We start from the raw sequence: 72,089 nt of genomic DNA, 5'->3' as shown, positions 1-72,089 counted from the left end.
TTCACTATTGTTGCTGTCACCACATCTGCCCCAGCAAGTGCGTGATCAAATTGTTGGTGTATATTTAATGTAAGAAACATCACACCTCAATGAAACCACGCAGCCCAGGGGAAGAGGGTTAGGGTTTGTTGAATGGATGGGTACGGGGGTTTTGGGGAAGGTTTGAGAAAGAAAAACAGTACGCATGGAGACAACAAAAGCAAAACAATGAAGACGATGATTTATGATGTTGATCCACTAGCCAATGAATGTAAGGAATAAACGTAAGAAAAGGACACGCTGAATATCATTCTTGGTTTCCCGCCATCCAATTGCTTGATGATGAGGATTAGTGGTAAGGGTGAGTTGATGCTCATAGTATAATAGCAGCGGGTGAAAAACGTCCAGCCTGAAAAAGAAAAGGCAAATACAAAAGAATGTGAATGACCTAAACAAATTGTAATACAGTAAAGATAAAAAAAATACTACAAGAGGACTAGCCGTATGAGAGGACTTTCAGACTGAGGCGGCTTGGATACAATATGTATAAGTCTACTAGTTGCACATCATTATTAATGTAGAAGTACAAAAAAAGACAGGAGCCAGCACAGAACAGGCCCACGACGACGACACAGGGTCGCCCGTAATACAAACTGCGTTTCCCTAAAAATTTCACAGAGCCACAGGAAGGGGAATAAAAAAGCAACCTAGCATTTACAAAATTAATCAACAAAATCAATGCGTCATTCTCAGTCATCAATCATACCACTATTGTACTCTACCACTGCACAGTGCACACACATGTAGTAGCCTGGGTCTACTGTGCTGTGCCTCTTATTTGTATTTATTACCTTGTATTCCACTCCAAGAAACATCGTACATCAATCAGCTCAGATCCAACTGCCTGACAGCAAAGATATGGTGGTCACCATCATTATCAGGTGTGGCACGTCAAGTCCAACAGAAACATCAACTCAGTCTGTAGTGAGTGACTACGATAAATTAAGTCCTGACTGCATCTGTGTAGTAGTAGGAACACAAGTGCGTAAATAATTTATATTATTAAATAACATGGAAAAATTGGCTATCACGTGAGTCTGAAGTTACTAGTATACTTCAACTCCATGCACATTTGCTCAGAGTCAGCAAAACAATTCATCCAATGCAATGCATGGCATCATTCATTTAATATACCTGTCTTGCTCTTCTCTTTCACTGTCAGATGATTGATCACAGATGCTGCCGAGCCTTTTAAAAGTAATGCGAGTCACAACAAGTTGACTTCAGTTGTGGATGCCTGCTCAAGTTTCTTTTGACACTGAAGAGTTGTCTATGAATGCCTGCTCAAGTTTCTTTTGACACTGAAGAGTCGTCTATGAATGCCTGCAGACAGAGGTGGTAGCCTTAAGACTCAGTAAGGCAGTGATGAGTTGCAGATTCCAAATGAAATAGAGGATGGCTGTAGTCATGTACATTACACTTGTTATGGAGGGACTGTTAGAGGCTACATTATTGTTATTGTACTATACTCCATCTACAACATCCAATGTATGGCTGGCAAGATGGAATTGTAACTATTGACTTGAGTGGGAGTCAAGAAGATGGAGCAAGACTCTGAGGAGTGCAGTCAACATGGAACATAAATGCACAGGCGTTCAACTCCAGGAGGTAAATAAAAAGATACAGTGCAAATAAATGCACAGGCGTGCAATCCAGTAGGTACATAAAAAGAATCAGTGGAGGGGATGGATTTGGTTGTGGTTTTTATTAGCAGTTTTGCACCAGAAAGCCATTGTTAATAAGAAAATAAATAACACAAATAAAGGAAGGGAGAAAGTAACAATTTAAAAGCCTATTTGTCAGGGAAGAGGAGCTCGTCCTCAAACTCAGGGGGTTCAGACAGAAGTATGTCATGTAACACAGTAGTGATGATGTCTTCGGACTCGCTTTCTTCATCCAGCTCTGATTCACGTACAGTATAGTCTGGTGCTATGAAGTGTTGATTCATTTTTATCATTGTCAGCCTCTCCGCGCTTTTGGGGGAGAGACTGGTCTTTTTCGATGTCACAATGGCACCAGCAGCACTGAAAACCCGCTCAGAAGGGACACTGGCTACAGGACAAGCCAGATACTTTATCGCCAGCCTGCTCAGCACTGGCCACTGTCTCCTTCTTTCATACCAATAGACCAATGGGCTTTGCTCCATGAACACCTCTGTTGTGTCATCCAGATAGGCCTGAACCATCCGCTCAGTGTTCATTGGTGCTCGGCTTTGCTGGTCCTCTTTCCCCTTTGCAACAGCAACGGACTTACCCATCCCATTTTGTAGAAAAAAAGCAGTTATGCTTTTGGTTGTGTCTGCTGAATCAGATCGTGTAGGTGCTGCTTTTGGTACTGTTGGTGCCTGCTGGGAAGCAGACGCACTGCTCTCACGCTCTGATGAACTTGCCTCAGGAGGATGGCCTGGAGTACTTTGACTGTCCTGGGCTGGCACTGGCAGGCCTTTAAGTAACAGCCGTTCGGTTTCTAAATCATTAGCTTCCACAGCTATGGAAGTTTTGTAATTGGCAACATCCCTATCTGAAAAAGGAATTACTGCGCTACTGCTGACAAACAATTTGTACCATGGATCCAACATTGTTGCAGTTATGTAATGTTGATCTGACACAATCATTTGAAGCCTTGCATTTACAGATAAGCGGTTGGCTAAGGCCTTGGCCAAGGTACATGCATCAACTTTTTCTTCGTCACCTTCGTATCTTTCACAGACCTCCTTCAGCTGTTGCTCGAGCATGTACAACAATGGGATGGCTTGGCCCATAGTACAGTCCTCCCTGCTAACTGCACGTGTGAAGACCTCAAAAGGTTGTAGCATCTCTGTCAAGCATTTAATGATGTCCCACTGCCACATCTCAACGGTCAGGGTTTTAAGATTAACAGTAGGATCCCCTAATCTTCTTGACATGACATAAGCATTCAGTGGTATGTACTGCTCAAAGAGACGCTCAAGCATGAAATAAGTAGAGTTCCAACGTGTTGGGACCTCCTGGATCAGTGCTTTGACTGGCAATCTATGCTCACGCTGAATGACGCGTAGCAGCTTCCGTGCTTTAAAAGAATGGTTAAAATTCGTGCATATTCTTCTGCAGATGGTCAGTATGTTGCTGACTTTGGCTGACTTTGGCTTCAGTTTTCAGAAAGTCTTGCACTACTAAGTTAATGCAGTGTGCCAAACAGGGTACCCTGAAATAATGTCCTTCTCTCATTGCCTTCACTACATTACTGCCATTGTCGGTGGCAACAAAACCAATCTTAAGGCCTCTTGGTTGCAGCCATTCAAAGACCTTGCTGTTAAACTCAGACACAATGTTTTCAGCAGTATGATTTTTCTCCATACCAAACATGGCTACAGTTGCATGTCTGCGAGTATCATTAAAAATCCCAGCAACGTCAAGGCCTGAAGTTAACTTGTCTTTAACACCTGCAAAAGAGATCCAGTGTGCGGTGATGCACATGTAATCTGCTGTGGCTTCGCGACTGCTCCACATGTCTGTTGTCAGGTGGATACAATGGACAACACTCTAGGCTTTCCCAATCAATTCCAGCACGTTGTGGTGTAGTGCTGGAATAGCAACTCTTGCAAAATAGTAGCGACTGGGAACGTCCCATTTTGGGGAGAGTGTTGCCACTAATTCCCGAAATCCCACTGCCTCAACAAATGAAAATGGGAGAAGGTCGAGTGCCAACATTTTCGCAAGTTTCGCATTGTACAAACGTGCTATTGGGTGGTTCCGCTCGTACTTTCCCTCCTGCCTAAACATGCTAGTAATGGTACGCTGCTTGGTATTTATTTCTGTTATGCTAGACGGACCACCTTTCAACGTAGACTTTGCACTCCTTGGTGTCTCCGGCTGACTCTGGTGCCACTGAGAAGTTGCTGATGCGGAGGATGTGGACTGCACCACTCCAGTGCTGGTGACAGGGCTCATTTGTATACCACTCCCAGATAGAAGGTCATTGTCTCCCTCTTCTTCCTCCTGGTCAACCATGAGTGGACCTTGTAGTACTGTATCCCCACCAACACCAGTGCTGACATTTTTTAAGCTTGCAAGGTGGTTCTCCCACTGGATTACGTGTGTTTTTTTCAAATGGGTCGTTTGGCCTCCAGTACCATAGTTTGTACCAATCTTACCACGACTAACATTGGTATGACAAATGGTGCATATAGCAATGTTCTCCTGATGGGGGTGAACCGTAAAAAAATCCCACACTGGTGAGGTAAACTTTTGTCTCCTGCCATAGGAAGAGGACCCACTTCCAATGCCGGATGAACTGGAGGATTTTTGTTGAATTTCCCTATGTGACAGCTCAGTACTAGTACTGCCACTACCTCCTTCTGTTGAGGTGGCGCTTGTGCTGGATGTCGGACGCTGCCGGGCCTTCGCTGATGAAAAAATGGGAGCTGGTGTTACTTTGGGTGCTGAGTGTGTAGGAGTTATACGTGCTACCTGCTCATCACTAATCGCAGCCCTTCTGGATAGGGTGAAAATGTTGGTCTCTACATCCTCTGCACCAGGAATAACTCTCGTGATGATAACAGTGTCAGACCCATCTTTATCACCAGCAGTATCCTGCTCACCTACATCGACCTCCATTTCAAGCCTTGGCGGATCCTTCCTTTTTCCTAGCCTAGTCTTGGGATGTCTCTCCTTTGAATGCTCAGATACTTTTGGATGCCACTCCTCATCAAGGTCATCTGAAGGGATGCTTGGCGAAGAAGTCGATGCACTGCCACCACTAAACCTCCTTTTCCTTGGTAAATTGAAAGACAATAGATCACCTCCAGAAGTGGCTTCCTCTTCTTCTTCCTCGGAATGAGGCTCTACTTCCTGAACTGCCCCGACTTCAGGAGGAACAACTACTACTATTGCGTGCGGAGATGGTGGTTGTTGTTCTTGAGGAAGTACTATAGCGGGCTGTGGTTCTTCAACAACTACTATTGTGGGATTTGGTTGTTGTTGTTGAACAACTATTGCGGGCGGTGCTTGTGGTTGTTCAACAACTATTGCGGGAAGTGGTTGTGGTTGTTGAACATCTACTGCTGGCGGTGGTTGTTGAGCACTTTCATCTTGCAAGGATTGTGTACTACTTTGAGACAGCGATAAGTTTAGTTCAGGCTCGGTATCACTGCTTTGTAACACTAGGCTTGCTACCTCTTCGACCCTCATGTGCTTGGCCCTGGGTTGGTGGCTTGCCCCCGTTAATGCGGATGTGCTGGCCCCAGTTTGCACCCCGGACACCGCTGCTGCAGGCGTACCTTTTGGGGGCCCAAAAAAGGTTTTGGGGTCCATACCACACTTAAGTGACACTTCCTTCTTCTGTACCTTCTTCTCAGCAACTTTCTTGGTGGTGGAGGACCTGGTACCTGCTTTCTTAGGGCCCATCTTCTTCTGATGTCAGCACACAGCAGCACTCAGTAGCACAAATTGCAGAGATGTGTGGTCAGATGAGTCACACACCACACATGGCGTACAACTGAAGGACGTCCATCTGGCAGTAGAATGGGCGATGCATGAAAACAACCTGCACCTCCTCAGTCTTTCTTTGTGCACCTACAAGCAAAGAAGACAGAACAAAATCAGTCAAACAAGCAGTAAGCCAACATGAACAATTGAAAGACACACACACAGGCCAATGTATAGAACACAAAACAGAAGACTAATACTACCAGCACCACAGCTCCCAGCCACATGAAGTCCAGAAAGAACCAATAAAGTCAAGCGGGCCTATATACCAATATGGACAGAAAAAGGAGGATGCCTGCTACACATGACAGGTTAATGCAAGGAATAAAAAAAATACCCCATGGCTAAGAGGTTGGAAACCTACACCGCAAAGAAACATACAAGGCATAACATTATTACACACACAAAAAGTTACCTACACCCCTGCCCACACAACACATTTGGGAATGCAATGCCATACACACATGCACTAATGATGTTAATTGAATAGACCAAATAGAAACAGCTACATAGAGCAGCCCCGCTAACTACTACCTCTGGGACTCTGGCCTACTGTCAGATCAGACCAAAAGCAGGGAGGCCAATGATAAATGCACAAAGGAAGTACCTACAAAATGGCCGCCACCACATGGCCTGTCCACCAACAACAACACAGCAGAATCATCACAAAGGAAGTACACACAAAAATGGCCCCCACCACATGGCCTGGCCACCAACAACAACATGGCAGAATTATCACAAAGGAAGTACACACAAAATGGCCACCACCACATGGCCTGGCCACCCACAACAACATGAAAAGAAAGAGAAGATAGACAATAAATGCCTATGGCAAAGGGACAATGCTTAGCTTCACAAAATGGACACACCACCACCCAAATTGGTCACCCCACCCATAAACAAGAAATCATTACATAGAGGACAGAAAGAAACTGGAAGAGGTCCATGCTCCAATAAGACAAAACTACAACCAAATGACACATAAATGAGGACTTTTTGTAGCACAAGAAACACATTAAACATTTTCGAGGAACTTTTATGCAACTCGGGACATATTGTTCGCGAGAATGAAAAATCGGCGTGTTCGGCAGCGTGAATTGAATGAAACGTCGTTATCGCGTTCCCGAGCCAGTACATTGAGCGCGCGAACAAGACAAAAAATGTAAGGTCGCGTGTCCACACTGTGCGACGTTACCAAAAGTACGCGAGCTGTATTCTTAAGGTTACCTACTGGCAGGGAGTGCCCTATTAGTTACACACAAGCAACCAAAAGCTGAAAGTACCAACATAAAAAAAATGTGAAGCAATCCAAAGCCATATACGATGTAATTAAAGATACAGCACAAAAAGAGTTGATTAACTTTAATGCACCTATGGCTGTGAGTAGTAGTACCTTTGCCCTACTGCCAGAATAGTCAAAAACTTTGGATGCCTATGGCAAAAGCACAAAGGAAGGACACACAAAATGGCCGCCACCATAGGGCCTGGCCACCCACAACAACATGGAAAATTCACAAAGGATGTATACCCAAAATGGCCTCCACCACATGGCCTGGCCACCAACAACGTGGCAAAATCAGTCACAAAGGAAGCATACACAAAATGGCCGCCACCACATGGCCTGTCCACCAACAACAACATGGCAGAATCATCACAAAGGAAGTACACACAAAATGGCCACCACCACATGGCCTGGCCACCCACAACAACATGAAAAGAAAGAGAAGACAGACAATAAATGCCTATGGCAAAGGGACAATGCTTAGCTTCACAAAATGGACACACCACTGCCCAAATTGGTCACTCCACCCATAAACAAGAAATCATTACATAGAGGACAGAAAGAAACTGGAAGAGGTCCATGCTCCAATAAGACAAAACTACAACCAAATGACACATAAATGAGGACTTTTTGTAGCACAAGAAACACATTAAACATTTTCGAGGAACTTTTTTGCAACTCGGGACATATTGTTCGCGAGAATGCAAAATGGGCGTGTTCGGCAGCGCGAATTGAATGAAACGTCGTTATCGCGTTCCCGAGCCAGTACATTGAGCGCGCGAACAAGACAAAAAATGTAAGGTCACGTTCTCACACTGTGCAAAGTTACCAAAACTACCCAAGCTGTATTCCTAGGGTTACCTAATGGCAGAAATTGACAGATTAGTTAAACACACCCAAAACCTGGATATACCCCACACATAAAAATAAGATTTTCTAAATCAAACCAAGCCATCCATGATTTTCTAATTAAGGGTACACCACAAAAACAGTTGATTAACTTTCATGACCCTATGACTAGTACCTCTGGCCTACTGGCAGAGTAGGCCACAAGGTTGGAGGCCTATGGCAAGAGCAAAGTGGCTGGGAATCATAAAATGGCCGCCAACACATGGCCAGGCCAACCACAGAAAGTTAATACAATGAACTCAAGCATGCCTACACACTAACTACATGGAGTACTAGGGTCAGCTATTGGCTTAAAAAAAATAAAAAAACATTTAAATTACACAAACAGAAATTCCACAACAGTCATTGGTATTGCATAATGACCATAATCCAATGCCAGCCATGATGTTTGTTTACAAACTTGAATAAAAATGTAAACACAGACCACAGAATTATGATTTTACCCATGGGTACCTCTCTATGTAGCCTGGATGAAATTTAAAAAGAAATACAAGTTGGGACCTAATAAAAGTACAGGCCCCCATCAATAATTTAAATCCAGGAATGAATACTGTAGTTAAAAAAATCTCAAATCAAACAAACACAAGTCTACAACATCATACTCACTCATACATTACTGAAACTTACTTGAAAAAGAGAATTCCAAATCCAAAAGTCCTCAATAAAATCCAAGAAAAAGCAGTAATGCAGCCAACACACACAGAAAGTGATCCTTCCAGCTCAAAATCCAAATGAAAGTGAGCACCTCATCGACAAAGCACTGGGAGGAGCCTGGTGGACAGGAACAGGAAGTTATAAACTCAAGAGCCCTTCCTCCTTAATCTTCAAAAATAGAGTAGAAACAAAAAGAGGACTCCTTCCCCCCCAAAAAATACAGCCAAAGGTACAACTTTAAGGGGTTTCTCACTTTTTGGCCAACCAAAATGGTAATTTATTATTATGGTTTAACTTTTAACATGCTCGGGAGTTATTCTGTGCAAGATTGCAGGTTCTGCGTGTTCGGCAACTCGATCTTACGAACAAGCATCCTCGCGCGTCCTTATGACGCTATCGCGCATCCAAATGACGTTATTGCGTTCGCACAGTCGCACGGAATGGTGCGGGAGGGTTTACAAACATGGTGGCACACGCGACAGGGAAAAAGCGAACGCAGAACCAAGGTAAGCCATTGCCGCGCACGCGATAATGTTATTCAGCGCGCGAGAACTACGCTACACACCGGATCGAAGGAGTAATCGACAGCTACGCGTACTCCGCGGAACGCGGAGTTGACGAAACTTCGCAAACTCCGCGAACGGAGCGTAGTTCTTCGCCCAGGGTTAATATATAGTAAAACAGGTAGTTTGATAGTGACAGAAGGAGATAGCCAATAAGTCAGATATATAGTCACATCTGTCATGTATCTAATAGTAATGAAGATACTTTCATAATCAGTCAGAAAGAAGTCAGGTACTTATGCAATCAGGCAAACACTAGTGAGGCAGTCATCAAATCAGTTATTAAGTATCCATTGAGTAATTTAATTAGCTGCACACTACACATGTACTCTTGCAATTAAGCAGGCAGAATGTATGTAATCATTCTACTATAGAGTCACTACTTATACATTTATCTAATCATCCAGACAGTAAACATTTACTTATGCAATAACTATGTAGCTATAACTCTGCAGCCATATACAGCTGCAGTCATCTAAGCATACACTTACATCAAATGCAGTCATTGAAATAAAGAGACACATGCTTGAACTCATGCAAGCACTCATGTACTACTCATGCATTCCTCAAATTACATAGAGAATACTACTGTAGTTAACTTGGTGTTCATCCATTAGCTATGTACTCATTTAATTACTGAGGGAATATTCTTGCACTAATAACATCACACCAGCAGTACACTTACTTGCATCTAAACTCTAAAGGTTTAACAATGGAGACATGCGATCACTCACACACTAGTCATGCACCTGTGTAATCAGCTAGACATTTCTGATGTACTCATTGAATTATCCAGGCACTACCCATGTAGTTAACTAAACACCCAGGCATTACCTGTTACTGAACCAAAAACACATGGGCAGCAGGCAAGTGGTCATGTAATCACTGAAACATTACTCATGCAATGATCCTATCTGCTAGGTGCTATGCATGTACTTAAACAATCCTGTAGGCACTATCCATGCACTCTATAAATCATGTGTATACTAGCTATACACTCCTGCAATCAGCCAGACACTAAAGTTGCACTCATTTAATCACCCAACGATTATGTATGCATGTATTAAATTATTGAGCCATTAGTTATGCATTTATCTAATCATTCAGACACTACTCATGCACTCATGCAAACACCCAGATAGTAGTGAAATACTCATGTAAACGAGCAGGCAGTAAATATGCAGATATGGAACGATCCATGGAGTTCTGATATACTAAGGGAAAAATCTATGCAGTACCCGTATCCACAAAGAATCACTTAGGTACTATGTATGTATCAATTCAATCATCGAGGGAGTATTTATGTATTCAACCACAAATACAGATGTATACAAGTTTTACTGAAGAATATGTAGTCCTTTAGAACAATCTGGTGAATTGTATATGCAAGGTGTGACATACTCTTTGGATGTAGTTGGAAGAATGAGGGAGGTTTTTGCACAGTGCACAGCTATATGCACTGTTTACCAAAATTTAACTCTGATACATTTGAGTAGAACACTACTGAGATAGTAAATGGACCACTAACATAGTGATAGAGGGGCATTTAATAGCTCTTATGCTGTGCTCTGTTTTTGTATTAATGCTGTTGAGATACTGCATGAACTTGTACACTTGGGGCTAAATTTAGAAGAAAGTAATACAGTGTGGTGCTGCAAGCCATTTGCCTGAGCCATTCTGCATTACTTTCAATGCACAGGGATGTGGTATATGTATGACAATATGATGGATGCCACAGCTATCCTCTGTGCTACCACAGAGTTGGCTGCCATGCACCAACAGAGGCTCCCTTGCTCTATGGTGCAAGCGTGCCTATGTAGTGGGGGTGATTGTTTTTGTGCTGTGAGGGACACCTTCCTGTACAAAAACAATCACAAGATGTATTTCCCTCTTTGTATGTTAGCTACATACCTACATGCATACAAATAGGAACAAATGAGGAGAAAGAAAAGTACTTCTCCTTGTTGTATCTCTCTATACCTCCCCTGGGGAGGTGTAGGATTCTGACGCATTGCCAGATTTACAAATTGTTTTAAATTTGGCTTTGTGGCAGAAACCATGGATGTTGAATGGGAACACCCACAGCAACACCCATGGCATGCTTCTTTAACGCAAAGTGCTACCTGAAAAGAGCCTGTATCTATAAGGCCATGAAAAGCTATGTAGAGTGGCTTTACATGACTTTGTAAATATGGAGCAACACATTCCGGCACTGTGTCAAAAAAGACGCTCTGTTTATGCAACTTTGTAAATTTGCCTCTGTGCCATGATGTCCCTCAAATTGGGGTGACCTATCACCCCAAATCCAGGGGCACAGCCAATTCTGTCCTTGCAAATACTTCCTTTTTGTAATTTTCCATGATACTCCTATGTACTGCGTAAGTTATCCACTCTTCTTTTCTTAACACTGCTCACACCTGCATGCGAGGAAAGCAATTTTCATAGGTTTCTCATGTTCAACATGGGTCATCCAAACCTCTTATTGAGAACACATACAAGCGCTGAGTTCTTTGAAAGCAATTTATTAAAACCCAATGCATTTCGGGCCTCTAAGGGCCCTTCATCAGGGGCAACTGAAAATAACAATAAAATCGTACATTATATACTGGTCACTAATGCAATTACATCCTCCCTTTAAAAAATAACTTAACAATTAAATTGCTCTACTCTCCTCGATAATTAACTTAAAATAAAAATTAGCTTTCACAAAAACATTCAGCAATATGTTAAAAAGAAACCACAGTTGTTTCTGGCTGCCCTCAATATTTTCACATTTCCATAAGACTCTATTTCTCCCAGTTAGTAACTTACATGTGTTAACAGCAGTCTTAACCCTTCTCCCTTCCTCGACCTTCATATATAAATCACCCTTCACACCCTCGTTCTTTTCTACACCCCAGACTTCAAACCACACCAATTCATAGCAACCCTCGTTTATGCGTCTGACTACTCTTTCCTACACTCCTGCTCTCTACTCATCTGTTTCCATCTTCACACCACCCACAAACTACCCCCCATTCTTTCTCAATCACCAGGATATTTCTGCAACTTCAATCCGTCAGACGCCCCTCTGTTCACCCGTTGCTACCCATAAATCTCCCCCTCACATACCTGGTTTCTGACAACCATCCTCCACTTTCTTTCACCAAAAAGTTTTTTCCTTTCCCTTGCTGCAATCCGAATTTAAACACAACCCACACATCCGGTAACAACCCTCATTAACCACATGGTTTTCACCTGAACCTTACTTAATCTCCAGAGCCTACCTGAGAGACTGCGCCTCCCATAATGCACCCCAAACTGCATCATATCACATTGCTGCATTCCGAGTGAGACCAATTTAACAATATGTCCATGCATTTTTAAATTTGATACCACATGCAAAATTCATGGTTTGTCCAATGTCACTTATCCAAACTTCTGTATGCTTCTGATGCTTCGAAAATAAACTTGCTTCTTGAATTAGGTGTTCCGCCTCGCATGAGCAAAACAACGTGTTTTCCAATATGTCCACTTTTAATGTCTTAAGCCATGTGGGTGCGAACCCAGAGGGCATTGAACCAATATAACTATCATACATAAGCAGGTTGCACTCCTCAATTTTCACTATGTTTCACTTAATTTTGACCTAGAAGTTCATCTTTGCGTGCTTAACACTGGTGACGTGCCTAGCCCAAACTGCACGCTGTTTGGGTTTGTTATATTGAAGTAAGTGCATCTAGTAGTACTTTGTACGTTAATCTGTAGATTTAAAACTAAAACATAACATAAACACTGCTTTTTTATATTACGTGCAACTCACTAGTAAAGTAGTCGGTAGAATAGCTAGGATAAATATTAAAATACAAATTTTTTGTTTACTGAACAATATCTACATAACTACACACAGTGGCAATGCCTACTAAATCTCGGACAAAAAAATAACAGAAGCAACTACAGCATGGTTTTTATGTTCAGGCCCATACAGGCCACATTTATTTGTCTGAAACACAGCGTTAAGCCTACAACCTCTTGTAGAGGCCGGCCGCGTTTGCAATAGTTCTTGTGCTTGCGTATCAACTGGAGCCGGCTCAAAGCCTTAACACAGCGCCATGCCTACAACTCTCTCGAGTGAGCCGGCCGCGTGGCTTATTGGGGAGTAAACAGAAGCTCATCACACGCAGGCATACGCCCGCTATGCATGGGAGGTAGGTAGCAGGCAACTAGCCCAACTGTAATAAACAGCCCAACAGGGCACAACCGTCTCAGAACGAGACGAGGGCCAGAGTGGCAAGTAGGAAGAAAGAAAGTAGTCGGAGCAAGGGAATCTGTGGGTAGGGAGTAGAGAGAGGGGAGGGGATAGTGGCTGTGGGTGGCGTGTCAGGGGGCAAAGCGGGGGGGTGTGCGCGGCAGCGGGGGACACTGTAAGGTGCCTAACACTCAAGGACACAGCCTGGCAGGACCCACAGGGACAATGGCGTCCTCGAGGAGGCGTAACGTGCGGAGCCCAGGGGGCATGTATCGCGCATGTTGTACAGAGCAAAGGTATCGCACTAGGGGTTTCCAAACTGCTGTAAAGCATGTGTCTCTCAGCTGTAGCCTTGCCGTGAGCAGTTCCAGCGCCAGTACCTGCCAAAGGCGTACAAACCAGGATGCTATGGGCGGCGCTTCAGTTCGTTTCCAGTACAAGGCTATGAGTTGCTTAGCCGCACCTAGCATGTGGAGTGTGAGTATCCAATCGCTGCGGGTAAGTGCCTTAAGTGTGCTAGGGTGAATGCCAAGTAGTATTGTGGACACTTCTTCAGGTATGGGGAAACCCAGCACCCCTCTGATATGGCTAAGTACCTTCTTCCAAAAGATTGCCAGAGTTGGGCACGCCCACCATATATGCACAAAGTCACCAGTCGCAGAGCTACATCTCCAGCACATCGGCGAGACCCTAGGGAACATTTTGCTAAGAGCGGAGTGTAGTACCATTGGGTGAGCAGTTTATAGGCATTTTCCTGCTGCGGGACACTGCAGTAGATTTTGGGTATATCGCGCCACAGCCTGCTCCACTGGGAGGGCTCGATGTCCGCTCCTGCCGTCAGTTGCCATTGCTTCTGGTATGGGTGCACGGGAATTGACTTAGGGTGTTGTAGTATGTGATATTTTTGCGAAATTAGCCTCTTCAGCCCTCCGAGAGAACACGCCAGCTTTTCGAAGGGAGTGAAGGCCCTGGTGGCCGCCTGGTATACTTCGTCGCCCGCAGTCCAGTGACGTAGCTGGGTGCGCTGGAAACCAGCCGACGGTGGGAGCCTGAACTCTTCTTTGCAGTCCTCCCAGGTCTTGGGTAAGCCCCCGAGGAAGAGGTCCCCAATGACTCTGCAGTCTCCCTGCGTCCACTCATCAAACGCACGGGTTCCGTGGGCCGGAGGGAATTGCGAATGTCCCGCTATCGGCGTGTGCGGAGACGGGAACGTTGTGAGGCCCCTAGACACAGCAACATTGTCCCATATGTCCAGGACCGTTCTTGTAGGGACTGCTATGTAGGCACTCCTGGAGCGCGCTGCCCGCGGAAGCCACGGTAGATCCCATATAGTGTGTCCCGTGACCGCCCGGTCCATGTGGAACCAGTGCTTGTCACTTGCACGTGCACCCCACTCCACTACGAAGCGCAGGTGCGCTGCCCAATAGTAATGAACCAAGTTGGGATATGCCAGGCCGCCCCTGTCCCTCGGCTCCATAAGGATTTTCTGCGACAACCGGGGGCGTTTCCCGCCCCAGATGAAGGAAGTGATCTCTTGCTGGAGGCTCCGGATGCAGTGAAGCGGAATCGGGGTGGGCAGACACTGAAAAACGTACAAAATTTTTGGCAGGATCGACATTTTGACCGCGTTCAGGCGCCCCAGCCAGGAGATCATCAGAGGCCTCCACCTCCGGAGGTCCTCCAGCACCGCTTTACGACACTCCATCCAGTTGACCGAAGACCAGGATTCCAGGTGGGGGGTTAGTGTGAGACCCAGGTATTTGATTTGGCTTTCTGCCCACTGGTAGGGCACCGCCTCCTTCAGCGGCTGGAGCTCATCCGCGGGTATAGTGAGGTTGAGCACCCAGGACTTGTTATGATTTATTTTGAGGCCCGATGCCTGCTCATACAGCAGCATGGTTTTTAGAAATGATTTACAATATGGGCATTATGCAGAAAAAGTGGTGAAAGGAAAAAGAGCTACTGGTAAGAGTAAAAAGGCATTTCTTAACCCCTTGCGTGCTTCAGACGGCCCCCGGCCATTCGACATCACAGTGAGCACATGCAGAGGACGGGAAGGGCTGTCCGAACCCCACCCAGTCATTTATTTGCCCCAACCACAAGGGAATTTGCGCATCGTGCAAGGAGTTAAAAGTATATGGACACATTTGCAAAGATTACAAAATAAAGAAAATCAATTTATGCCTATGAGAAAAAATAAGAGTAGACAATTTTTACATTGCAAGAACTGAATGGCTTGTAAAAAACATGGACATATGTTAAGCAGGAGACAGAAGCTGTTTAAGGAAATCAGAGCCAGAATGTTTCTTAGTAGAGTGGTTATAAACCTACAAAGAACTATGAACAAGTTTAGAAAAATGAGAGATGCAGTGAAACAGAAAGAACAAGTAGTTCATAAGGCTTTTGCTTTGAAGAGGAAGCTTTTAATTTTGATTCAAAATAGAATGAAGACTCTTGACAAATAAGTGTTGTGCATGAAGAGACTAAACCAGAAGAAAATATTATTGAATAGAAGTAACTTTTGTATAGGTTTTAATGGAGAATGGATGCATACTTCTAGTACAGAGCCTTTCTTAAATGAAGAAAGCTATCTCCAGGATAAAAGATTAGTTGATGCTATTGATGAAAGCAGACGATGTTATGAAATAGGTGATGGTACCTAGAAATTTAGAAGAAGTTATTGCAGAAGAGGTACAAGGGAGGTGTAGTAAGGCCCCTGTACACAAATGGAATTGTAGTAATATTTGTAGTATTATACAGCAATCCCTTGATTTATTATGGACATTCCTATGAATATTTCCGAGGTGTTAAAAACACAAAATAAGTGCTTTACAAGGTTTTGAATCCTTGAAAGCTGAGAAAGTGTATACATTTGCAGGGGCACTCATTGGCTTATTTATCAAAGAAAGTATGGCAAAGCACCTTCCATCATTTTAGGACATTAGCTGTACACCACTCAACAATACAAACTTTATTTAGGAGGCTGTATTATGTGAAAACTCCTGTTTTATGTTTAGGAGAAATTAATTGGGCACTATTGTATGGTACTGTGACAGAGGTAGAAACGGTTTGTGATGCTGTGCAGATGTGTTTCTTTGTCCAGAACAGAACTGTAATGAACTGGAAGAGTTGATAACATGAGGAGTTGTAAAACAGGACACAGGTACTACAGTTGATAGTTTTGAAGAAGAAATTTAAAAATTTAAGACTGAATAAAGTCTACTACATCTATACTCAGCTGCACGTATTTGCACAGGCCACTCGTCATACCTGCCACCTACTTCAGTAGGAAAAAGATGTGGGAAACACTGAGCTTCTAAACTTTTTTCCCACACACTTAATTTAGCTAAATTTGCTTCCCTTATTCGAAACAGCTCAGTGGCATCACAAATAACCTCTTTAGAATGCAAAGGGTGGATGCTATAGTATTCAAAAATGTCTTCTGTCCTGGACTGATCCATCTACTCCATCTGACCTGTTGATGGAAATGTCTGCTCCTCCACAGTGTGATATCTTGCAGGCTTTCTAAATTTCTATAGTAAGCATTGTGTTGTATGAGATATAAAGTAGCATTTTTAACTTTGGTAACATACTAACTCCTGCCATATCTTCTACTTTTTCTTGGTAGGCACACCATTTACAAGAATTATTAGTCCTTCCTCTAAATGTCTATCTACCCCTACTGTTTCAATGTCTTTCTTGACATCTAATGACAAATACGCTATTCTACCTTTTAGATGATTTTGCAGGTCTGTTAGGGGTAACTTGACTGTCTTGAAATATAATTTAATAAACCTAATGCATTCCAGAGTGGCACTATTGAATATTGGTATTGGTGTCATGGTGAACTCAAGCTCAAGTGCCAGAGAGCTGTGTTGCAGAGAGGTGGGCAGAGGGCATGCCCCTTTTTACAACACTGCAACGTAGCTCTGTGGTGCTTACTGGAGGTACCTAGTGGGCTAGGTGCCCCCAGGGACCCTCAGGATTGAAGAGGAGTTTATTCCTCAACTTAAAACCTGCCACAGGGTGTGTTTGCACACATGTCAACTCAGGCCCCACCCCCTCCCTTCACCACTGTTCAAACAAGCCCCGTGGTCTGTTTTAAGTTGGGGGATTAATTCCCCTTGAATCCTGAGGGTCCCTGGGGTGCCACTAGCCCACCAGCTACCTCCATTAAGCGCCATAGAGCTGCGTTGCTGAGAGGTGTAAAAAGGGGTGTGGCCTCAGAACACCTCTCTACAACGCTACCCCCTGGCGTATACTGGAGGTTTCTGGGGGCTAGTTGGCCCCCAGGGACCCCCAGTATTCAAGGGGTATTCGTTCTCCAACTGCAATCAAGCCAGGGGGCGCATTTGCAGAGTGCTGCAAGGAAGGGGTGTGGCCTCCGGTGCAATGGCGGTCTTTCAAATATTTTTTTTAAGAAGGCGGGCTGTGTGGCCCCCTTCTTTTTCTAATTTATTGACCCTGGGGACCCCATCACCCAGGGCCTACCCCCTTAATTTTTTTTATTTTAAAACAATTTAGTAGGGGCCGTGTGGCCCCCCTCCCAAGGCCTAATCGATCCCGGGTACCCCATCTCCCGGGCATGGCCTTATTTTTTTATAAAAAAATTATTTTGGAGGAGGGTTGCGTTGCCCCCCTCCACAGACCACTTAAGTCTCTGGGGACCCCATCCCCAAGGGCCGTCTTTTGTTTTTTTCATTTATATTTTGGGGAGGGGGGGCCACGTGGCCCCCTTCCCAGACACTTGTAGCCCAGGGGAACCCATCTCCCGGGGCTGGCCCTCTCTGTTGGTGACCGTGGAAGTTCATATTTGCGTGCTTAACACTGGTGACGTGCCTAGCCCAAACTGCAAGCTGTTTGGGTTTGTTATATTGAAGTAAGTGCATCTAGTAGTATTTTGTACGTTAATCTGTAGATTTAAAACTAAAACATAACATAAACACTGCTTTTTTATTATGTGCAACTCACTAGTAAAGAATTTGGTAGAATAGCTAGGATAAATATTAAAATATACATTTTTTGTTTACTGAACAATATCTACATAACTACACACAGTGGCAATGCCTACTAAAGCTCGGACAAAAAAATAACAGAAGCAACTACAGTATGGTTTTTAGAAATGATTTACAAAACGGGCATTATGCAGAAAAAGTGGTGAAAGGGAAAAGAGCTACTGGTAAGAGTAAAAAGGCATTTCTTAACCCTGTGCGTGCTTCAGACGGCCCCCGGCCATTCGACATCACAGTGAGCACATGCAGAGGACGGGAAGGGCTGTCCGAACCCCACCCACTCATTTATTTGCCCCAACCACAAGGGAATTTGCGCATCGTGCAAGGAGTTAAAAGTATATGGACACATTTGCAAAGATTACAAAATAAAGAAAATCAATTTATGCCTATGAGAAACAATAAGAGTAGACAATTTTTACATTGCAAGAACTGAATGGCTTGTAAAAAACATGGTTATATATGTTAAGCAGGAGACAGAAGCTGTTTAAGGAAATCAGAGCCAGAATGTTTCTTAGTAGAGTGGTTATAAACCTACAAAGAACTATGAACAAGTTTAGAAAAATGAGAGATGCAGTGAAACAGAAAGAACAAGTAGTAAGAGTACTTCATAAGGCTTTTGCTTTGAAGAGGAAGCTTTTAATTTTGATTCAAAATAGAATGAAGACTCTTGACAAATAAGTGTTGTGCATGAAGAGACTAAACCAGAAGAAAGGATTATTGAATAGAAGTAACTTTTGTATAGGTTTTAATGGAGAATGGATGCATACTTCTAGTACAGAGCCTTTCTTAAATGAAGAAAGCTATCTCCAGGATAAAATATTAGTTGATGCTACTGATGAAAGTGGACAATGTTATGAAATAGGTGATGGTACCTAGAAATTTAGAAGAGGTTATTGCACAAGAGGTACAAGGGAGGTGTAGTAAGGCCCCTGTATACAAATTGAATTGTAGTAATATTTGTAGTATTATACAGCAATCCCTTGATTTATTATGGACATTCCTATGAATTTTTCCGAGGTGTTAAAAACACAAAATAAGTGCTTTACAAGGTTTTGAATCCTTGCAAGCTGAGAAAGTGTACACATTTGCAGGGGCACTCATTGGCTTATTTATCAAAGAAAGTATGGCAAAGCACCTTCCATCATTTTAGGACATTAGCTGTACACCACTCAACAATGCAAACTTTATTTAGGAGGCTGTATTATGTGAAAACTCCTGTTTTATGTTTAGGAGAAATTAATAGGCACTTTTGTATGGTACTGTGACAGAGGTGGAAACGGTTTGTGATGCTGTGCAGATGTGTTTCTTTGTCCAGAACAGAACTGTAATGAACTGGAAGAGTTGATAACATGATGAGTTGTAAAACAGGACACAGGTACTACAATTGATAGTTTTGAAGAAGAAATTTACAAATTTAAGACTGAATAAATGCATAGAGAGGATGCTATAGTATTCAAAAATGTCTTCTGTCCTGGACTGATCCATCTACTCCATCTGACCTGTTGATGGAAATGTCTGCTCCTCCACAGTGTGATATCTTGCAGGCTTTCTAAATTTCTATAGTAAGCATTGTGTTGTATGAGATATAAAGTAGCATTTTTAACTTTGGTAACATACTAACTCCTGCCATATCTTCTACTTTTTCTTGGTAGGCACACCATTTACAAGAATTATTAGTCCTTCCTCTAAATATCTATCTACCCCTACTGTTTCAATGTCTTTCTTGACATCTAATGTGGTGTGTTTTAAGTTGGGGGATTAATTCCCCTTGAATCCTGGGGGTCCCTGGGGTGCCACTAGCCCACCAGCTACCTCCATTAAGCACCATAGAGCTGCGTTGCCGAGAGGTGTAAAAAGGGGTGTGGCCTCAGAACACCTCTCTACAACGCTACCCCCTGGCGTATACTGGAGGTTTCTGGGGGCTAGTTGGCCCCCAGGGACCCCCAGTATTCAAGGGGAATTCGTTCTTCAACTGCAATCAAGCCAGGGGGCACGTTTGCAGAGTGCTGCAAGGAGGGGGTGTGGCCTCCGGTGCAATGGCGGTCTTTCAAATATTTTTTTTAAGAAGGGGGGCTGTGTGGCCCCCCACCCAAGGCCTAATCGATCCCGGGTACCCCATCTCCCGGGCATGGCCTTATTTTTTTATAAAAAATTATTTTGGAGCAGGGTTGCGTTGCCCCCCTCCTCACACCACTTAAGTACCTGGGGACCCCATCCCCCAGGGCCGTCTTTTGTTTTTTTAATTTACATTTTGGGGAGGGGGGCCACGTTGCCCCCTTCCCAGACACTTGTAGCCCAGGGGAAGCCATCTCCCAGGGCTGGCCCTCTCTGTTGGGGACCGTGGGAAGGTCCCCAATCCCTCAATGGTCCCACCGGCTCCCCGTGTCCCTGGGGAGCCTGCATTGCTTTACCACATGGGGAGCTGGCAAGATGCAGCTTCCCGTGTGGAAAAGCAATTTGGTTTGCATTTTGAAAGAGAGCCGGTTTCCCAGCTCTCTTTCAAAATCCAAACCAAGTTTGCTATGGCAGGGTGGGAGTGGCTCCCACCCTTCCACATCAAACTACAGTGTCCCGGAGTGGGCACCCTGGGACACTGTAGGAGCCGGCCCTCAGGGGTGACGTTCCCCAGGGCCGGGGGGGTCCATCACAGACCCCCCCAATTTTACTACTTTGTGCCCCAGGGAGGTGGCGGTCCCAGGGCATGTGCGGGGGCTTGAGCCTCCCTCACAGGTTTTTTTTAACATATGGAAAATCAAGCCCCGGGGGTGGCGGTCCCCGGGGCTGCTGGGTGGGCTGTGAACCCCCTGCATATATTATTATAAAGCCCGGGGATGACAGTCCCCGAGACTTGGGGGGCTTTTGAGTCCCCCACCCATTCATTTTGTAGCCCCGGGGGTGGCGGTCCCAGGGGCTGGGGGGCCCTGCATTACATTAAATATAATTGCCCCCAGGACTTGGCCCCCCGGGGGCTAATTATTAAAGAAGCACTTCGGGTTTTTTTTTTCACTGCAGAATCCGTGCGCCTTACGCGGATTTTGCCAATTTAAAAAAAAATATAAACATTTGGGGGGGCCCTGGGGGTCGTTGTGGGACCCCCCCTAAGCAGGCCTAGGGGGTCAGGGTTTTTCTAACCTGCTTCCTTATTGCGTTTTGCGCCTTAGTTTTACTGATTTATTGTGCCTCGGTTCTACCGAGGCAGAAGATTGCTGCCAACACTTCCTGGTTTGGAGTGTTGAAAGCCAATTAGCATAAAGCCTGTGATCGGGAGGGTGCATGGATCCTGCGCGGCCAAATACATCACTATCTTTATTCCTTAATTTCTCAAAAACTACTAAACGGATTTACCCAATTTTTAAAAAGTTTGCTTTCTGAGCCAAGCAGTACCTTTTGAGCAATTTTTGCTATAACAGTGTCTAAAGTTTCCTATTGAAAAATGATTTTTTCAATACAAATTTTGGAATTTCTCAGGAACTACTGAACGGATTTAGACCATTTAAAAAAAAGGGCGCTTTCTGAATCAAGGGCTACCTTTTTACAAAATTTGGTGTAATTCCGTTCTGCAGTTAGGGTTGTAGCCGTGTCTAAAATTTCCTACGGGAAATAACATGGGGCCCACCCTTTTTTTATCGGCCCCCGCTTGACAAATCACCCCTAAACATTCAGGATAGGAGTGGACCAGCGCTGACCGTAAGTTTGGAAAATTTCACAAAGATTTGTCAACCGGCACCAAAGTTATTGCAAATAGAATGTATATTTGTAATGTATATATATATTCACTGAAAAAAACCATAGATTTCAGGGGTGTTATAGTTAGCTGGACTTTTCCCTCGAACAAAACCATTGAAATTCCTCCATTATAGTTAGTTCTACTAACTATAACTCGCGCGCCCGCAATCCACTGCTGATGATGTCACATACTACATTATTCATGACATGGTCAGTGACATCACTGATGACATCACTGATGGCATCTCAAATGACATCACTGATGACATCACTGATGACATCAGCCAGTGAATGTGGTTTGGTTCGATATTTAAATATGTATTATATATATATATATATATAGCAATCTGCATTGAAGAATGAGTGGATGTATAAATATCTAGAAGAGGATTTAGTAGCAGTGTGAATGGCTGTTTGAGTGACTAATTCATAGTGTTGGTTACTAGCTACATGAAAGTATATGTTAGATATTGATTAGGTAGGTGAGTATTTGTATGGGACAGTGAATGTGTGTGCGATTGGGAGGGGGGTGTGTGACTGTGCAAAGATGTGTGAATAGTTGATTCACTAGGTATATGAGGTTAGGAGTGCATGTAGAAACAGTTGTTTTGGTGGGTGAGTATGTTTATGACTGTGTTGATGAGCAAATATATCTCTTAGTGATACATGTGGAGCGAAGAGGAAAAAATAAAAGGCAGTGTATGTGACAGTTGTATATAAAAAACTATACATAAGAGTTAGTGATTGGGCAAATGACTGTATGGATGACTGTATACTTGTAATAGTGATTTTATAAGAGACTAAGTATGAGTTACTATCTTTATAAATAAATGAAGTAGTGTTTGTATAAGTGTGTAGCTGAGTAAATGTAAGTGTGATCAATAGTTTACATAAGTGAATGGGATGACAGTATAAGTGAGTAGGTTGTGTGCTTGTGTGTCAATGTTGCTAAAGGTGTATAAGTGCATTTGATAGTGTTCTATTGATTTGTAATATCTTGTATGAGTTAACTTATAGAGGAGTGTTTGGATGTGTATGTAGACCTAGGAATCCCTGAGTGGGTTTTTAGAAACTTGTATTGGTGTGTCAATGGTTTCGACAATGGTACTTTGTATTTTATACTAAGTGATTAAAGGTTATATTACTGTGTCATAAGGTGTATCAGATTGTCAAGTGGTTGATGTCATCAATATTATCAGTTATGTCATTTGAGATGTCATCAGTGAGGTCACTGACCATGTCATGAATGATGTAATATGTGACATCATCATCAGTGGATTGTGGGCGCGCCAGTTACGGAGGAATTGCAATGGTTTTGTACGAGTGAAATGTCCAGCTAACTATAACAACCCTGAAACCTATGGTTTTTTCAGTGAATTTTTAAGGTTTTTTAAATGCTAATTCCTAACTATAACATGTCTGAAACCTATGGTTTTTTCAGTGAATTTCAAAGGTTTTTTAAATGACAATTTTTAAATGTAGCATTAGTTATTTGTTGATACTGATTTTCTATTTTTTTTAACTATTTATTTTTACATATTCTATTTTTTAAATTACATTACATATTTTTAATATGAATGGAAAAAAATGTTTTTTTAAATATTGAAACTGAAATTTCTTTTGTTTTATAATTTTATTTTAATATATATATATTATTTTCTTTTCAAAAATGTTTGGGGGAGTTGCGCACCCAAAGCGTACCCTTCTCTATTACTGTGCGGAACCTAGCCGCCATTTTCGAAATGTTGTGAAGGATCCACGTAGGGTTTGCGACAGGGGCATATTTTCGTGCGCAATTGCTATGCGACCGATACGCAACTCCTTCTCCAGTGCATTTGTGACACATGCGCATTACTGTACGCGACGCTTGCGCAGTTACGAGTTCAGCATGATGTCATATACGTGTTGGACACGGTGGGTGTGCAACTCCCGCGAAATTTTTTATTGTCTAAAATGATATATATATGTCTTTAATATACATATTAGGGCAAGTACTTATCTAAGCTATTCATAAAAATGATATATTTTTGCTTGTAATAAACTTATATTACTTTTAAATGCATAGTGGACGCAACCATGTTACCTCAGGCAGTGGGAAAGATCTCGGTCATGTAGCTGTGTTGTCCCCCCCTGGAAGAGAAAGCGGAGTGGGCTGGTCCAACGTATGCCACTGCAGCGTAGGAGTATGAATAAATAGGCTGGGGCTCTGGCCGTGGTTTACTAGTGGGAAGACCAAAGCATCTGCCAGAGCGGCAGCCCTCACTCGGCCACGTGGCTGCTGCCATGACTGTGAGCCACTATGCCACAAGAATGACTAAACTCCTGTTAATTTCTACTTCAAAACCTTCACATTTAAAACTGTAATATGCTCTCTTGTTGGGGCCAGCCTTGGTAAAGGGTACCCTACACAGAAAAGGAGATCCCTACTGCACTATCAAGAAGGCTTGGGTGTGGGAGGCGGTGCCGGGGCCGCTCTGACCCACATCATCAGCCTCAACAGTATGAAAATGCTTGTACTTATACAAACACCCCCTGCGAACTCAGCAGCACAGCAATGCAGACTTATGTCTGTACAGACTACTGCCTTCGATCTACACTACAAACAGCAGGGTTCACAGCTTGAATTCAGCCTTTATTTATTAATTGCACAGAGAACTGTGCTCTATGTCCTCGAATTTTGTGAAGAAGAAGTGACAAAATGACAGATGATGCAGTCCAGTAGGCAAGACACATTTTACCAGTGCCGCAGACTCGGACCACACATCATCGCAGGCTGCACACACGCTGATTCCTTCAGGTACCGCTAACTCACTGCACCATAAGTCATTGCCACATGGCCTTATTAAGGCAGAATTCATTAGACAAAATACATTGCTCCCAGTGCTACCCGCCCGGACCACGCATCATAGCAAGGTGCGCACACGCTGAGCGCCAGAGGTACCACTAACTCAGTGCACCAAAAGTCATTGCCACGTGGCCTTATTAAGGCAAAATTCAGCAGACAAAAGACATTGCTACCAGTGCATCCTGCCCAGACCACGCATCAATGCAGGCTCCACAGAAGCTGGTTGCTTCAGGTGCCTCTAACTTAGTGCACCACTTATCATCGCTGGCAGCACACACACTGAATTGCCAATAACTGTGCAGCTCAACTCAACACCACCCTTGGTGACTGCTGCCTCCTGCCTACACTGTGGTCATCAGGGCTCACAATCAAAATTGAGTCTTCGTTCATTAATTGCAGAGTGCAGTAGGCAACTAAGTATAACATCCCTCAAACCTAAACATTATCCTTTCTTATCCTTGCTTCAAGAACTTATTTTATATCAGTTACAGCTTTACTACAATGATCAAATTTGTCCAACTCCAAACAAACACTGATTGGCAGTCTACACTGCGGACAGCTGAGCTTACAATTTGAACTATAACGTTCCTGAAAACTAAATGTTTCGACAATATATTCCATACATATTTCATGTTTTCTTCCATACGCCTAAGCTCACAATATGAATTCAGTCTTGCTTTATTATTGGCAGAGAGAATTGCACTCTATGTCCTCAGATTTTGTTAAAGGATATGACAAAAAGCATTCCTTAATGTCTGTGCTGACTACTGCCTTCGATCTACACTGCCGATAGCAGGGCTCAGAATTCAGATTGAGTCACAATTGCATATGATGCAGTCCAGTAGGCAATAGACACTGCTCCCATTGCGACCCGTCCAGACCACGCATCATCGCAGGCTGCGCACATGCTGAATGCTTCTGATGCCCGTACCTCAGTGCAGCACAACTCATAGACCCTTTATGATAGAATGTTTTGTGTGTGATTTGAGATCTGCTGACCCTACCTCAGTGCACCACAAGTCATGGACCCTTTGATAGAATCTTTTGTGTATTATTTCACATGTAGTGCTCTAATCTTACTGCAGTATAAGTCATAGACCCTTTATGATGGAATCTCTGTTTATGATCCGAGGGTTACTGTTGTACTTGTTACCAGCACCATTCATTCCCAGAGGGCTGGCTTACACTCACCCCACATGCACCCAGCACAGACATCACTGGACATGTGACCCTGGTTATAAAAAGGAGTCGAGCATATGTGCACGTGCCCAGTTCAACAATGTATCTATGTCTGTGTGTTCATTATATTTGCAAGATGCTGCCCCTGGGCCCTACCACTTTACATTGTGCAGTAGACAGCGTATGCAACCATGTTACCTCTGGCAGTAGGAAAAACTTAAGTTACGTAACTTTCTCTCGCTCAATCTACATGTATGAACATAGAGACTGGATCATTAGAGTACTGCAAGCAAAGTGTATGGTAAAATTTATCAGTGAGTTTGGGATTGCTGGATTTAAAACAATTGCTGTTGCATATTTATATAACACGAACTCGAACCAAAAGTAGTTCAGTGCTTTACGTGAGCACCATATTTACATTACACATTCAGGCACGCAGAGATTACGTGATTTGCCTACAATCACAGGATGTGGTTGCGACCCCGAGGCTCGAATTCTGGTTTCCAGGATCAAGTTCGGCAGTGTAGCCGACGAACCACATAAGTACATATGTTGGCGCAGCCTAACTCCTGCCACGAGCTTCGCTCTAATTAGCTGCCCTCGATGTGCCAAAAACTGCAACCTGAACTTTCCATGGCCCTGTATTGCTACAGCTACAACACTCCAGTGAGTGTGCAATAAACATTCATATCCACAGAAATGCGTAATGTCCACCATCTTTCATGTGTGGAACTATGGATGAATGTAGGGTCAGTGATTCCCGTACCTTTCATGTTGGCCATGTTGTGGGACTTTAGTCACAGAATTACACATTTGCTCTTGCAACCCGGGTGACGGCAGCACTACAACACGGACACCCACATCAGTTGATTCCTCATATACCTCACGACGGAGTCACGCCCATAGCTCCGGAGTCATTCGTCACAGCCTCACGCAGTACTAGCATATGCCACGCCGGCCCACTCCACTTAAGCTTATAGGAAAGGACAACAAAGCTGCATGGCCCAGATTTTTGTTGTAGTGATCTGCTGCTCACAGGTCTAGTTGTCAGTACACCACAGCCTCTCCCTCATGGCTGCTATACACTAACACCACACCCATCCAGCACTGGCATCACAGGACACGTGACCCTCCCAATAAAAATGACTGGGCACACGTGCTCGACGGCATTTTAGAGTTGCTAGCAGCTGCTGCACTGTCGTTGACACAGGCACACAGCCACGGAAGGGCGAATTTCGGTCTACTGAGGTAAGGGCACTGTAAGTGCTGAGCGGCGATGCAGCCTTCAGTGATCGCCTGTCCCGGTGGTCCAGACACCTCACATATTGTGTGCCCTGCTCGACCGCAGTGTAGTCCTGAGCCATGCAACAGGGGGGCCTACAGCCACGTGTGTGGCCTCACTAGTGACGGTGTTAGTGGCACCGGAAGGACTGAGCAGGTGAACAACCTGCGATGATGGGTGCATGAGTATGTCCTTTGCCATGGCGATATCAAGACTCAGCACGAAATGTGACACTTCTTAGTTGTAGAGTGGGGCTGCATGATGTGGAGGGTTCCCTGTCAGCGAAAAGGTTAGCAGCGAGTCCTGGGACCGCAGCAGTGAGTAGACTCCTCTGAGCGACGGGAGGCGATGGGGTGCAACAGCCTGGATACAGAAAGGGGACAAAACGATTTAAGCGTACGCAGTCGTATATACCCTGTCCTATTGCATTTAGATTTTTTTTCCCAGTAGCCGGACAGTTTTTAGAGTCAGCCAAATGTCCGTCGCTCCCACATCTGTAGTAAAGTAGTGGAGTATTTATTTTTTCATAGTTTGTACCCTTAAATGTACCATCTTATTTTGAAAACCTTTCCTTTCTTTGTTTTTTTGGGGATCGCGCCTGCGTTGTAGTGTGCAGCTTTGCTCGCGCAGCGAGAGCCCTTTAGTATGGTGTTTTCAGAGCTGTCCACATGCTCATGCGTGTGATCAGCTTTCGTTGTCAGGCATTGGCTTGCGCGTGTTTTTAAAAAAAAAAGTCACGCAATTGGGCAAGGGCGGGCACATGTCCTGCCTTCGTAATGCCCATTCCCGACGGTGGCTAGAACGCACTGCAACGCGCGTTCACCTTGTTGCCGCGCTCCCTCCCCCCGCTCCTCTGTGGTGTCTGCACACGACTGGCCTGGCCGCTCACCCGTTTCTCCGTGTAGAGGTTGTAGCAAAGATTGCGACCCCCTGCCCTGAGGCAGACACAAGGAAAGGGTTCTGCAGCCCCAGCAACACTAGCCAGTGGGCGTCGCTACTATGGCTTACGTGCACCTTTTCAAGTATATTATCATCGGGGACACAGGTGAGCGACGCCCAGCCCTCGGGTGAGGTGTGAGGTTGCCTTATGAACAGTGCAAGCATTTTCATACTGTTGAGGCTGATGACGTGGGTCAGAGCGGCCCCCGCACCGCCTCCCACACCCAAGCCTTCTTGATAGTGCAGGAGGGATTTCCTTTTCTATGTAGGCTACCCTTTTCCAAGGCTGGCCCCAACAAGAGAGCATATTGCAGTTTTAAATGTGAGAAGGTTTTGAAGTAGAAATTAACAGGAGTTCAGTCATTCTTGCTTTATACTTGCTGCATTCAAGACGTGTTCTGAGGATCAATCCACATCAAGAGAATTACCGTCTCTGTCTTTTCATTTCTGCGTACTGGACTTTCCTACAATTACTAATTCCCTTCTATCTTTCAGATGTGGAGCTTCAGGGTGCACTATGTCACGGCACGTGGTAGGAGACACCCCAGTGACCGAAAGGTGAGCTGTAAAGATTCTCTTCAGTGTCATTCTCTCACTCTTTCTCTCTCTCTCTTCCTCTCTCCTTTGATGAATGCACGACGCACAACCTTATCTTGCTTTTTATCTAACAGGCTGTGTTTCACGAATTGATGTCCCCCTCCAACACCACCACAGCTCAACGCCTGTTGAACCTGCGATGATGCGTGGACATCCTGACAATGCCTGAGAAGGTTTGCTCCCGCAGGTGGTGGAACGTCTTTCATACATGCCACTGGCACAAGGTGAGCAGAGAAGCTTCTTTCCGCAGCAGCGAGAAGTCACCTCTGAGCGTTGGAAGTGGATAGTGTGCAGCAGCTTGAGTGCACAGAAGCGGGCAAACACCTCTAGGCAGTAGGAGTGGATGGGTACAACAGTCTGGGTGCGCAGGAACGGGCACTCACCTCCGAGCGGTGGGAATGGATGGGGTGCAGCAGTCTGGGTGCGCAGGAATGGGAAGTCACCGCGGGGCAGTGGGAGTGGATGGGATACAGCACCCTGGGAGCAAAGGAGCGCACATACACCTCCTTGCAGTAGGAGTTGATGGGGTGCAGCAGCCTGGGTGCACAGAAGCAAAACAGAGAATTATGCCTGTGCAGTTGTATCCACTCTGCAATTAGTAATTGTATACTAGCTTTCAGATCACTAAATTAGAGGGTGTACTATTACCCCGCACGTGGTTGGACACACACCGGTGGCAGAAAGGTGAGCTGCGAATATTTTCTCCAGTGTCAACACTCACTCTCCATCTCTTCCTTTTTCTTTCACATACTTTCTCCCTTTCTGACTCTTCCTCTCCCTCATTCCTAACTTATAAGGCCATATTATAAAGAACGGCGACAACACGGGCTGAAGTTGTAAAACCAACTCTCCATTGTGTTCAAAAGGGATCCATTAGGTATACACTCTCTTACAATCAACACTCCACTTGAATTGTGAGCTTTGCTGCCTGTAGTGTTCGCTAACACAACAATGACAGCAGGTAAGCTAAGCGGCCTAGGTGTACAGGGCCTCCAATTGAACTTGGTGCGTTGAGAGGGGTGGGGTGCATCAGCCTCGCTGCGCAGGTGCGAACAAATGATATTGCTGTGCATAATGATGTGATTTCTGACCTCATTCAGTCTAATCTCTGTCTCATTTTAAAGACCTTCTGGACCATAGTGTAGACCTGAGCCTGTAGGCAGCGTTTGCCCTACAGCACCTCTTCAGCGCGGTGCTGGGAGAAGGGTGGGATGCATCAGCCAGACTGCGCACATGCAAATAAGCGATATTGCCATATGTTATGATGTGATCTTTCACCTCATTCAGTCACATCTCAGTCTCATTTTAAAGACCAGCTATACCATAAGGTAGGACTGAGTCTACGGACAGCGATGCCCTACAGACACCATTTGAGAGCAGTTCTGCGGGAGGGGTGGGGTGCATCACCGTGAGTGCGAACATGCGAAAGAGCGATGTTGCAGTCCATAATATTGTGTTCTCTGACCTCATTCAGTCACATCAGTCTAATTTTAAGGACTTGCTGGACAGTACTATAGACCTGAGCCAGTGGGCAGTGCTACAGACACGTGGTGTTGGCTTTTACCACACTGTAGTCACCTCCTTACTGAGTGTACATGCACACAGGCTCCCGCCACTGCATTACACGCGAACATTATGCTTCTAGCATTCACTCTATTCCTTTCTATGTACACCTTGCCATAACACATTATTATTTAATCTTGTGTATTCTTGTGCACTCCAACTCCTCTTTGAACCACAATTACCACTAACAGTGGGTTGATCGTACTTCAAAAACAAAGAATGCACTCAACTCTTATTTTCTATCAAGCTTGAAATAAACCTTCATTTACCTCCAGACATTCCCACCATTAAATTATTACTCCCTTTACAGAAATTCCATTGATTGGCTCAAAACAGGCTGAGCGGGAACTCTCCCCACAATGATGCCCTGAGCATTCTAACACCTTCCATGCCAATATCAAGACACCATTCCATTTAGGAGACCTGGTCTACCATAGAAACGTACCCCGGACTTGGAGCTTGCAAAAACACGTCATGGGACACACCAGTGGTGACAGGTGAGCAGTGAAGCCTCAGTGTGCAAGACCTACAATTAAGCACAGTGAAGGGGAAGAGGTTGGGGTGCAGCACCCTGGGTACACAGGTGCATGCAAGCAATTTTCCAGTAGCTAATGTAGAATTATGATATCAAAGAACGGCAATAACATTATCACCACTTTAGCGACAAGAAACTGTAGCTAAAGCGACAATAAGGGGTTTATAATATGCCCCTGTGAATTCCTATAGAATCCCAGGTTCACACCAAAACCTGAGCTTCTAAGGGAATTCACAAGGACATATTAAGAAGCCCTTATCGCCACTTTAGCAGCAGTTTTTTGCCGCTAAAGTGGCGATAATGCTATTGCCTTTCCTTCACAATTACTCCCATAATCTCTGGCTTCATGTATTTAATTTTGAGGACTTCTTAAACCACACTCTTTCTCTCAGACCCCAGCGTCCTAGACAAACGGGTGACGGAGGGTAAACAGAAAGGGCTGAGTGCAATAGGCCGACGCTCTGTCTCCTCCCTCTCTTTACCTCTTCTACATAGCACACATACTTATGTGTCAATTTTGTCTTGCAGGTTTCTTTCGATCTTCCACTGAAGTCCAACCAATGTTTTTTTTTTATTATACTGTTCTATTAAAGTTGGATTTCTATTTATTTCTGTTTCAATACAGGTTACTTATAAATAAATAACTGAGTGTATAGGTCTTTTTTTCTGACAATACTTGTCTATTATTTGTGATAATCATCTCTTTATAGGAGATATCAAGCACAACATTATTTAATAATAGTGTGCACCTACAAAACAAAATCTAACTAACTTTTAGACAAATGAAGCATGGGTAATTGTACAACCACAAAGGTTCTATGAGTGTATTGCTTTATAAAAGCATAAGTACTGCCCGTGTGATTACAGAACAAATAAGGCATTGCCTAGGACCACCGAGGCTTCAGGAACTGCCGAGTCCCACCCTGCATATTTAAATAAAGCCCCGGAGTATGGCGATCCCCGGACTTAACTTGCCCTCGAACCCCCCAAATAATTTGTAAACAATACCCTGGAAGGTGGCCCTCTCCTAGACTAGAAAACTTGTCTGTGCCCTTCCGTGTCCAATTCACATGTGACATTAAGATCAGAAACTCCGCAATACAATAATTGGATTGGCCACGGAACAATACCCCAGAGGCCTCATTTAAAAGAACGGGTGAGACCCCGCTTTTTTTTGTTCTCCATTCTTACCATCTGCATCCCCTCTAATACAGCGATATGAGTTTTCCTCCTCTCTCTTCAAGTAGTCGAACAAGTATTAGCTCTCACAGGCAACTTTTACTTTGGTGTCTGTGCATATTTTCTGTCCTAGTCCGACCCTAAATTCTGCATACATTGTTATTATCACTTTATGTCTTTTTTAGTTATGAATTGTATGACAGGAGGTGTAATACCCTGGTTGACTCTTTACCAGCTCTTCTAAGGTGCTGCCTGTAGGGAAGCCATCATATTTCCCCAGGGGCCTCTTGATGACAGAGGGGAAAGCAAACAGAGAGGACAGAGCGCTGTGTACATTAGGAGCAAAAGGAGTACAAGACTCAAGAGAGGGGGTGAGCAGCAAGCTCTGGCGTTCGAAAACCTGTGTACAATTTGCTTGCTCTGTGCTCCTCAGTGGGCAATTCTTTATCGATCCCAGTCAGACACTGCTGTTTCATGTTTTGTGAAACGCTTCACAGTGTGGGCTTCACCAAATACTTTGTGGCTATTTAATTGGAAGACGGGATTGTGGGCATTTCAAACCCCAGAGAAGTAGAGAGGGCCATCTCCACCCCCAACCCTGCCCTGCTCCCTTTCTGAAAACGCTTTTATTTTCAAAATACCAAAAAATTTGCTCTACAGTTGGTGCCTGTTGAGAAAACAAAATCATTACTTACTGAAATTTGGTTACACGCTACTTGCTTGTTTAGTCGACTAAACCCTGCAGCAGCGCAATAAGCTTGGGGAGTGAAATGTGGGGACACTGCTCTGCATTGGTCCCACTCGGGAGGCAACACTTTACGATTCAACGTAGTCAAGGAGGAACGGGGTGGGTTTAAAATCCATTGCTAAGCACCGGCAAGCACCGGGACAAATTAAGCACTGCAGTTCAATAAGCAGACGACCCTGGCATGACATGTAGCTCCCCGTTTCGAAATGCAATCAGGTTTGCATTTTGAAAGAGAGAGCAGGTTACCCTGCTCTCTCTTTCAAAATCCAAACCACACTTTGCTATGACAGGGCGAGAGCTATGAGGCTCCCACCCTGCAAACAGCAGTGTCCCGGAGATGGTCACCCTGGGACACTGCAGGAGCTGGCCCTGGGGGGTTGCAGATCCTGGGGGCCTCAGAGGCTCCAGGAGGGGGGCCACATGACCCCCTCCCACAATGTACAAAGCCCCACGGGGGTGGTGGTTCCCAGGGCTTTGGGGGTCTTTGAGCCCCGAACCCATTTACTAGTGAAGCCCACGGGGGTGGCGATCCCCGGAGTTGGGGGTGGCCTTTGAGCCTTTGAGCCTCCCTCCCCATCTATTTGTAGCCCCGGGAGGTGGTGGTTCCGGGGGGTTAGGAGGGGCTGTGACCCCCTGACACATATTTAATAAAAGCCCCAGGGGGTGGCGGTCCCTGGGGCTGGGTCCACCATTACATTAAATATTTTTTTGCCACCGGGATTTGTCTACCTTGGGGGCTAGTTATTAAAGAAGCGTGGGAGCATGCGGGTCGTTCTTTTTTTTTACGGGAGGATCTGCTCACTTTGCATGGATTTTTCTGTTTAAAACAAAAAAAAATTGGGGGTGGGGTCTTTTGGGAACCCCCTAAGCAGGTCTAGGGGATCAGGGTGTTTCTGCCATGCCCCCTTTTTAGGTTTTGCACACTTGTTGTACTGATTTCTTGTGCCTCGCTTCTACAGAGGCACAAAATGTCTGCCAACACTTCCTTGTTTGGAGTTTTGACAGCCAGTTGACAGCCAATTATTTTGCAGCTCGTGATCCAGAGGGTGCACGCAGGGTGCGCACAGGGTGCGCAGTTCCACCGTGCCCATAGATATATATGTGATTTTACTTTTGATTTTCTCAGCAACTACTGAACAGATTTACACCATTTAACAAAAATGGCACGAGTCGGAACCGAGGGCTACCTCCTTGCCAAATTTGGTGTAATTCTGTTCAGCAGTTCAGGCTGTAGCTGCAGCTAAAGGTTCCTATGAAAAATTGCATGGGGAAAACGTGTTTAGGGACCTCCTTTTTTTCCCTACCGCTTGACTAACCACCCCCAAACTTTCAGGATAGAAGCAGACTGGAGCGCCCCACGGGTTTTGAAAATTTAGTGAAGATTCGTCAATCGGCGCCAATGTTATTCCAAATAGAATGTTGCGGATTTCCTATGGAAAATAGGTCCTAACTATAACTACCTAATGGCGACTGCCAGTAGGTAATATATGTATATATGCAACCATTCTTTCAGCTCTCTGCACTTCCATCCGATGAACAGAGACACGAAGCCAGCGGTATGAAGCAAATCTTAATTTATTTAAATCCTCGAAACTGACGTGTTTCGGATACCTTGTGCTTTTGTTCACAGGTCAACAAAAACGCTGTTCACCATGTTTTATATATATTTCTGTGTTACAGTGAAGTTACCACGTGATTAACTAATATAGAAAACAAACGGGCGCCACTATTTTTGCAAAGACACGTCTTTTGTAAATTGTGAACTCAGGATTCAACCAATTCTTATGGCTTAATTATCGAAGTTAACATGCGATATTACAAATATATTGAATCACATTTCAAAATGAAAATAAAAATACATATAAATAGAAATATATTAAATATACAATGGGCTTGATACATATTTGATAACTAGAGTGACTCATGTTACATAGAAACATATATAAATACAAATATGAAAATATTACCATTATAAAGCCCTTAACTGTGCTAAGTTTGCAAAATTTAATTGTAAACAACTCAATGTGCAAAATCATGCCTATATACATTCAGATCCTTCTGTTTGCAACACTTCTTTCATAAATGCCTGAGGAAGGAAATATTGTGCTATATTCCAATGTGCAAAAATGCTAAAAATTACCATTTGGCTGTAAAGCGCTGTTGTAGTCAAAACTGACTCTTATAAAGTGCTAGTGCTACTAAAACTACATCACACTGATGTCTATAAATATAAAACCACAACGGTAACTTAGTATTAAACCCTGATGAAAAGCTGACAGGTAAAGGGTAAAACCATAAATCCCTGTGGCATGGACTCTACATACAGTACATCAAAATATGTACAACAGTGCTGATTCATAATCAATTGTCTAATTATAGATATAATACGTTAAAGAAAATGGTACAGGTCCTCCGTGTTGTTGAGACCATTGGGCATTTTGCTGTATAACTCCAATATCATTTTTGATTCTAATTTCCTCAACATCTTTTCCCTATCACCTCCTCTACGGGGTTTGGGAATAGCTGCCACAACAAAATATTTCAGAGAACTGAAATTGTTATTGTGCACTTGTTTAAAATGACGAGCCACTGGATACATAGAATAATTATTTACAATGGCTCGTAACTGCTGCAAGATTCTGACGTGCGCCTGTAGCTTGGTGCTTCCCACATATCTAAGGCCACAGGTGCACGTCAGAACATAAACTGCAAATTCAGTTTTACAATTAAAACTCCCCTTGATCTAAACTTCATCTGGACTAAAAGGAGTTAGTTAGAGGTAGTGTTTTCACCAAACCTACATGCTCTGCAAGAGGAACACTTGGTGAACCCTTGCTTAGGCTGTAGCCACATCTTAGCTGCTGCTAGTTCCGGATTAGTCTTAACAATTTGTGTAGTCATGGAAGGGCCTTTCCTATATGTGATCGTGGGTTGTGGAGGAAGATTAGGAGCTAATTCCCCATCAGCCATGATTATTGACCAATTGAGCCTAATGATAGACCTGATTTTTCTTTCCTGTTTGTTGAAGGAGGTTATTAGTCTTGGCACATTTTCTGCAGTTTCAGGGCTTTCTATGTTCCTCAAATTGGACAAAAGGGAGTCTCTAGATTTAATATTGATTTTACTATCTGCCTCTGCTAAAATGGACTCACTATAACCCATTGCACTTAATCTTTCAAGAGACTCTTGCTTACATATATTGATGTTCTCAGCTTGTCTGCAGATCCTTTTAAGGCTTACTAACTAACTCCCCAATTTTTTATATAGATTTTAATATCCAAAACTCCACATAATGTTTGCTGATCTGCGATATAAATTTAAGATTGGTAGTATTAATGGTAATCCTGTTGATACAATCAACGGCACTCCTCTCATCACCTTTCCATATAATAAAAACATCATCTATATATATCAACCAGTGTTGAACATGATTGCTGTAATCAGAGCGGAATGTGCTCTTAAGGACCTGCTCCTCCCTTTAACCAACATGCAACCAAGCATAGCTGGGGGAGAAGGAGGACCCCATAGCCACACCCCTCTTTTGCAAGTACACATCATTGACGAACATAAAATAGTTATTAAAAAGAGACCACGAAGCTAGATCTAAAAGAATTTTGATTTGGGTATAACAGTCCAGGGGTCTTGAATATAGGAAATGTTTCAAAGCATTTAATCCTGTGTCATGTTCTATGCTTGTGTACAGGGATTTGGTGTCTAAAGTAATAAACAACAAATCCTCTGCCCACTGTATGTTCTGCAATTTATCCCAGAAATCTCCTGTATCCTTTGTATATGTAGACAGTTGTCTGACCAAGTCCTGTAAAAAAAGTCCACATATTGTGTCACATACTCCCCTACACCTCCAATGGCAGCTATAATTAGTCTGCCCGGGATAGGGGTAGATTTTTTGTGGGCTTTAGGAATCAGATACAGCCTTGGCAACGTTGGATGTTCTACATGTAGGAAACAATATTCTTCCGAAGAAATACATCCCTCTTTTTCATTGCAACAACTTCGCTTTCAAGTTGTCTCTCGTTGTATTGTTTTTTTTCTAATTAGATCTCTCATAACATGACTGGTTATCAAGATGCCTAGTGCTTCTACTACGTAGTCTTTTTGAGGCCAGATGACAATATTCCCTCCCTTGTCCGATTTTGTAATTACGATTTCATGATTATCGCTTTTTTTTTATCAGCTTGGTGTAATGCAATTCATGATTACTGTTTTTGACGTCTCTAATGTTTGATTTTGTGATGCAGTTTTTTAATGTACTCAGTAACAACTTCATGAAAAATATTAATGGCATCTTTGGACATTGTTGGAATAAAGTGCGATTTGGGCTTGAATGGAATTATGCCAGCTCCAAGCTGTTTGGTCTGTGCAATTGATAGTCTTTCCTGGGATAGCTGCATGTCTGTACCACTTAGAACATTGTCAGTGTTGCCTTTACTGAGGTCGTGCATAGCATACATAAAAGTGTTGATAAAAGATTGGCACCAACACAACAAAAGAAACAATCAGAAAATTCATTAAAAATTCATACAAAGTTTGATACCAAACATTATCGAATCCTGGAAAGACTATAGATGCTAAAATCAAATAATTAAATTCTATAAAAGTACTCTTTTAAGAAGTACTATTTACATTGTCACAGTCAATGGCTAGATCTAATTCCTCAGCAGCCGTAATTGTTCTTTTCCTCAGTACCCATGCCTAGCTCAAGAATTTTGCAACAGCTATGACTATATCTGGACGAGTGTTCGTTGCTAGTATACGCATATGGATCATACAGGATCTTGTGCCAAGGTTTGCACACAGTGGCTTAAGCCATCTGTGATGTGGATCCTGATGAACCGGACACACGAAAAGCAGATGAGTTATTGTCTCTACCCTAGTGTAGCAAAATGAGCAGTTAGTCGTCAGAACCTTGTCCCATTTACCTACAAACGATCTTAATGGAAGGGTACACACACGGAATTGATGATAGAGTTTCCTATCTCCAACTTTTGTGATCAAATTCGAATATGGTTCTGCTTCCGTTAGAAACTTGTGGTCATAGAAAATACCTGTGAGCGATGTGCTGCTCACCTTTGACAGGTTCTTCTTGGTTATCATACCCCAGTAAACTCTTTTTAGACATTTTTGCTGGGGAATGTATTCCCTGCTGGGTCAACCCACTTATGGCTGAGACCCATTTCAGACAAGGTAAACTTGATCTTCTGGAGCCATTTAATTTTGGAAGCCGAGTCTGCATTCCTAATATCCAACATTGCGTTAGCATGGGGTGCAAATTCTGCAGTGGTCCACAATCTCCTCCAATAGGCTAAAGGTCTAAAGCCTGCGATCTCATCAACGGAGGTACAGTCTAAGTCTAAAAGTTAAGGCTTATTTGGAGTTTATTGAGGGAGGGTAGTCATTGATCTTAAAAACGTATTTTGCGCTTGGACTAAGGGTGATAGATTTTCAAACCCCCAAAGTTCAGCGCCATAAGTAATGGCCGATCTGATTTTCCTATTATAAATTGCTACCACAGTCCCTATAGGTTTAGTATATGACAACCTATGTTCCTTTAACAGGGCCCCCGCAAGCTGGTTATGCCTAAGAACTAGAAGGTGAAGTTGGGGTGCCCAATTCATCTTCCTACCCATAGTAACCCCTAGATAAGTAAATGTATCAGTTTTCTCTATGGGTATGCTATCTATTGCCACCCTGCCTTTAACAGATTTATATCTATGCAATACCATATACTTAGTTTTGTCGACATTCACGGCCAACTCATGATCATTGCAAAAAACTGTGAATTGATCAAGGGCTCGTTGCAGACAAGCCTGACTTTTTGATAAGATCAGTGTGTCGTCCGCAGCCATTAACAAAGGAACCCTTGTTCCGGCAAGGGATGGAGCATCTGGTAGATAATTAGAATAATAAGCATTAACCTCATTTATAAATAGGGAAAAGAGGGTAGGAGCAAGGACACACCTTTGACCCACACCTTTATTAACAGGGAAAGCATCAGTCAGTTCACCCTGCTGCCCCCATCTTACTTTTGCGTAATTTGCCTCGTACAGCTTGACGATGAAAGCAAGGATTTGTAAAGGCATCCCAGCTTCCTTTAGTGAATTCCACAGCTTAGAGTGTGGTACTAAATCAAATGCTGATTTCAAGTCAACAAATTCTGCGTATAAAGTTCCTCCTGCTAATATTACTGTGGACCAATAGATCATCGTAAACCGAAAAACTTGATCGATTGTGCTTACATGGGGTCAAAAACCCGCTTGGAAGGTAGATTCTGCTCTATAGTCCATTCATCAACTCTACCTAATACAAGTTTTGCAGTTCTTTTCTGTAATGTATCGATTAGGCTTATTGGCCTATAGTTAATGGGACAGGCACGGTCTCATTTATTATATATAGGGATAATTTCGGCCCCTCGCCAGGTATCTGGTATTGAAGCACCTTTAACGATGGCATTTACGATGATAAAAATGTATTCGATCCACGTTTTCCTATCCTGTTTGAACAGATCAGCTGGAATGCAATCTAGACCTGGAGCCCTCCCAGCCGGCACCCTATCTAAAATTCTGTCTAACTCACTTTTAGTGAAGTGAAGCACTGCCTCTATCTCGACCTCTGGATACTTAGTAACAATACTAAGTGGAGAATCAAATTGGACTTGGAAATGCTTGACCCAAAGTTTGGATGGTACATTATTGTCTGGTGTTATACAGCTCATGTGGTTGCCCCATTTAACTAATTCCCAGAACTTGGTCCAGTTCTTCCTATCAGAGGCGTTGCTTAAGCCTGCCCATCTATATTCATCATACTCTTTCTTAGCCTTTATTTGCGCCCTTTTGTAGTGTGCCCTTGCTTCTTTAACCTGCTGGGGAACTCCCAGCTTTATTGCGTTAGAGAGGTTTCGAAAAGTGGACCCACAAGCCTTGTTATACCACTTGGACCATCTTATAGGGTGGGGCTTGAACGGTTTCTTCGTTTTTGTGAACAAGGACTTCAGATTTAGGAAGTGGTCCTCATGAATCTTCATAATGTGTTGGAAAGTATTGTCATTATCATCTAATGAACTCATCACAGCAAGGGTCTCTTCCGTAGATGAGCTAATCTGCTTCTGTAGGGCATCATCCCCCAGAACTACCTCACATTTTAGCCGGCGGCATTCCTGTGATATGATCACCTCTCCTATCTTAGATAGGGTATTCACACTTGGACGGCCAATACCAGTCCTTGTTAAGGTCAATATTAGGGGATCATGGTCAATTTCAGGTCTACGGTGAACCACCATATCCTTAAGTCTGGCCCAAAGTTTGAGACTTAGAAATATGTAATCAATTCTGCTATTTCTAGTCCCATTTGAGAATGTAAAACAACTCTCAGAGTCTGAGAGATTTTCCCATTAGTGGCACTGATCCCACGCCCTAATGATAACCTTTTCCATTGGAGTGCCGCCTCAGTCCACTTACTAATTGGTTGCAATGTAAGTGGAGGCGCCCCCAGTTCTGGTCCTCATCCATAGTAATACTACAATAGTCTATACCTAATGGCTCAAATGTGCAGTTGAAATCACCCACAATTACAAAGACACATGAGCCTTCTAAACCGTCCATAAATGTCTCTAATTGAGCAATAGCTGGTTAGGCTTTTCCACCTGATAACCCACACGCATAAACATTAATAAGTATAAAATCTGGCTCACCCTTATGAGAGATCTTAATAGGGAGGATATCTGGGCAGTATTTTGATAGTGCCTTTATTTGAATTGAATGTTGTTGTTTAGCTCATATGACTAGTCCCCCACTAGGTCTCCCCTTTTTATTTGCAATTGCCGCTTTGCCATAGGCCAGGTAACCTGGGCAGCAGATCGTGTGTAGCGACCAGGTCTCCTGCAAAGCGATAAAGTCCTGCCCTTTAACAAAGTTCGCCCAATCGGAGGACATGGTTTTGTTAAGAAGCCCTGTGACTTTCCAAGATAATAACGATAATCCATCATTATGCAAATTCCCTAGATCAACACGGGATAGCGACGGGGTCATAATCTGATTCTTAATCCTCGGAGCATAAACTCTATCATCTACAGTTAGATCAACAATAGAGAGGGAGCAGATCCCACTACCAATAGCGGAGTGGGGAGTCGTTGTCAATTGCATAGATCTAGATTAGAAAGAGGGACAAATCTGTTGGCTAGTGGGACCTCTTGTGATTTTAGTTTGGGGCATGAATGTAATTTGGCCTGGTTTATAGAAATACCCCCGTGGCACAATAGACATCCCATCCACAGATCTGTCCCTTGTTCCACACAGATTGTCCAACAAAAATGTTGCATACACATTGTTCAAATTTACAACTATACAATCCCCATACTCTTGCTTCCTAGAAGGACCAATCCAAGATGTACGTCTGGCCATGATCATGAACTTGTCCCCCCCAAAGCCCAGCCTCCCTTATTCTAACATTAAGCCAATGTAAAACTTTGCAAAATAGTTGATATGTGGTTTCAGACAGGTTATCACGTAGCGGTGGAAAAATTTTCAATACAACTACTAAGGGTGTTGAAGCCGGTGGCAGGTTAAGTGCCAGAGAGTTTAGTTGTGACATACTGCGTCCCAAACCTCTCAGACCTTTTGGGCCATTAGGTATAAAAGTTTGCCGGTTTGAGAGGTGTGTGTTAATGATGTTGTCCCTTTTTGAGGCAAATATGTCTCTGCCATAACCCGGACTGCTTGCTATATATTGGGCAACTTCACTGAATTGATTCACTGGGTCCTCATACACCCTAGGCACAGCGACGAGCGTACTATTTGCTACTGCTACAGGATTGGGTGGTGGCATTACAACTGTTGGTTTAGTTGTTACCTTGCGCAACGCCTGTGTGCAAGGAGGATCTATTGTTACCACCTCATCCCCCTGTTTGGTGTTTGTATTCATACTAGTTTGCTTAGGATGTGTGAGGAGACCCTCAGGAACAACAAACCTTGACCTAGCCAAGGATTCATAGTTGTCTAAACGTTCCTCAATCTTGGTCAGTCTGCATGTGATGGGAGATAAAAGGGTGGCTAGGATACTCTCAAATGACTTCCACTGTCCTGAGTCACAGTTTGAGTTGGTGCCTTTTCCCCCTGCACAGTTGATATCGCCATCTACCAAATCAGTGCTGGTTATAGGGCTGCCCTCCTCCGGTAGAATGCGGCATCGGGGTTTATTCAGCCTTGCCACTTTTGCTCTACAGGGCCTTTAGGCCCGCCTCCCCGCTTCCTTTTTACTACTGGATCCAAGGTTAATCGACTGGTAGTTGGTTTTTTATTTGGGGACCGAGCGGATGCACGTGTAGAAACAGTAGCACTGATATTACTATTGCTTTGAGTCAGTGATGGTATTAGTGAGTCCTCTAGTGTTCCAAGGGAATTTCGAACTTCGGTACCTGCATCGCTGTTAGTCAATGGTAAAATACTATTTACATCTTGGTGTGTTGGCGAGCGAGCTGTAGCTATAGACCCTCGAGAAGATCTCTTATTTAATAGTGGGTCCAGGGACAGCCTTCGCTCAGTCAACTAAATCTCTTTCTCCAGTACAGAAGTCGCCCTAAGAATAAACTGATCAAGCGTCCCCACCACGCTGCCACCGTGGGAGGTGCCTAGTTTTTTCCCTTCACGTTTGTTCATCTACAATAACCTGGGAGCACTTGGTCCACACGGACAACAGGAAACAATGAGAGTCTAAGGTCTTAGAGGTATTTTCCCAGGAAATTTGTAAATAAGATATATAACCACTGACCTTGCAACATAATGGAATTAAGAGGGGGGCCCAGCCCAGCCTTGTCGGACTCGGACGGGCTCAGACGGGCCCGCCCTTGGCCCGTGATTCGTCCGGTGTGCACCCCCGCACGTACCGCAAAGCGGGAGCGGCAAGTTCTCTTGTAGCCCCCGCACGGCACACAGGTGAGGGCAGTTGAAACAGGCAGGCTCCTGGGTCATGTAGTCCTCGGTAGACTCGATATCAGCACAACAAGGAATGTGGCTCAAAGCGGCTCCCCTATTCAACTATTACCCACAGATGAATAATTGTTCCCTATATATTCCATTAAACATTTCAAACCTTTTTATTTATGTGGGCAGGTTGAAGTATAGACAAAACATCTGGGGGGAAATGTGTAGCAAAATAGTTTACTACACAGTACTAGCAGCTTTCGCAGGAACTCTATTTTGCACTTGTTAATTAGAGGTGTTCCGAGGGTGCCAAGAGCATCAATGCCGGCAGGAAAAATGCCCACCCCTAACCACAGGTGACCAATGACAGTTCAATTAAGAGGCTTTTTGCACAAAGCCAATATTTCAAGTGGTCGGGCAGTTTCCAACCTACTGAATGTTTTGCCTTAAAATTTAACAAGGTCAAACATTCAAAAATATTATTTGAGGAAAAACATTGAAAATATCAGAACATATGGATTTATGAGTCGGAAAGCACGAACATGCATGTCATAACCTATCTTTAGGGCTAAGTTAAAATAATGGAGTTATTTGTCCGAACACTAGGGTCTTAGATTTCACCTGATAGAATACATTTTCATATAATAAATTGCCCACATTTTAATGTGTTTCTTTTTAAACGTTCAGGTTCATTAAAATTGTAATTGATAAAGAAGTACGCTGCTTGAATTTTACTCACGCTGGGCGTGTGCATATTCTGAATATTTTTTATAATTTCTGAATAGTAACAAATTTTGTCTGTGGCCATGTTTCTATTTTGTGCTTGAGAAGGGCAGGACTATTCTGTTATAAAAACAAACAGCATCCCATATGTTTGTTTACCATTGTGAACTGTTGACATTGTCACCTGCTTTCATTTAATGTTTTCCTTAAACAACATGTTCAAGTATTTTGTAGAAAATACAATATTCTGTGGGTCATCACATTATTATTAGTTTCAGGACAATATATTTCTGAAATTTTCGTTTCATACTTATCTTAAAAAGAGCTACAGAAGCGAACACTGAAAAGCGAGTTTAGTGAGAAAAGTTTTGTGAAAAGATATGATTGCTCAACCACTTTCTAGTTTTATTCCTGTGTCACAGTAATTATAGAGAACGTAAAACGCTGAAATGACAGCTCTGTAGGATGTTCCAATTGCTTTTTTATTCTACTGTCAATCCAGTTCACCTCCAGCTTCAAGAGAAGACACGAATTTTCTTAGCCTTGATGTTGAGCCTTCTAATAAATAATTTGTGCTATTAGTGTTTTTTTATCCAGACCACCACTGAATTCAAGTTACATAATGCATTTGCAGAATATTTTTTACAACTCACTCCTCGGCTTTTTTCTTACTTCCTTTTTACAGATGAGCATTGGCGTTTAAATTTGGATTTTTCAACTGAAGGCACTTTTCTTGAGAATTGGTATTTATTATGACTCAAAGTAACAAATGAAACCTTAAAACAAAATGCACATCAGATTCAGCGTTCCATAACTAATTGCAACATTGTAATTTAGGGCTAGCTAGGCATAGTAGCTTCTTTCCCCGTGTGACATCAAGGGGAGTGGGTAAAGAAGCAGGCTAAACTTTAGAACAAACGCCATATGTTATAGAGACTAAAAGTTGACAATCCTTAACAAGCATAATTCAGTGCTTATTTTCAAAGGCACTGGAAAGACGAAGGGATAACAGAAATGAGGAGACCTAAACGAGGAGTTAATCCGTCCAAAGGAGGGATAATCGGAATCCCAGGGTCTTGCATTCAGGACCCTTGTACAAAATTGCTTCTGCAGGGAATTTCCCCAAATTGCATTGAGATGCACTATAAGATTTCATAATTGCTGTACCATAATACTTCCCAAGCATGAAAAAGAGAACCATAGAGAGAGGAAAGACTTGGCCGAGGTAGTTTGCTTGTATGTTGTCCAGCCACTTACATTGACCTCCTGCTAATGATTAAATTATTTTTTTCTCTGCCCATAACCTTAAACAATCAGCTAATTCTAGCAGTGGGTATGAGAAAGTCCACCAGGTCAAATTCAATCTACCAAGGCAACAAAAAGCATTACACATCCAGGTAAGGACTGGCGTCTAAATATTCCTGTAACTGAAAGCCCTGAGACCATAGAACAGTGCATCAGGGCAAGAAATGTACCACAGACACTAAAGCATCACAAAGAGTCAAGTACATCTCGCAAACAGCCATGCTCAATCTTATGTCAACCAAAAGGTGCTTTCTTCTATACTGATGAATTCTAAGAAGGGCAAATTGATCATTAAAGTAAAAGGGAGGCGTGGCTTTTCACAAAACATTATGCTCGTAAGGTCAAAATGTGCTTCATTTATTGGTTCAAATGGCCCATTCCAGTTATGAAATAATCAACCATTAACGGTCAATCTTATATTAAAGTGCAAAGGCACTGTTGTTTGTAGACCACACTTTACACTTGAAATTAGCTACCACCTTTTATCCACATGCAATGGAATATGATGAAGATATTGCAGGTTTTTCAAGTCAAAATAAATCCTGCTTGGCAAAGGCTTACATCTTAAAGTTTGTGCCAAAGGTGATGAGACAGCTTTTATAATTTCCATGAACACATATCATCTTTGTTTTTGTTCCAAATGATTGGCTCTGGGCAGCCTCTGGAGGGAGGTGCTCTCTACACGCACATCTATCTATCTATCTATCTATCTATCTATCTATCTATCTATCTATCTATCTATCTATCTATCTATCTATCTATCTATCTATCTATCTATCTATCTATCTGTCTGTCTGTCTGTCTGTCTGTCTGTCTGTCTGTCTGTCTGTCTGTCTGTCTATCTTTCCATCTATCAATATCTATATATATATTATTTACTGGCGGTCACCAATAGGAAGTTATGGTTAATACCTGATTTCTATTAAAAAGCTGATTTTGATTTGCCAATACATTTTGCATAATTTGAGAAATCTTTGTGAAAGTTTCAAAATTAATTTGACGCTCACTTCAGCTCCTATCTTGCACAGTTCAGGGTGATCCATCAAGCGTGGGTTAAGAAAAGGAGAGGTCCCAAAACACTTTTTCTCCATGTTAATTTCCATAGGAAACTTAAGATACAGCTATAGCCTGAACTGCTGAATCAAATTTGGCAGACAGGAAGCTCTTGGTCCAGAAAACACTCTTGTTGTGTAAATCCATTCAGTGATTCCTGAGAAATGTAAAGATTTCTTAGATATACAAGCCTGGTCATGATGGATTCACAACCCCTCCCGATCTTGTGCCTGAGATCTGATTGGCTGCCAACATTTCAAACCAGGAAGTGTTGGCAGCCATCTTGCGACTCGGTTGAACTGAATCACAAGAAAAAAACATTAAAAAAATATAAGGGAACAGGGTGCCCACCCCCAGGACATTGCAGTTTGCTATTGCTTAACAGGAGCACTGCTCCCACCAGGCCATTGCAAATTCTGCTCCACTTCATGGAAACAAGAGCAGTTAAAATGCTCTTGTTTCCATGAAGCACAGAAGAAGTGCTTTTGGACAGAGAGAGCTGCATGTTTACAGCTCCCTCTGTCAAAAAGCAATGCCGGCTCCCGCAGGAGGTGGGAAGCCAGCAGGGACCGCAGTGGCTTTGAGGCTCATCCGCAATCCTCAACAAAAGGTTATGCCCTGGGGATGGGGTCGCAGGTCACTATCGGCCTACGGAGGGGGGCCGTGCTGACCCCCTCCCCATTTAAAAAAAAAGGTGGAGGCCTGGCCCTGGGATGGGGTCCCAGGGGCCAAATGGTAAGGGGAACGGGGGTAAAACAGCTCCCCTTCCTTTATTTTTTTTTTAAAAAAAGGAAAAGACCGGGTCCCAGAGGATAAGACACATGGACCCTCTCCCCATAAAAAGACAGGCCCAGGGATGGGGTCCCCGGGGCTGAAATCGGCTGAGTAAAGGGTTCCCCATAAAAATATTGAAAAAAATCCTCTGGCAAGACACTGGAGGCCAAACCCCTTTATCACTACTCTGCAAACTCGCCCCCTGGTGCAGTGGTAGTTGAGGAATTAAATCCACTTGAATTCTGAGGTTCTTTGGGGGACATCAAGCCCTCTTAGTACCTCCAGTAAGTCCCAGACAGCAGGATTGCTGAGAGGATTTGAAGCCCATGTACTCTTTCTTTACCACTCTGGCACACTTGTGGTTGGGGAATGATTTCCACTTTACTCCTGAGGGCCTCAGAACTAAAGTGGACTATTTCCCTCAACCGGTAGTGGGCTAATAGTCATGTTTGCTGAGTGGTGGAGAAAGGGGGAGTCGCCTCCAACCACCTATCAGAGATGCAGCTGTGTGGGTCTCACTGGAAGTAACAGGAGAGCTAGTTGGTCCCCAAGGGCCCTCAAGAGCCAAGTGGACCTCACCCCTCAACTTGTAGTGCACCAAGAGGCATGTGTGCAGAGTGGTGGAGAAAGGGGGCATGGCCACTGAAAACCTCTCAGCAAACTCACTTTGTGGGAGTTGCTGGAGGGAACAGGAAAGCTAGTTGAGCGCTAAAGACCCTCAATAGCTATGGGGGCTTCACACCCCTAGAAGTAGTGCTGCAGGAGGCACATTTACAGACTGATGGAAAAAAGGGGCGAGCTCTGCTATGAGATCCCAACAGTCGTGCTGTATGGGACTTACTGGAGGTAACAGGAGGGGTAGTTGTCCCCCAAGGATGTCCTTAAGGGCCAACTACCTCTCCTGTTACCTCCAGTAAGTCCCACACAGCAGGTTTGCTGAGAAGTTGTCAGAGGCCATCCTTTCTCCACCACTCTGCAAATGTGCCTCGCAGCACACTACTAGTTGGGGATAATGTTACATTGGCTCTAGAGGGACCTTGGGGGCCAAGAAGCTCTCATGGTACCTCCTGTAAGTCCTACACAGTGGAATTCCTGAGAGCTGGTCAGAGGCCCAGCCCCCTTTCTCCACCATGCTACAAATGTGGCCACTAGTTAAAAAAACATTAGACATTTGCTAAAAAACGAAGTTTACAGGGAATTAACATTTTAAAAAACCTTAAAAATTCACTGAAAAAACAAAGGTTACAAGGGCGTTATAGTTAGAAAATAGAATAACATTTTTTTTAAATGTCATGAGTGATGTCATTTGAAATGTCATTAGTGATGTCACTGACCATGTCATGAGTGATGTAATATGTGAGGTCATAGGCAATGCATTGCCGGAAGCGAGTTATAATTAACTCAGGTAACTACACAGATTGAATTTCTCTGGTTTTGTAGGAGTAAAACCTGACTCTAACTATAACATCCCTGTAACCTTTGTTTTCTTTTGTGTGAAAAAAATAAATATAGTTAGGCTCACATTTCACACATAAAAAACAATGACATTCAGCAGTTATAGTTACCTGAATAAACTATGACTTACATCCCGCAATGCACTGCTTATGACCTCACATATTGTTTCACTCATGACATGGTCAGTAACATCACTTATGACATCATTGATGACATCTCAAACAACATTACTGATGCTATCCCAAATGATATCATCCAGTGATTGTGAGTATTTTCTGAACATTTATGAGTGGTAAACTCATGTATTAGGTACTACACAAGTTAAATTATTATACTTTGCGAACTACTGATAAGTGATACTATTTCTAACATATAATATGTGAGAGTCTGTGTGACTGTGTGTATTTGTGTGTGAGTGGGTGTCTGAGTGGTTGTATGGGTGTGTGACTGGGTGGCTGAGTGGCTCTATGGGTGAATAAGTTACTGTGTTGAAAAGCTGTATGGGTAAACGCGTTTGTGAGTGAGTAGATGTATGGGTGGGTGAAGGACTCTGTGAGCAGCTGTATTGTTAGTGAGTGGCTGTGTGAATGGCTATATGGGTGGGTGATTGTGTGTGTAAGTTGCTGAATAGGTGACGTAGTGGTTGTTTGAGTGGGTGTTTGGTTGAGTGAGTGAATGTGTGAGTGGTTGTATTAGAGAGTGAGTGTCTGTGTGAGTTGCTGTATGGGTGGGTGAGTTTGCAGGTGAGTGAATATATGGTCGTGTGAATGGGTATGTAAGTGGTTGTGTATGTGTGGGAGTGGTTGCATTGGTGAGTGAATGGAAGTATGTGTGTTTTTATGGGTGAACAAGTAGGTGTGTGAGTATTTGTATGGGTAAGAAAGTGGCTGAGTGGGTGAGTGAATGCCTTTATGAGTGGCTGTCTAGGTGAGTGAGTGGCTATCTGAGTGCTTATATAAGTGAGTGAGTAGGATGAACAGTCACAATATCGAAGAAAAACAAATTGAATTAACAAAATATCATGTTTTTTATATAGAATGGACAGAATATCGAATTGCCAAAATATGGTGGTGCAGAATATTAAAATTCAGGTAAGAAATATTAATTTTCATAATATCAAAGTTAGTAATATCAACAGTCATAATATAGTTGTTAAAATACTAAAAAAAACTAGTGTTTTAAAGGTTAGTATATGTGTTAAAAGTATGTATAATTTTAGTAATATATGTTTGAATTTTTTTAAAGTAATGAATTTTATGTTATAGAATTTTTGCGTAATTTAATTCTGTAGAGGGTTGTAGGTTTATACCGTAATAGGGTGGTAAGTAATTTAATTATAGTAAATTAAATATTAATTTTTAGGAATATTCCATATTTTTTATTACATTTAGCATTTTAGTTCTGTAGTGTGTTGTGGGTTTATAGGGGAATAGGGTGGGAAGTAATTTAATTGTTAAGTAATTATTTATTTGTATTTATTGGTATTGAAATTAATTTATTGTTAAATAAATATTCATTGGTAGTTAATGTGTATGAATTGGTAGTTATTTTTTAATAATTGTTAATTATTTTATGAATAGATTAATTGATAATTATATTAATTGTATTGATTAATTATTCGGAGCAGGTTGTGGGTTTATAGGGGAATAGGGTGGGAAGTAATTTAATTGTAATGTATGAATTATTGCAATCATTTTTGGGTATTGATAATTAATTTACTGTTAATTAATTGTTATTATTTGTATTACTTATTAATTTTGGGTATTGAAAAATAATTTGGTGTTAATTAATTAATAATAGGTACTTACTTTTTAATAAATAATATTTACTGGTATTTATAATTAATAAATTATTAAATATTTTGTCATTTGTAATTAATTGTAATTAAAAATATATATATTGATAATCAATGTATTAAATATTAAATCATTACTTTTCCTACTTTTGCACTCACTGGAGTGGGAATAGTAATTTTTACCGCTACGCTATCCAACGCTTTCCCTACAGTTGCACTCTCTGGAGTGGGAATATTAATTTTTACCACTACTCTATCTAACCCTTTCCCTACTGTTGCACTCACTCAAGTGGGAATAGTAATTTTAACCCTGATGCTATCCAATCTTTCCCTACTGTTGCACTCACTGGTGTGGGACTAGTAATTTTTACCCCTACACTGTCCAACACTTTCCCTATTGTTGCATTCACTGGAGTGGGAATAGTAATGTTTACCCTCCCGCTTTTCAACGCTTTCCCTACTGTTGCACTCACTGGAGTGAGAATAGTAATTTTTCCCTACTGTTGCGCTCCCTGGAGTGGGAATAGTAATTTTTACCCCCAAGCTATCCAACGTTTTCCCTACTGGTGCACTCACTGGTGTGAGAATAGTAATTGTGATCCCTAAGCCATCCAACGCTTACCCTACTGTTGCACTCACTGGAGTGGGAATAGTACTTTTTACCCCTATGCTATCCGACACTTTCCCTACTGTTGCACTCACTGGAGTGGGAATAGTAAATTTTTAGCCTCCCTCTATCCAACGCTTTCCCTACTTTTGCACGCACCGGAGTGGGAATAGTACATTTTACCCTCCCGCTTTCCTACGCTAAAATTATTTAATATTTTTTAATATTAGTAAGTTTATATATATATATATATATATATGTATATATTTTCAAAACACACAGTGAGCAAGAGGTAGGCTTACCTCGAAACGCGTAGGGGTTGTTTCTCCGCCAAATAAACCTGAGCACTTAAACTGTATTTGGGCTTCGACTCTGGAGTTTCAAGAAATGTAGATTGCGCCAGGAACTCAATATATATATATATATATATATATATATATATATATATATATATATATATATATATATATATATATATATATATATATATATATATATATATATATATATATATATATATATATATATATATATATATATATATATATATATATTACCTACTGGCGTGTCGCCAGTAGGTATATATAGTTAGGATTTTTTGTCTATGGAACTTTGGAAAATTCTATGTCTAATAACTTTGGCGTTTGTGGACGGAATCGGCTGACATTTTCAGGAAAATGGCACATTTTGTTTCTGAGCAGCCGCTAAAAAATTTGGGGGGGTTTTGTCAAGGGGGGGCCGAGAAAAAAGGGGGGTCCCAAAACGCGTTTTTCCCATGTTAATTTCTATAGGGCCTTTGGCCTCACTTTTAGCTCGAACGGCTGAATGGATTTGCACGAAACTTGGCAAAATTATAGGGACTGTTAGCCCGATGTGCCTTTGCTAGGTCTCAATATATGTGCTCAAGTGGATTTTGAGAAATTAACGTTCAAAATAAGATATATATCTGTAACAGCGCTCCGGGCTGCGCTCCGGTCCGCTTACTTTTCGCGAAACGGAACTTTGCGATGCGAAGCTGATTGGCTCCCCGGTGTCTGTCAACATTCTAAACAGTCCGGAGCGGCCGCCATCTTATCTCTCGGTAGGATCGAGAGAGAAGAAGAGGTGAAAAACGAAGGGGGAATTTAATGAAAGGGGGCAAGGTATACCCCTCTTGACCCCCTAGGAATGTTGTTGGGGTTATTAAAGGGTCCCGTGGGGAAAATAAAAAAAAAATTATTTTTCACGGTAGAAGCGCTTCCCGGGCCGCGAACTGGGCCGCAAACTGGTAGCGAAACGGGAATTCGCCATTTTGTGCTTCGTTTTAATTAAATTACTAGGTATAAGGGGGTGCGGGAGACGTATCCTAATCCCTTATGTTTTCTGAGGGTGGCTGAGGAGGCTCATATATGTTGATACATGTCTTCCAGCGGCTGTGCATGAGCTTTTTTTTTTTTTGCTGCGTGACGTCGGTTAACGTTCGATTCGATGGAAATCAGGAAGTGTTGACCGCCAATTTGTCAGTGCGATAAAATATTTTGTTATAAATGAATCCTTATTGATAAACATTGTCTGCGCCATCTTGCCTTTTTTCCAATGCCACAATTTTGTCGTGCACGGCAGCCATTTTAGATGCCAGGCCGGTCCCAGGCTATCACCTAGCCCTGCGGATGTAGTTTATGGCCCCAGCTGTAGAGAATCCAGACATGCCAACCCTCCCGATTCAGGCGTGAGACTACTGATTTAAGTGCTAGTCTCCCGCCTCCCGATTTCTGCAAGCAAAAACCCGGGGGCATATTACCAACAACTAGCGATAATTTTTGTCTCTAACTTGTTTAGAGACAAAAATTATCGCCGCACATCGGCGATTTTTATCGCAGATAAACCTTGCTATTAGCAAGGTTTATCGCAAATGCGATAAAAAACGGCCGCAATGCATGAATATCGCTGAAAAGTCAGCGATATTCATGCATTATCGAGCAAATGCTCTTAGCCATGTTATCCACCTCCCATTGGATAACATGGCTAAGAACTGCTCAGGTCAGGTGTTAGCTTTTGGAGATATTCGCGCTTAGCGCGAATATCTCCAAAAGTTGGTAATAGGAGATAGCGATGTTAGGGACTGTTTCCAGTCGCTAACATCTTGGCACGCCCACTTTGCATGTCATTAGTGATAAATATCACTGACATGCAAAGCGTGGCCCAAGATGGTCGCTATCTCCTTTTAGCTGTCACTAACTGGTGTTAGCGACAGCTTGGTAATAGGGAGATAATTTTATCTCCGCTTTCTTGGCTTTTAAAGCCAAAAAAGCGGAGAAAAACCCCCTTGATAATATGCCCCACGATTCCTCGGGGGTTTCAGCTGACAAGGCTTGGTATTGTGTTACATGGTAATTTTTCCAGGAAACGTCAGAGGGTCGATGCAGGGGTTCTAGAAGGGGTGATAAACCATTTAAGCCTCATGAACAAGCGCATGGTCTTTTAAAGATCTGTGAAGTACTCGGGGCGGCGGTGTGTGTGTGTCCTCTTTCAGGAGCGGGCGGGGGGGGGGGGCACTGCCAGCAACTTGCCAGGCCAGGCAGTGTTCAACACTTGCATCACCCTTTCTCTGCCTGCTATTGCGCTCCATGCTTCGGAAAGGTAAGAAAAAGAACGTGCATTTGAGTTTGAAATGTCCGATCCTGTAGCAGTACACTTGCAAAGCCCACACATGACAATAACCCGATTCAAGGCCCCATTCACCCGATTTTTTAAAAATATATAGCACTCCAACAAAGTAGGATTATAAAACTTTATTAACTTTTAAATATAACGAACGGAACAAAAACTGTAAAAAGATTTAAACATTTTTGACAAAAAAAAGCAACAATGGTCAGAAGCTGTCTTTTGTGCGAATAGTCCCAAGGCAGCACAACGTGCTGAGTTCTGGACGGCACCTGGGTGCCGCACTGGTTTTTGGGATCCTACAATGCAGCTCAGAAAAACAGCGTGGGGCGTCCCGGGTGGTGCGGAGGGAGGCCTCGTCCGTAGCGGTCTGTTGTGCGAATAGTCCCAAGGCAGCAGAACGCGCTGAGATGTGGATGGCACCCAGGTGATGTCCAGTAAACTGCCGCACTGGTTTTGGTATCCTACAATGTTGCTCCGAAAATTGGCGTGGGGCGGCCCGGGGGGGGCGTGGGGGAGGCGGCGTGAACGGGCCTCCCCAGGTGGCGGCCATCCAGCTGAGTTGCGCCCGCTCTTGCAGCTACAGCGTCTCGCTCACCATGTTGTTGAGTTGCTCCCACTCTTGCAGTGCAGCGATAGGCGGCTGCCACAGGACTCTTAAAATGGCGGACGGCTCTTCGGTTTTGGGCCTGGTCCACTAAAATGGCCCTGGGACACCTTGGAACTCGGACGCTTGCCTGCTAGGGCTTGGGCTCCATTCTCGAAAGCGTCCCCTCAGCCGTGAAGATTCTACAAAAGTCTTGGGGGCCCTCGACTCCTGCAGGCTTCCGGTGGGGAGCGGCTGCCATGATTGCTCGCGGAATGACCACGACGGAGCCACGAGATGGTGGTGCTCTCAGGCTGACGCCAGCTTCAGTCTGAATCATCCAGAAACAAGGTGGGGCTTTCATCGTTTGGGAAAAAAAAATGTTCTAAACCAATGAAAAGTGTTATTTTTAGGTCATATGACTAAGCCTTCCATCTTTAGGAAACCAAAAGTAAAATGAACCAATGAAAAGTTTTATAAACAAGTCACATGACCTGTTATGCGGCATAGGGCTACAAAAAGCGCAGAAAATCCGTTGGCACGTGAGGCGGCGTCAGTAGCGGACCGATGTGCGAATAGGCCGAAGGCAGCACAACGCGCCGAGATCCGGATGGCACCGAGTTAGTGTCCAGCAAGTTGCTGCACTGGTGTGGCTATCCTACAATGCTGCGCCGAAAGTCGGCGTGGGGCGCCCCATTGGCCTTGAGGTCGCGTCAGTCAGTGGGGGCTGTGCGTCTCCCCCAAGATGGAGGCTCCTCGGCTGCAGTGCGGCGCCCCTTATCTTTTCACTCGCCGTCCAACTGAGTTGCGTCCGCACTTGCGGCTACAGTAGGCCGAAGGCAGCACAACGCGCCGAGATCCGGATGGCACCGAGGTGGTGTCCAGCAAGTTGCCGCACTGGTGTGGCCATCCTACAATGCTGCGCCGAAAGACGGCGTGTCCAGCTGAGTTGCGGTCACTCTTGCGGTACAGTGACTCGAACGCGCAGAGATCCGGATGGCACCGAGGTGGTGTCCAGCAAATTGCCGCACTGGTGTGGCCATCCTACAATGCTGCGCCGAAAGACGGCGTGTCCAGCTGAGTTCCGGTCACTTTTGCGGTACAGTGACTCGAACGCGCCGAGATCCGGATGGCACCGAGGTGGTGTCCAGCAAGTTGCCGCACTGGTGTGGCCATCCTACAATGCTGCGCCGAAAGTCGGCGTGGGGTGCCCCGTTGGCTTATGAGGTGATGTCAGTAGTGGACCGATGTGTGAATAGGTCGGAAGCAGCACAAGGCGCCAAGATCCGAATGGCAAGTCCTGGATGTTGAGTGCCATAGTTGAGAGTTCTGAGCAGTGCTTGTAAGAACGTCTGAAGCTTATTTGCACCTGCTGCAGCTTCACTATTGCCCTGGTGTGGCCAAAGGTCGCACATGACATAGGCGGCCGGCTCCCGAGGTCCGGCAGAACTTTTTTCCTTTTCCCTTTTGCTTCTTGTCCCACAATCCGTTTCATCTGAAGACACGACCAGGTCCCTGAATGTGTGCAGGGGGACGTTATTGATTGAATCAAAATGGCGGCTTGACACAAAGCTGACTCAAGCGTTGCTGTTGATGCTATACAGACAAAAATTGGTTTTCAGTTTGTACATTCTTCAGGATTTTTTTTTCCATCCAAGGCTGATTGAGAGTTTGTAGAAAAATGGCTTCAGATTTTCCACATACTACTCTTCAACATTCTTCCTAAATGTAACAATGTGAGACTCACTAGGAGAACGGCTGTTTATCTTTCCTTTCAAAATGCTGCCAACAATATTTTCTGAATGGAAGACACCATCTTGTAGCATAAAGGGCCGAAAGGGGTTCTGGTCTGGCCGATGGTTGGTGGAGACATTTTGACTATATCTTGGACCTGCCCGGCCTCGCCCAAAATGGCGCCGGTATAAATGGGACTCGTAACTCCTTGTTGTGTACTGGTTGAACAACCTTGATATCACGAGATATGAATGCAGTTTTGATGCTCATGGCGGGCGGGGACGAGAATTGATTGAATATTTCGACATCCCTATTGATATTAAGTTCTGATGTGTTATTGATTACTGTACTATTGAAAGTTCGAATTAACGTCACCCATGGTACTTGCACGCAAATGTATATCTAGATAACTTTTTTGTAAGTGGCCCTGTCGTATTTTAATTACAAAATGCACGTCCACCGATTCCGCAACTGTTAGACACCTTAGTTCTTGCAACCTAATGGCTCGCTCGTTACGTTCCTCTATAATGTAAATGTCTCCTCATATACGATTTCAGTTTGCTCCGTGGCCAGCCCACGTGGTTATAGGCCCGTATTTGTATACTGACATTTTCACAATAAAGGTTTTTAAAACAAAACATGGTAGTAGTATTTACATTGGTAAAGTTTTTACTTTTAGTCACTGTTTTCGAATCAGTAAAAGGCAAGTGAAATAAAGCAGTCCAATTACATGACGGATAAAAGGTATAATATGTAGGAACGCAGTAAAGATAAATGGTCAAGGGCAGTTGTGTTTTCCACTCCTGCAACATAAAGTGATCGATAAGAATCTGATAATCAGGCGTATCGGCGACTAAGACAGCAGGCCGAGTCTCTTTTACTCAACGGCTCCGTCATGGAACGAAGAAACGCCCTTTTTCTCGAAAAAGGAATATATTTTACTTGCAGGACAGTTGTAAATTTTCCGGGAAAGTACATTAGCCTGGAATATTATAACATATATGTTTTGAAAAAAAAAAGTTCGAAATCAATAAAAAGCGTATTTTTTAGGTCATATGACCAAGCTTTTCATTATTAAAATAACAAAAGTAAAACGAACCAATAAAAAGTTTTATTAACAAGTCACATGACCTGTTATGCTTACGTTACGCGCTGCGCGCCGCGCCCCGGATCACTTCCGGGTGCGCTAACGCGGCGTGTCATATAACGCATTACACGACAACGTAGGTCAAGAATATAGTCAAAATGTCTCCACCAACCAGCGTTCGGAACACAACCCCTTTCAGCAGTCCAAAAAGTTCTGTAAAATGACAACAGAGGGTACAGGCAACAAGAACCATCAGTCAAAGAGGGGAGGGCAAGTTCTTCTCTACCGGGTCATGTTGGGGCGCTACCGGAACTGATCGAATTGGTAGTCTACAGTGTTTCTGGATGTTTCAGACCAAAGCTGGCGTCAGCATGAGAGCACCACCATCTCGTAGGTCCGTCGTGGCCATTCCACGAGCAAACATGGCAGCCGCTCCCCACCAGAAGCCTGTGGGAGTCGGGGGCCCCCAAGACTTTTGTAGAATCTTCACGGCTGAGGGGACGCTTTCAAGAATGGGACCCAAGCCCTATCAGGCAAGCGTCCGAGTTCCAAGGTGTCCCAGGGCCATTTTAGTGGACCACACCCAAATCTGAAGAGCCGGCCGCCATTTTGAGAGTCCTGTGGCAGTCGCTTATTGTTGCATCGCAAGAGCGGGAGCAACTCAACTACATGGTGAGCGAGACGCTGTAGTCGCAAGAGCGGGCGGTAAACAGCTGAATGGCGGAAGAGGCACAGTGTAGCAAAAGCTGGCAGAATGGCAACCAAAACGGTAAAGGGGCGCCCCACTACAGCGTGTCTTCAGGTCAAACGGATTGTGGGACAAGGTCCAGAATAGAAGAGTCATCAAAAGGCAAAAAGTTCCGCCGGACCCCGGGAGCCGGCCGCCTATGTCGGGGGCGATCTCAGGCTAAACCGGTGCTATAAGACTTGGGGAGGGGGTCGGAGCCAAGCGTCTTCTCCGAGTCCGTGCCATCACACCGCCCCTCGGGGGCCTCCGTCAAGCGGTTTAGGGAGGTACCATATCACATTGTTTTCAAATGCAGTCAGGTCCACAAACGACACTCACTTACTTTGAGAATAGTGAAGCTGCAGTAGGTGGAAATAAGCTTCAGACAGTGTTACAAGCGCTGCTCAGAACTCTGAACTATGGCACCCAACATCCAGAACTTATGCCATTTGAGAATGGCAGTGACATTGAAGCAACTCAGGGACCAAAACCATTAACGTACTTTCACGTATGAAAATCTTACTTGGGGAGGGGGCAGGAGCGAAGCGCCCCCTCCCAGTCCGAGCCACCACACCGTATGTTGAAAATCTGAAGCCATCGTTCTACAAACTCAACCAACTTTGGATGGAAAAATCTAGAAAAATGTACAAACTGAAAACCAGTTTTGGTCTGCATAGCATCAGTAGCAACGCTTGCTATCAGAGTGCATGAGTTTCATGCTCGATCGATTGAGCTAGCCGGATCGGGCAATAAAAAGTATAAAATAGTTATGTAAATAGTTATTTAATAAAATGTTTTACCCTGTTTCTTTGCTGGTGTGTTGTATATATTTTTAATATTTGCATAGGGTTTGTCGTTATTTTGGGCGGGGTGGGTGACGGAGCCGAGCTGTCTTGCAGCCCTCATGGTGTGGAGCTCAGTTCATCTCACTATTTTCGTATTTCTCATGAAGGGTTGTTCCTAATATTTCTATTTTAGCGAGGTCAAAAAGAGATCCAATTAGTGGCCTACTGATTTTGCTCGATTAATTTTATTTTTTTACACAATTTTTCACGATTTTTCACTATCTGCAAAGACTAAACAGAGTATTGCGACTTTGTGCTTGTTTGTAAATAGAGAATGAACCAAAGAGAATCAATTGTAAAACAGTAAATGCTTGGATAACAATCAATCAAATGGAGAGACAAGCAGGCACGATGGATAAGAACGGGGGTAAAGGCCTGCGTTAACTACTCTTCACTATCTGCAAAGAGAGAGTACTACTAAGAGAAAAGAGGGGAGGGGGGCAGCGTTCAAAGCACATCAGCGTGCATAAACACGAAAAAGTTTTTACCTATCACGTACTTGACATTTTACAGCTTTTGATATTTGCTATTAAAAAACCAATGAAATTCACTGAAAAAACCATAGGTTATAGGCCATATATAGTTAGGAATTTGCATTTACAAAACCTTGAAAATTCACTGAAAAAACCATTGGTTATAGACCATATATAGTTAGGGATTAGCCTTTTCAAAACCTTATTTTACTCACACAAAACCATTGAAATTTCATATATAGTTAGTTCCACTAACTATATATCGCGCACCCGCAATCCACTGCTGATGATGTCACATATTACATCATTCATGACATGGTTAGTGACATCACTGATGACATCACTGATGACATCTCAAATGACATCACTGATGACATCTCAAATGACATCACTGATGACATCTCAAATGACATCACTGATAAAATCACTGATAACATCTCATTTGACATGACTGATCACATCACTGATGATATCATTCATGTGATAATACCATGAACCTCTTCAGACTCTAATATAACCTTAGATACAATCAGTGTAAACAGACAGTCACAGACTGTCACTCATCCATGGAGTTACTCACACACCTAGTCAGTTATGCAAAAAATCAATCACACCTCCATTTTCTCAACTATACAGTTATACACACCTTACTTATTCAAACATATACTAACACATATTTACTTTACTCTCTTATACAATCCCTGATACATGTTCACAATAATCCATACAGCCACTCACACATTCACTGGCTCTTATGCACAGTTATTTATATATGTCAACTCTCACATGTACTGTGTTTTACATATGTACTTACTTTGACATGTAGCACTGAGATATCCATTCACTCGCTAATACACTCATGCACAGTCAACCGCCCATACAGCTGTTTCCACATGCACTTTTGAACCCATACATATAGTGAATCAACTACTCACACATCCATGTACAGAGTCACACACCTCCCAGCCACCCATACACACACACTCAGTTTCCCATACAAATACTTGGACAACCAATGAATAACCCATACAGTTACTCATATAGCTACTGATCAACATATGCAGCAGTTTGTAGAACAACAGATATAATGATGCACAAATTAAAACAGTTTAGTCACTAACCCATGCACTCAGTGAGACACATTTAATCACTCACTCATACAGTCAGTCATGCACCTACTAAATCCTTCATCCAGACACTTATACATCCACTCATTCTTCAATATGTAAGACATATTTTAACTTTACAGAAACATACAGTCACTGGATGTTGTCATCAGTGATGTCATCAGTGATGTCATTTGAGATGTCATCAGTGATGTCATCAGTGATGTCACTAACCATGTCATGAATGATGTAATATGTGACATCATCAGCAGTGGATTGCGGGTGCGCGATATATAGTTAGTGGAACTAACTATATATGAAATTTCAATGGTTTTGTGTGAGTAAAATAAGGTTTTGAAAAGGCTAATCCCTAACTATATATGGTCTATAACCAATGGTTTTTTCAGTGAATATATATATATATATATAGATATATATATATATATATATATCTATATAGATATAGATATATATATATATATCTATATATATATATATATATACATATATATCACTCCCAAAGTTGTCCCTCTTTAAAAGACACACGGAGCACACTGGGGATTTCCCCAGTGTGCTCCGTGTGTCTTTTAAAGAGGGACAACTTTGGGAGTGATATTTATATGTGCAGTGCCGCTTGCACGAAGGATGCACCCGCCTGAAGCAGTTCAGCAGGAAAGCGGCGTTCGTGATGGCATATATATATATATATATATATATATATATATATATATATATATATATATATATATATATTACCTACCTAGTTTCCATAGAAAATCTACAACATTCTATTTGTAATAACTTTGGCACAAGTGGATGAATCTTCGCAAATTTCCCCAAGAAAATGGCCTGCTCCGCTCCGCTCCTTCCCTGAAACTTTGGGGGTGATTCGTCAAGTGGGGGCCAAGAAAAAAGGGGGTCCCAAAACATGTTTTCCTCATGCAATTTTCCATTGGGACCTTTACCCAGGGATACAGCCCGAACGGCTGAAAGGAATTACACCAAATTTGGCAGGGAGGTAGAGTTCGGTTACCAGATTGTACTTTTTGTTAAATGGTGTAAATCCGTTCAGTAGATCCTGAGAAAATCAAAAGTAAAATCATAGCAATATCTAGAGACCAAATACAGCACACGTACAGAAATCCGTACAATTTCGAGCACGAGCTGCATGCTGATTGAATGTCAACTGTCTGTCAACACTCCAAACCAGGAAGTGTTGGCAGCCATCTTGTGCCTCGGTAGCACCGAGTCACAAGAAAACAGTAAAAAAAGTTGAAAAATTAGGAAAGGGGGTAGGGTAGAAACATGTTGACCCTCTAGGCCTGCTCAGGGGGTCTCACATGGATGTTTAGGTGCAAACATTTTAAAAAATAAATAAATTTAAAAACTGTGTTGTACACTTATTGTACTCGTACGTGGTGGAAAAGGAAAAAAAACCTAGAAGTTCGTTTTATTCCTAATTGGCTTCCGGGGGGGGGGCAAATCCCGGGGGCAATTGTATTTCTATAATGGGGGGCTTGGAAGTGTCCAACAGGAAGAAAATAATTTTAAAATAGTAATGTCGAGGACAGTGATGCTCCTGCTTCCTGCGTTTTATCAGGTCAATAGACTGGTTCCCATAACACAAAAGTTTATTGCAATAAATGTATAGAATTTTAACTTGAGCAAAATCAGAATGAATTTGTGTGTATGGACTGTTTGTTGAAAATGCTGCTGCAGCAGTTGATATGCTTAGTGCAGTAGCAGGTGTGTTGTCCTTCAACCTCTGTGTTGCAGCTCGAGCAAAGTTGTTGGGGTGTAAGTTCTTCATGTGTCGCTCCATATTTGCTGTGCTAAAGGAGTATTTTTAAGATGGATAACCCCATGAAAGAGTTTGGAAAATTTTACAGGTTACATTTGGAGCATTAACCTTTTTTTGCCCTTCTGGAAAAGTAAAAAAATTCCAAATTAGATCTTCTTTCTTCTTCTTTGGAGCTTCTTTAGGAATTAAATATTCTTCTGAAGAATGGCTGGAAGATGAGTCCATTGCTGTTAATATGGTAAAATTCGTTCTATTTGACAAGATTCTCAGAAGAGATGCTTCTTTTTAGAAAGTCAAAGTAGAATTTTTAAAATGGGACGCACGTTTCAACAGTTGTAATAGGAAGTATTATGAACCAATCAAATTTCTTCTTTTAAAGTCACATTGCTATGCGTACGGTTACGCTGTTATTACGGTGTTCTTAGGATGCGAGTATGCATGACTTTTCACTGCGATTGGTGTAATTGCTTTCAAAGGTAATGTAGGATTATTGGAACTTAAAAAAATGTTTTCATAATTATCCTAGATAATGTGTTCTGTTAGTATGTTTAATAAATACATAAATATATGTTTTTAAACAATTAAAAACATTTGCTTCTTTGCGTACGGGGACCCATACATGACGTAACACGGAAGCTTTCATGCGACGTGTAAAGTGAAAGCGTATTCGTAGCGTATGCTGAGAATGATTAGCAGTACAAACTATGGTGCGATCGCTTTCCCATTGTCAAATCAGTGCACAGGGCGCGCTATGAGAGTGGTTACAAGTGGTCACTCATTGGAAATCCGATTCAGCTGTGTGGCTTATCCACGGTATCATAACATTACTTTTTAGCCTGTTTAAGTTTGAGGTTTACATGTAATACTATGCTATAGGCAGATATGGATGTTTAGGCAGCGCTTATCTCCATGAAGCTTGGTTATTATCATTTACATATAGGTGTCTGAGGGAGGGAAAAGAAGTCTATGTGAAAGGCGAGGATTGCACAAAAGCACCACATCACTCCTTAATTTGTAGACACATACAATTGTTGGCTCTTGTAATCAAGATGCGCCTAATTTGGTGTGAGTTTTGAAAGACACTGGGACACCTGCTATCATACCATCGTTCAGTTTACTGAAAACGTGAGTTACTTAATTTGAAATAATGCAGATTGTTGGGCAATGTTACCAGGCATCGGTTACATGATTATGGTAACTGAGCGTGTGGTTTGCTAAAAAAAAGTTGTGCTTACTCCTCTGCATGGGAAGCTGGATGTTTCCATCTGGCTGTCGATTCCGACCTTGAAAGAAGAGTCAATCAAGTGAGCCGTGTAAGAACACTATTGTCTCAAAAAGAGGTCGCTCTTACATCTGCTAGAGAAACATTTGTCCTTCATGTAGTAAACACCCGCACAGAAGTGTATGATTTCTTAAATACTGACGTGCCTCTGTATTTTGAGGAGTTAATTCCGAGTATCTTTAATGCGCCCTTGACTATGGGGTTACCTTACTTTTTTAAAGTTAGAAGCAGTGGTCTTGTGACTTCTTTTCAAACTATATTTGGTGTCTTTTCAGCATTTTTTCATTCCATTTGTGATGTCACTGACCATGTCATGAATGATGTAATATATGACATCATGAGCAGTGGATTGCGGGTGCGCAAGTTATAGTGAGTCCAACTAACTATAACGTGGGAATTTCAATGGTTTTGTATGAGTAAAAAGTTCAGCTAACTATAACTGGTTTGAAACCTATGTTTTTTCAGTGAATTTCAAAAGTTTTTTAAATGCTAATTCCTAACTATAACAATTGTGAAACCTTTTTTTTTTTTTTAAGTGAATTTCAAATGTTTTTTAAATGCTAATTCCTAACTATAACGATTGTGAAACCTATGGTTTTTTCAGTGAATTTCAAAGGTTTTTTAAAAGCTAATTCCTTACTATATCGAGTTTGTAACCTACGATTTTTAAAGTGAATTATACATTTTTTTTAATAGCTGTTTTTTATAACTATTAATTATTATTATTTTTTTTTTCTAAAATTAATTTTTCAATGTATTTTTCATGTAGGTTTTTTTTTTCATCATTTTGTCTCGGAGCGCTCAGGGTGCGCGCACCGGTGAGCTTACCCGAGAGCGCAGCGAGAGTGCTATTTCCGCGTGCGAGAAAAAAAAAGTTTGTATTTAAAGTAAAAAATAATGCAAGACATTTAGTGGCATACTTATAAAAGTACTATTTTTGATTTTAGATACCCGTATTTTAACTTTAAAGGTATTTCTGAAAAGCTAGCAAATCGTCATTTAGGCGCGCCGCGTAAGCGCTTCCGGAAGCGCCTACGTTGGTGCAGCGTAAGCGCCCCTGGAAGCGCTCCAGTGCGAGCAGCGTAAGCACGTCAAGTCATGTGACATTAATATAACACTTTTCATTGGTTCCTTACAGCCTTTTTTTGCAACGGATGAAAACCCCACCCATTTCCTTCACTACCTCTTTCACTCTTACTTTAGAAAGAATGGCTGCAAGACTACCTGGCAGCAGTGAGGACTCTGATGGGTTTATCCAGGAAGAAACTCCTCAGCCAAAGGTGAAGAAGCACTTTATCTGGACATTTTTTACTATTCCACCAGGAGAGAAAAGGCTAATGCTCCAAAAGTGGAGTGCAAAATATGCCAAACTGTACTTTCACGGGGTGACCCTAGAAGAAAATATAGTTTTGGCAACTCAACAATGATCAGGTATGTTTAGGCACCCGCAGAACTATGCCTGGGAGACTGTCAGAGACCTGGCACTTAATCCCCCAGAAGATGGCGCCTCAACTTCCACCGAAGGACAAACATCATCGGGGAGAGGAAGATCAGTGGATCTGATTCCCAACATTCAACCTGTTTTCAGCGACATCAACATTTGTTGTAAGCAGTATAATGAACTGCTTTGTGTTGGAGAGCAGAGTATCCTCCTGATTGTTCGCAAAAGGGAAGAACACCACTGCCCTCCTGTAATGACCGGATTTTCGGACCAGATAGGATCAGCTCACCAAGACACCACCAACCCAGCTGAAATGCAACCAACTCCCTCCTCAGGACCCATCGATCCAGGCACCTGGGTACCTACCTGAGGATGGGGAACTCGCAATATACACGCTCATATCATCAGAAACACCACTAAATCTATAGGGATTACTAGGAATACTCACTGATTACTAAGGACGTCCATGCCCTACACCACACTCATACCTTATAGTCTCGCGGCAACTCAGACCCAGACTATTCTACCCTAGGGCAGTTCTGATTACTTACCATTACACACTGACCGCAACCAGTGCTCTCATTAAACAAGCCACAATCTTGTGGGTATAAATACCAGTATCCCCCCCTGGTACTCTCTCTATTTCATACATACACAAGCCACAATCCTGTGGGTATACACATCAGTTTCCCCCCTGATGCTCTCTATAATCTCCAAGCCACAATCTTGTGGGTATACACACTGACTACAATCAGTGCTCTCATTAACGCCGCTACACAACGACGATCACTTTCCTATGAATACCTTCAGCTCTCTCTCTCTATGTTGGGAAGTTTCTCTCACTATTCACTTGAGGTACAATAGCACGATATTATGAATCACACAATGATAGCCAAATTAGATGATGTACAACTTATCCTTCAGTTCAAGGGCTCCTGTCTCCCTAATTATTCAGTTATTACTTACCTGATCAGGGGTGGCATCTGTTCAAACAGTAACACCTGACTAGAAGAACAGGTTACCTTTTCATATAAGAATAAGAGGCATATGCCGGTTCACTAAGAACTGGGGTACTTTATTTATCAGAACAACAATAGCAATATACCACTATGCTATAACATACAGCCTGCAAAGTAAAAGGGGAATAGACACATACACAGATCTGCGGGGTCTCTGTAAAGCTTTATTACTATACCACATCCGCATGTAACTAACAAGGACTGTAAATAGACTGCACACCGCTGAAAGGAAAAGGATTAGCAACACAATAGGGACAAGGTTAATGTTTAAATGTAAAGGACAAATATCACCTGATTAGTATGAAGTCTTGCTCTAGCTGTCATCTGGGTTCCTCTCTCGTCTGTGCCTTAGCTCGTCTCAGATACACGCATCTGTGCTGATCACTCTGCACTGGATTCCTCTCCCCCACGAACTCTCTCCACCTTCCAGCTTCAGCCTAATAGTTTCTGCCGCTCTGATAACCGTTCGCTCCACTAGCTTTTTCACTCTGTCTGATTATCTCAGTTCCAATGTCCAATTCACTCCAGCTGCTCCCACAGACTAATCCACGATATAACTTCAGTCTCTTCCAAAAGGCATCACTTCAGACTCCAGCTGATCACAACTCCTTCTCATAAGTAACTGCTTCTGACTGCTTCCTTCAGTTCCAAACATCATCTCACTTCTCTCTGTTCAAAACACCATCTGCTCACAACTGCTTCTGACTTCTCTCTCTGGTTCCAGCTCACTGACTGTCTGTCTGTCTTCTCTCTGTTCCAAGCATCTTCTTCTTTCTCTGACTCCAACTGTCTCACTGACAAACTCTCCTCTGCTCCAACTCAACTCCTTCTGCAACTCCACTCCTTCTCCTTCTGACTGATTCCGCCTCTGCACTTCACTAATATGGAATGCCCTCTCCTCATGGAAAGTTCCAACAGAGGGCTGCCTCCCACTGAATTCCTGTGCCAGCTCCGAGGCATCTTGCGCAGTCTGCAGTGACCATCTGCATGTTACGTCTAGGCCCAAGAGACAAACACATTCCTCCGATAAGAACCAGTCTTGGCTGGTTTTCCCCTAGCAAACAACACCTCATAACTAAAACTAACTAAAACATCACCTTTACCCTGCAAGCATCTCAGTCTGCGGGGACAGAAAGAAAAATGGAGTCTCTCTAGTTCTGGGCCTTGTAGGCCTGAGAAGGATGAAATAACACTTAGCTCTGTTAGAGTACATACACAAACCATACCAATATGTAATATAAAGTCAGGACTACAGGATCCACTCTCTACTATAGGTAGTATGATGAAAGGACACATAATTATGTCAGAGCCAATAGGCAATAGATGGATTAGAGTCAAGAATAATGGATCTATCATCATATTAAGCAGCTATCCTCTAGTTTATGCTTCTAGGTCTGGAAAAAGGCCTGAAAGGGACCAACACAAGCCAAGAATAAAGATCCAGGATGGTAGCAAGCTTAAAGTCACCATCACTCAGGAATAGAGCCAAAAATACGGTCACAACACCTCCCCAGCTCTAATTTTTCCCCTTTTTTTGCTCCTGTTGAGCAGTTTGGCATTTCCTATTTATGTTTTTGTTCTGATAAAAATACCCCAAAAAATTTAAAACGTTCAGAAATCGAAAAAAAAAACTAAAAAAGAAGAAAAAAAAGAAGTTCTTTTTAGAACTACCTCCAATTCTCCAAAAAGAGCTATATTCTTTATATATTGTGAAGGAGTGAGAGAAGTGGTGAGCTCAGGGTGCGCGTATCAGTTAGCGTAAATGGGAACGCACCCCTCGCTTACCCCGCAAAAATTGCAAACAAAAAAACAACGTTTTTTTTCCCTTCAGGGTCCTTCTAAGCTTCCCTTAGAAAACCTAGGGGGTCAGGGGTTGTGTACCCTGCCCTCTTTTAATCACCGAGACACAACATGGCGGACTCTCCGGACTGTTTAGAATGTTGACAGACATCTGACAGCCAATCAGCTTTCCGCTCGCGCACTCCCGTGTCGTGCCGGGTGCGCTCCCCAGTACGCGTACCGGTGAGCGCTCGGAGCGCGCCTATAGATATATGGCTGAGATACCCGCCACCCCCTCTCAACACACTCCCCAAGGATGGGAAACCGGAAACAGTTCTGAACTTTTGGAAGACGGGAGGGAGTGACCCTCCCGGCCGTATTTATTAAAAATATGAAACAAAATTAAAACATTAAAATAACAGTTTCATATTATGTACAATTTCATTACCACATTGCGATGTTTGGCTAACCTTAACATATTCTCTAATACAAAGGTTCTCCTAGCCGAACTAACATCCTACAAAACATTAACTTGAAAATTTGAAATTGTACATCCTAACGTTTAAGGGCCAACGGCAAGGTCGTAACCGGTGTCAAGATCCCTAAACCAGAAATATCCCCCTCACTTGTGAGGGGCGACCGCACAGAGGTGTACCTCAAGTGCAACTACCAATTTCCCTTGACTTGACGGGGGCCCCAATAAACTCGACGCCACTTAAAGGTCGTCCGAGGACTCGTGTGAGGTATCTAGAAGGTAGCGTAGACCCCCTCCCAAACCCCACACAACTTACCACATCTGCCGTCGCAGATATCCTGGCCCCGGGAAATTCCCCAGGAGGGGGCTGTAGCCCCTCCTACCCAGGAAGGGGCCTTGACCGCCTTTCCTTTCCTTTCGGCGGCCCATCCTTGAAAGGGACCGCCTACCCGTTGAGGGGCCGATGGCCACCTCCCTCGTGCGCTCCCATCCGTAATGGGTGACGCCCACTCATAGGGATCTACCAATTAGTGCTCACCAATCATGACCTTACCGCCCGACCAAAATAAATACGACGATATTATCTAAATTACTAAAATGCTAAATTACTAACATGACTAAATTCCTAAAAACAGTACACAATTACAGCTTAACGACACGCAAGATCATGGATCAACACTAGTGCAGGATTACTTTATTCGAGCACATACTACAAAATGACCATTCTTTATTGCATAACCAGAATTACCACGATAATCATCACAACCTGCAAGAAATAGCGTTAGTACATCAAACTTTATTCAAAACCACTTGCTGTCCTCAGGGGCTGGTGGGCGGGTTCAAAATTGGCTCTTCGTTCCGTCTCGAGCTCACGTGTAGCGAGAGGTGCCGCTTCCGAGCACAGGAACAAGAGGATGCGTTCTTGGCTTGTTGCTCCTTTTATCCGTCTTCAGGGCGGGCGTAAACCCGCCCCTGCCTGCCCCTAGGGCGTGGCTGGCCGCGCCAGTGTCTAGGCCAGCCCACTCTAGGGCGGGAACAAGCGCGCCCCGGCTACGCCGCTTCGGGCATACCAGCCGAGGCTCGCCTCCCGCCCAAAATGGCTTCCCGGGGGGCTCGTGGTACTCCGCCATACGTTCGGGGGGACCGAACGGTCGCCCCTTTCCATATGGCTGAGATACCCGCCACCCCCTCTCAACACACTCCCCAAGGATGGGAAACCGGAAACAGTTCTGAACTTTTGGAAGACGGGAGGGAGTGACCCTCCCGGCCGTATTTATTAAAAATATGAAACAAAATTAAAACATTAAAATAACAGTTTCATATTATGTACAATTTCATTACCACATTGCGATGTTTGGCTAACCTTAACATATTCTCTAATACAAAGGTTCTCCTAGCCGAACTAACATCCTACAAAACATTAACTTGAAAATTTGAAATTGTACATCCTAACGTTTAAGGGCCAACGGCAAGGTCGTAACCGGTGTCAAGATCCCTAAACCAGAAATATCCCCCTCACTTGTGAGGGGCGACCGCACAGAGGTGTACCTCAAGTGCAACTACCAATTTCCCTTGACTTGACGGGGGCCCCAATAAACTCGACGCCACTTAAAGGTCGTCCGAGGACTCGTGTGAGGTATCTAGAAGGTAGCGTAGACCCCCTCCCAAACCCCACACAACTTACCACATCTGCCGTCGCAGATATCCTGGCCCCGGGAAATTCCCCAGGAGGGGGCTGTAGCCCCTCCTACCCAGGAAGGGGCCTTGACCGCCTTTCCTTTCCTTTCGGCGGCCCATCCTTAGAAGGGACCGCCTACCCGTTGAGGGGCCGATGGCCACCTCCCTCGTGCGCTCCCATCCGTAATGGGTGACGCCCACTCATAGGGATCTACCAATTAGTGCTCACCGATCATGACCTTACCGCCACAGGCCGGATAGTTGACTGGCTATCCGGACCCCCCACACACTCCTACCTAAAGGTCATGTCACAACGTCCTCAGCCAAGCTATCAGGTCTCCTATGAGTAACTCGTTCCCCACCCGGGACAAATGAACACCATCACCCAAATACATACTGTCCCCTTGAATACAACCATGCGAAATAGAATGCAGTGTACTTGAACGGAACAATCTACTCACTTTATTATTAATTTTCCTTACTGAATGATTCAGGGCAGAAACTGAAAGAGCCCCCCGCCACACTTTTCGTGGGATCATATGGGACCATGCGATTGTGCACCCTGGAACTCTTCTCGCTAACCAACTTACCGTGGAAAGCATCGCCTCAAGAAGAAGTCGTCTACCAGTGGTCACCAAATCGTCGCCGGCTATGTACTATGACTATAGCCGGCGGTGACCTCGTCCGCCCTAACAAACCCTCAAAAAATGATTGAAACTGGTCAATACAGTGCCCGCCCTTTCCGTAGAAGGACACACTGTACCCGTATTCCCCAGCCACGTGAATCATGTCACCTGCTTTGAATACGTCCGCGGCACGCCTCACGTATGAGTGGCCCACGACCCACACCTCCTTTCTCACAGCCGGTGATGTCTGACCGCTGGCCCGGTGTTGGGTCGACTGCACAGTCCGCCCCGCCTCGTAGGCTTGCGCAACTGAAAACCAAACAAAAAACAAGAAGCGTGAGTACATCATTACAGCTTCACAACATGTGCAACCGCACATACCTTTTATAACAGTTCGAGGACCAACGCCCCACACGTTTAACTTGTTCGACATTCAGACCCCTGGCTGTAGCCTCTGTAGCAGCCCCTATCCGAAAGGAATGGGTCCCAAACTCGCCGGGGTTCAAGCCCGCGGCGGAAATCGACATCGCAAGCACCCGCTGAAACTGAAACTTCGTCAGTGGGGTGGCGTCAGCGTGTCTCAACAAGGTCCCCCCCCATGATGCCACCCTTTGCGCTAAATATTTATCTACGCAACTTACCGGGCACATGGAGGACCCGGGAATCCTTTGTATGATTATGCAGTCCCCCATCGCACCCTGATCGGTCTTGGACCTGACAAACGAGACAGTCATTGTCTCCCCTCTGACCTGAACGTGCTCTCGGCACAGTTCCCCCCTCGCATCCTGCTTGTTCTTCGCCACTAGTTCGCTCACCCGCATAGCCCCATGGAATGCCAGCGCAAAAGCGGCTCGGAATAACACAGTTTCATACCGGGATGAACATGTTGCAGGAAGTACAGATAATAACAGGGCCAACCTGTTCAAACCTATCGGGCGCCTTTCATCTACTCTGCGACCCTCAAGGCGTTGCCACCCACGTAACGCTTTTTGCACAACGAAAGACGCTGTTGGGTCCTGGATCCTGTGAGCCCTTGCCACAAAGGAAATGGCGGCCCGATGCCTCTGGGCCGTGGCCACTGACTTGCCTGCCTGACGTAAAGACAGCAGAAATTTTACTACCAACTCCTCCTGGCCCCAAAGCTCCCCCCTAGCAGCCCCCAAAAAGGCCCAATAGGAACGGAACGCCCCTTCATATGCCTTCCTCGTCCTGGGTGCTAAACTCTCTCCCACGAGGTTTCGTAGTTCGGGGCACCGAGAGACCAGAGAGCTTCGGGAAAGGGTGCCGCCACCGGGTCCGCTGTGGGCAGAAAACCCCAGAAGGCCTGCATACGAAAACGAGAAAGGGCATCAGCCGCTTGGTTCATCACCCCCGGCACATGCCTTGCCTTAAATAGCACATTCAATTGCATACATAATAACACAATTTCTTTGAGCAGTCTCAAAATCCATTTGCATCGTGCTGACTGGCTATTGATACACTCAACGACGGTCATGTTATCAGACCAGAACACCACAGAGTGATCTCTGAACCCCTCGGGCCAAGTTTTCAGGGCCACCAGAATGGGAAAAAGTTCAAGAAAAGCAATGTTACTTGTCAGCCCGCCCTCATGCCACCATGACGGCCATTTTTGAGCCGACTATTGTGTGCCGAATATGGCACCAAAACCAATACTCCCTGCCGAATCTGTCCACAGTCCCAGCTCCTCGGAGGACACCGCCGGTTTGTTCCAGACAACTCGACCATTGAAATCCGCCAGGAATGCCAACCAAATGCGCATGTCCTGGCGAACCTCTGCCGAGAGCCTCGTGCGGTGGTGACCCTCCTTCAGGCCGACCATGGCCTGAGCGATCGAGCGGGAAAAGGGGCGGGCCATCGGCATTACTCTTAGTGCAAAATTCAACTGTCCCACCAATTGTTGTAACTGATGTAACTTAACTTTAGACTGACTAATACACGTTTCCAGGGATGCCCTGAACCTTAGCACTTTGTCCCCTGGTAAACGAAAACAACCTTCCCCTGAGTCGAGCTCGATCCCCAGAAACTCGAGGCAAGTCGAAGGACCCACAGTCTTACCTGATGCCAATGGCACACAAAAATGATTCATCAAAACACAAAAGTCATTCAAAGCCCAACCACATTCCGGGTCCCCGGCTGCCCCCAGAAACAAAAATTCATCGAGATAATGCATAACATGTTGAAACCCCGTCTTCCTCGTGAAGACCCATTGCAGGAAACAACTGAACTGCTCAAAGTAAGTACAAGATATAGAGCACCCCATTGGCATGCATCTATCCATGTAATAGTGACCCTGAAACATGAAACCAAGAAGACGCTGATCGTCTGGGTGTACCGGGAGCAACCGGAACGCTGACTCGATATCAGACTTCGCCATC

The sequence above is a fragment of the Lissotriton vulgaris genome, chromosome 10, assembly GCF_964263255.1.
Source record: "Lissotriton vulgaris chromosome 10, aLisVul1.2, whole genome shotgun sequence".
Taxonomy (NCBI): Eukaryota; Metazoa; Chordata; class Amphibia; order Caudata; family Salamandridae; genus Lissotriton; species Lissotriton vulgaris.
The sequence above is the reverse complement of the archived record's forward strand: the minus strand, read 5'-3'. Positions refer to the sequence as shown.